The 72,089-nt window shown below is 33.6% G+C and overlaps 1 protein-coding gene and 1 long non-coding RNA gene across 5 annotated transcripts; both read right to left on the reverse strand.

Moving 5' to 3' along the window:
* Window positions 1-2,630: 2,630 nt before the first annotated feature.
* On the reverse strand, window positions 2,631-6,323 carry LOC124457785. 2 transcript variants are annotated; one of them, XR_006952794.1, is made up of 3 exons: window positions 6,231-6,323; window positions 5,967-6,040; window positions 2,631-2,775 (listed from the first exon to the last, which is right to left on the reverse strand). It is a non-coding gene; the product is annotated as an uncharacterized LOC124457785 (long non-coding RNA). The 2 variants fall into 2 exon arrangements; XR_006952795.1 differs by having other exon boundaries at window positions 6,153-6,239.
* Window positions 6,324-7,252: 929 nt separating this feature from the next.
* LOC124457977 lies at window positions 7,253-21,408 on the reverse strand. 3 transcript variants are annotated; one of them, XR_006952926.1, is made up of 7 exons: window positions 21,258-21,408; window positions 21,055-21,155; window positions 17,346-17,382; window positions 8,146-8,274; window positions 7,873-8,015; window positions 7,612-7,803; window positions 7,253-7,504 (listed from the first exon to the last, which is right to left on the reverse strand). XR_006952926.1 is itself a non-coding variant. In XM_047008104.1 (4 exons), exons 1-4 carry the CDS (start codon window positions 13,146-13,148, stop codon window positions 7,457-7,459), a joined length of 774 nt encoding a protein of 257 aa, XP_046864060.1. In that variant the 5' UTR covers window positions 13,149-13,211; the 3' UTR covers window positions 7,253-7,456. The 3 variants fall into 3 exon arrangements, 1 of the variants encoding a protein (XP_046864060.1); XR_006952925.1 differs by having other exon boundaries at window positions 7,873-8,274; XM_047008104.1 differs by lacking the exons at window positions 17,346-17,382; window positions 21,055-21,155; window positions 21,258-21,408 and adding an exon at window positions 13,017-13,211 and having other exon boundaries at window positions 7,873-8,274.
* Between the last annotated feature and the right edge of the window lie 50,681 nt (window positions 21,409-72,089).

Genomic DNA, 72,089 nt, shown 5'->3' on the forward strand with positions numbered 1-72,089 from the left:
ATCGTCTCTAATAATTCCTTCACTGTATTTAAACCATGTCTTTTTTGTTTACAAATCCAGGCGCTCTCTTTATATATACCAGTATCGTCTATAGATTGCATACATATTTTAAAATAATCATATTGTTCATCATTTTTATGGTAAATTCTATAAAAATATTCGTTGGTTAAAACACTGTCTATAAGTAAAAATTTCCCATCCATTTTTGTTCATGTCTTCATATGTTCGTTGATCTTTATACGTGGAATCAGAAAAACGAAAAGGTAGATAAATTTGATTTTTTTCATTTTTCTTGAGTATATTCACATACATTTGAGAGTAACTTCCAATAATATTAGAGAATTTTAATTCCTCTCCATTCCATTTTTTTAAATCATTATATAAATCAGACGAAACTAACAAATCGTTTAACAAATCAATATATCCATGAATTAATGAACATAAAGTAACTTAATTTTCTAACACAACTTCTTTTAAAAATTTTTTTCTCTCTCTTTCTTCTTCCTCCTAAGCTATATTTATTCTTTCCAAGTTTTCAGGAAGGATGGACGCCATTGATATCTTTATATACAATATACCAACCAAAACTTCATGCAACGATACTAATGATATGATTGAATAGTAAATTTTAAAACAAATGTTTATAACAACAACCATCCAAGTAAATAAATACTTCGTTATTTACGTTTTTCTTTAAAAACAAATCGTGCTCATTTTCTTCATATTTATTCAAGTCGAAAACCACCTCTTCGTTTTTTTTATTTATTATAGTATGGAGTATTTCTTAAGTCGTTGTACAATTGTTCATTCTTCAAAATATATATAATAATCCGAATATAATGATGAATAGAAGAAGTCAATATGTCATTACAGATAATCATATCTTTTAGAAAATCTTTCCTTTTTTTTCCAGTATTTTTTCCCATTCAGAAAGATATGTTTGCGCTCTTTTTAAATTTTGTTCGATATTACGTCAGTAGAGTTAAGAGAAACAGTGAAAAGAACACACTTATATTTAAAATAAAATGAGAAAAAATGAAATAGGTAAAAATTATGAATTTTTAACTGAATTTAATTGTAGTAAATGTATATATATATCTATTTTTTACCAAATAATTATAAATATGTTAGTGAATTATCTTTTAATGACTTTATTATTAACCATATAAATCATATTGAATATGAGAAAAAAAAGTAAAAAAAAATTCAAAAAAGAATTTAAAAAATAGAAAAAAGGAAAAAACACTTTATATTATCACAAAATTCTATAAAAGTGTAAACTTGCTATTTTTTATTCATTACTAATAAACAGGGTATAAAAAACTTAAGTAAAAAGTCTATTGCTAGTATAAACGCAATATATAGAGATCTATTTTATAACTATTGCTTTTCTTGTAACACGTGTCAAAAATATGAAATTCATCATAATTTCTACTCATTTCCAAGTCAATTACAACGTATTCATTTTCATGCTGACAATTGCTGCAGAGAAAACAAAGAAGAAAAAAATATTTTGCTAAGAAACTGGAAATAGTTGATGAAAATATAAAGAAACTGAATTCTAATAGAGAAATAAATAAAATAACTATCCCATATGATCACATCTTTAAACTCTACATCAAATTATATTATAAATATTGTTTTAATTGTTCATTTTGTGAAACTCATAATATTAAATTATGGCGTTATGGACGTGCACCATTATCACCTGAACATTCTATCAAGCATCACGCAGAGTTTTGCTGTGAAGGAAACGAAGAAATAAAGAAAAAAATTGAAAAAGAAATTGAAATTATCGAAAAAGAAAAAGAAAGAAGGAAAAAAAATTAAAAAAATATACAAGAAAGAACTTAAAGATATAGAAATTAAAAGAAACATGATAGTTTATTGTAACTCCATTAAATTGTAAACTTTCTTAATTTTCATACTAACATTTAGTGGAAAATAGCTGATTTATTTTAGAAAAAATGTATGAAAATAAAAATAGTATTTAAAATGAAAGATATAGAAAATTATTTTACAAATATTGTTTTTATTGTAAAGAATGTGAAAGATATCAAATGGAAGCTTTATATAGTGCTTCATTACCAAAAAATCCAACACATTGTGTTTTTCATCATTTATATGTTTGCTGTAAAGAAAAGGAAGAATTAAAAAGAAAAATTGTAGAAGAAATTGACTTTATTGAAGAAGAGTGGAAAGAAAAAAAGCACTTCAATTGAATTTATTGAAAAGAAAACACTTCAAATCAATATGTCATATACATCCATCAGTAAACTATACAGCAAATTATTTTATAAATATTGTTATTATTGCAAGTTATGTGATGATTACCAACATTATTTCTTTATAAAAAAATTACCAATACCAACTTCAGCAGAGATTGCTGATTATCATGTAAACATTAGTTGTAAAGACAAAGAAGAATTAAAAAGAAAAATTGAAGAGGAAATTAAATTAATAAAGGTAGAAGAAGAAAAAAGGAAAAAAATAAAAGACTTGTCAAAAGGGAACTTAAAGAAACGAAAAAAAAGAAAACACAATATTATATGCTTTTTTATAAGAAATTAGATTTTTTTGGAAAAATGGATGAAAATAAAAATGATAATTTTCTTGAAAATAAAAGTGATAATTTTTTGAAAATGAAAGATATAAAAAATTATTTTATAAATATTGTTTTTATTGTAAAAATTGTCAAAGATCTCTTCAGCTTTTAAATGACGCATCATTACCAGTATACCCATCAGATTGTATCTTTTATCATACATATACTTGCTGTAAAGAAAAAAAAGAATTACAAAAAAAAATTGAAAAGGAAGTTATTTTATTCATAAAGAAAGAAACTATACTACGGTAAGATATGTTATTAACAAAACTCAAATTAGAATATATTCATTTTTAATCCAACTTTTGTTGTATTACAGAAAGAAAATACAAAAAAAATGAATGAAAATAGTGATATAAAAACAAGACTACAAGACTTATCTTTATTTATAAAAACAACAAACATTTTGTTGCAAAAAGAAATAAAAGAAATAAATGATGTGATAAAAAAAAGAGAAAAAGAACATTTTTTACATTCTTACAAATTACTTGATAAAATTAATGAATTAGAAAAAAAAGATGAAAATGTTTTATCTTTAAAATCAACATCTGTTGAACCAACTGGTTTATTTGGTAAATCTAATGCTCAAAAAACATTTAATTTACTTAGTAAAAAAGAAAAACCAGAAGCATTTGGTGAAAGTAAAAAACCATTTGATTTACTTAGTATGGAGGAAAATCCATTAGCATTTGGTGCATCTTTTCAATCAAGATTTGGTGATGTACCCATGGACTCATTTGTTAAAAAAGAGGAAAAACAGTCAACATTTGATGAACCTAGTGGTTTATTTTAAAAAAACTTTTTTTAATATAACATTTTAAATTGTAAAAACATGTAATAAATTTTTTTCTTGATTAAAATTGTTTTGCAATTTTTTACATTTTTTTCATTTTTTTACATTATTAAATTTATTTTCTTCAACTTTTTTCAACTTTTTACAATAAATTTCATTTTTTTACAATTTTCTCTATATTTATACTTTTTTATATATGCAATTGTATCATAATTATTCAGTCACTCAAAGAGAGAAGATGGCTTTCAAAAGTAGAATTAATTCTATTATTCAAGATCTGAAATTTTTTTGGTATGTCTATGGTGAAAACATATTCATGTTGAGTCTTCTTCATCTTGGTTTTCTTTATTGTCTTCACAAAACAACAAAGTCTTTGGATCAGCCTGTTAATATTGGTGATGATAATTGATTTTATCTCCACTTTTTTAGTAAGCATATTTCAATTTTTATTATTTATTAACATTATGACACTTACTTGTTTAACATCATTTCTTTTTTCTTAGAATGTGTGATATACGAACCAACTCAGTTTATCCATGTATTCTTTGTATGCAGATGAAAAGTTGGTTAAAGTGGTATTGGAGCGATAATGAATTTGGTGAATTATTTGAGTCCTTTTATCGATTGTTTATTGTGGATGAAGCATTGAAGCGAGACAATTTTTATCACCATTAAATTGGACTTTGGACTTTCCATATTATCACTTTTAAAAATTGGACTTTGGACTTTCATCAATGTAATTATTTTATATTGTATTTGAAATATATCTTTTTTTTATATATTCTTCTTTTTTATATATTTTATATTACTCTTATTAACTTTTCTAAAATATATATATGTATATTACCACAGGCTCACCCTTTTCTACTTTTATGTTTACTACCGCTGACTGCTTCAAAAGCGATCCCCCCGGTTTTTTTTATTATAAATTGTATTATGACTATTTTTAGACATAATACATTTTATAATAAAAAACTTGATTTCGATGATATATATATATATATATATATATATTAGTTAACTACTACGACATAACGTTTCTTCTTAGGCGCTGGTCAAAATTCATTGTGGGCTTGCATTTTTCATGAAATAAGCATAAAACATGGCGGCAAACAAATTGAATACAATTAAGATTTAAATCGAAAAATGTTTGAAATAAAATACAACTTAGGGAAAACTTTCGTCATTGGTTGATATTTTAGAAGGTGAGGACTTATTTTTATCAACAGTTTGCTAATTCGAACTCTCTGCAAAAAAAAACACGTTTGCTGTATGATTAAAAAGAAAAATTACATGTTTGTAAATGATGATCGTCCACTTTTATTAAAGTGCTGAGAAGGACTGTTTTTGTTGTTGTTGACTGACGTTTCGAGAACCTTAGCTGTAGTCATCTTCAGAGTCATATGAGGAGTAAACGTCAGGTTAGCCGTATTTTTTATCTGGTTCTTACGTCATTGTATTGTGTGTACAGGAAATGCGTATTGTCATTGTGAATTAGGGTGAAGTGAAATATTTTATTTTTAGTTGTGATGTGTGATTTAGGTGTGATGTTTTTAGTTGTAATGTGTGGGTGTCAATTGTGTATTGTCATTGTGAATTAGTGTGAAATGTAATGTTTTTAGTTGATCGTTTGTTTGTATTGTGAATAAGTCGTTTGTAAGGTGCCGGTAATTGCTGTGATCTGTTGAGGGGTGTTTGTTCCAAATTGGTACACCAATTTTGCAATGTAAGCCGTTGTCTATGGTCAGTACTGTAAGTGATGCATTTTGCCGAGTCCCAGTCAATGTTTGCTTTGTGATTCGGTGATGTTCAGCAATGTGATTAATTTCGTCTTGTTTCTTAGTAGCTCGTTTGTGTTTAGTAAGTCTTATGTTTACGTTTCTGCCAGTTTCACCGATTTGGAGACGTGGCAGTCGGAGCAGTTTATTTTGAAAACTGCGCCTTTTCTTTCATTGGATTGTTCTTTGTCCTTCGTGTTCATTAGTACTTGTCGTAACGTTGTGATTGGATTATGTGCGACACGTATGTAGTATGGAACAATTCTCGTTCATGCAAATATTTTCATTTTCCATAGAGAACATGATTGACCGAGAAGTCTTTCTATTGATCACACGAGATATGATTTGAACTGCTGGCGCAAGAATATACCTCCTAGAATTAGCCACGAGAACATCGGTAAATCAACAGTACTAATCTTCAGTTTCTCGATTCACAGTGTTGCGAAAATGGAAATAGGCTATAACGCACAACAAAATGCAATGCTTTCGAGTTCTGTCACAAACATACATCACGTTTTGCGTTTTGTCTTCGGAAAAACAGATTTTATCACGAAATTTTGTTTTACGAGCTTTCGTTTGAACGTCATAATACTGTGCAAAATATCCCAAAAGCAAAAATCATGTTTCTGTTATTGTACTTAACAATTTTTCAGAGCGATTACATTTAGCTTGCCTAAAAATTGATGGTGGATGGAAAAATTTGCGCAATACACTCTTGGGAATAATAGCAGAATCACATTTGATAGGAGCCATGTTGAAATACAAAGAAATAGCAAAGACCCTAACTTACCTTGAACATCGTAATATAAGCATATGTTCATTTATCAAGTTTAACGAAATTTGCGTGTTGACGAATGTTACCTTCTAAAAAGACCGTATGAGTTTACAATATGAAACTGAACAATTTGGCTATGCCATTTTTTAACAATAGGCCAAACATTACGTTGTGTATCTTCATCAAGAACTGAATACGAACCTGATCATGAGGAATTTTGAGTTAAACTTTGTGTTTTGTTGGGCAAAAATGAAAACTCTATACAAATAAAAAAATTACCAAACTGACACTAAACAACCAAATGGCTCCGCCAGCTTTCACGCAACATAAAACAAGAGAAAAAACTTTGTCCAAAACTTGCTCTTGCTGACAACATCTAAAACAAAATACTCAAATAAGATTTATGAAAAGAAATACGGATTAACAATTGGCAATGCAACAGATCCAAAGCAATCACGAAACAAGACTGAACAGAAAAAAAATCAAGCCACTTAAAGAGTTCATAAACACGATATCATCTGCGCTAGAACATGAATTTTGAAACAATTATACGCATATGAAAAACATAAAACGTCGAAAAACTGCAAAACTGCACGCAAACAAGTGTATGTTTAAAGAAATTTTGTGGTCAGAGATGGCATTCAAAACAGAAGCAACTGGGAGCGAGTATACTTTGATCAACTCTTTAAGTGGAACAGTATTAGATAACCAATAAAAACAAACATAATAAAATTCAACAGTGAAAGTCTTATACCATATTAAAAAATTAATGATCAGCAGTAAATGAACTCATTTACGCGTCCATGTAACATAAGTAAAGACACATACAAAAATCGTGGAATATATCGTGGAGAGAACACGACAAAAAATTAACAAAAACTCTCTTATCTTGGAATTTTTAAATTGTCTTCAGGTCTTATTTATCGAAGGATCAAAAAAGAAAATTTCGCACAGTTAGTACATTTCTATGTTCCTTTTTTCAACAATCTGTACACTGTAAATTTTAAGGTGTTAATTTAACACTAAAAAGTCGTGTTAAATTAAAAGGTACAGAATAACACCATTTCGGGTGTTATTTTCTTACTGGTGTTAAATTAACACCGAGTTTGGTGCTAAAATAGCGCCTATTCTTGGTGTTATTATAGCACTTGTTAAAGTGCTAATTTAGCCCTTAACGTCCGGTGTCAAAATGACACTTAAATTCGGTGTTATTTTGCACGCTTTTCTTATTGTTTTATTTAAGGCCAGTTAAACACGCGACACAAAAATGCTGAGCAATAAATAGATTTAAAAAAATGAAATGATTTATATGCATGTATTCACACATATATATATATACAAAACATAAAACATACTGTAAACAAGTCAATATATGAAACATGTAAAGTTAAATGTATATATATAATTAAATATATAAAACATCTTAGAAACATCTTTGTTTCTGGCTGCTTTTCTTTGTGTAGTTTGAGACACACAAACAGATCTTGTTGTTGAATTTGTCTTCTTTATACGCATGTTTTTAATCGATTAGTGATTGCTTTCAACCATGATCCCTGTAACAAAGTAAGTTCATGCTGCACATTATAAGAGATAGCGAGCAAAGCTATAGGATCCCTTCTTAAGATTATCTAATGCATTAAATAATATCAATATGACTTACTGTACCAGCTCCAAGTGAAGGGACAAGAAAAGTATATTTTTCTACAGTCATGGACGCCAATCTTTGTTTTTCTTCTCTGGATGGAAACATTGTATGAGCTTTAATAGAAGAACAAATGTCCCTAGTAAACTCATCCCTAAGTTTTCCATTAAGTTTTCCTGCTTGCAGTGTTTCATTCACCATTGAAGAAAACTGTAAAATACGAAAAATAAATTTTAACATTAGAATGTGACCTATTATGAGGTATATTATTTAACATACAGAAATAGGAAGTTTAAAATCTTTTATCCAGTTCTTGTTCAGTTTCCTTCCTTCCACAAGTACAAAGTTTGGTGAAGGTTGATCACTCTTATCAGATGCTATGGTATGTCGAGGTGTACTGGATGTTGTAGGTGTCGGTGTGCCTGTTGACAAATGAGCTTCTTCAATTGACGCTGAAGAATTGCTGACATTGTTATTTATGGCAAAGAAATTACTAGTGGATAAAGCAATCTTCTGGGTGGATGGTTCAATGGTGGATAGAACATTTCTTACTGGTAGAAGTTTGTCCAAGTTGTTAATCGTTGCCAATGCATTTTTGATTCGTATAACTTGCCCTCCTTTTATGCCACATGCCTTCAACAGCTCATCAGATGTATTGCTTAAAGTACCAGCTGAATCAAACTATTCAAGTACAAAAAATCAGAATTAAATTAAAAGATATATATATATATATATATATATATATATATATATAAAATGAACTAAAATAAGATGGACAATTGTTTGCTGTCGCTACTCGGAGTTTCACGCCGTAGGGCGATCTTCAGGCAACTGGAATTTTTAAATTGTCTTCAGGTCTTATTTATCGAAGGATCAAAAAGGAAAATTTCGCGCAGTTAGTACATTTCTATGTTCCTTTTTTCAACAATCTGTACACTGTAAATTTTAAGGTGTTAATTTAACACTAAAAACAGTTGCCTGAAGATCGCCCTACGGCGTGAAACTCCGAGTAGCGACAGCAAACAATTGTCCATTTTATTTTAGTTCATTTTATCTTACGCTCTTCTAATATATAGAATATTGAGCGCTCTTTTATCCAGGAATATTATCCATAATAATATATATATATATATATATATATATATATATATATATAGGTTTGAAAATTCGTAATCCAGGCATTGAATATATAAAAGATAAACGTTTCTCCGGATTTTTAAATGATTTTTATTGAGCTTTCGACTCGTTGCTTCCAGCCTTCATCAGAATGAGGATATTTATTTACACGTGCTTTTAGCTTGGAGACGTTTAGAGCGTCTAATTGGATTAGTGGGTGGATTAGGAAGTGAAGCTGCTCCAATGTTGATGACTCTTTACGTGCGAATAATTCCCATTTTCTTGTTCTTCTGAGAATATCTATCCCATATGTCGATTTTATAAGTTTGAAAATTTGTAATCCAGGCATTGAATATATGAAAGATAAACGTTTCTCCGGATTTTTAAATGATTTTTATTGAGCTTTCGACTCGTTGCTTCGAGCCTTCATCAGAATGAGGATATTTATTTACGCTCTAAACGTCTCCAAGCTAAAAGCACGTTTAAATCTGCAAGAAAATCACATCTTTTCCACCAAAACAAATCATGGTCCAAACGCAACGCTACCAACACGTTTGATGTAACCATGGGCAGCTATGATGGAGCGGAAGTTTGCGAGCTTGTAGGGCTATTCTTACTTGACCAACTACAGCAACGGTACGGAAACAACGTCGGCTTATACCGTGACGATGGCCTTGCAGTCATAAATACGAAATCTGGAAGACTCTGCGACAAAGAAAGAAAAACCCTCTCACACCTATTTGACGAGCTTGGACTAAAAATCACAGCGATGACAAACCATGAACGCACAAACTTCCTTGACGTAACATTTGACCTTAGCAACGACACCTACAAACCATATAGAAAACCCAACGACGAGCCCCTCTACATGCACAGATCGTCCAACCACCCACCATCAGTATTACGCCAACTACCCACATCCATCAACAACCGAATTAACACACTCTCATCTGGCAAAGACACCTTCGAAAATGCCGCACCAATTTACAACCAAGCTCTTAAACAAAGCAACTTCACCACCCAACTCACCTTTAATCCATCAAACATCAATGTAAACACCACGTACAACAGAAAACGTAACGTCACTTGGTTTAACCCACCATACAGCAAAAACGTAAAAACACACATCGCCCATGACTTCCTACAACTTATCGACAAACATTTCCCACCAAATACTATACTCTCCAAGATATTCAACCGACACACAATACGCGTAAGCTACAGCTGCGGCGAAAACATGAAAACTTTCATAACCAGACACAACAAGACTATTTTAAAAAGACTTAACCCAGACACAACCAGAACAAGAACAACCCTCCAAAGAAATGTAACTGCAGACAGAAACATCTATGCCCGACAAATGGCAATTGCCTGAAACCCAACGTGATTTACAAAGCCGACGTGACAACGACTGACAACAACGAAACAAAAACTTACATAGGTGTTACTGCATGCGCCTTTAAGACACGATATCGAAACCACATTAAATCAATTACGAACATTAAATACCGGAACGAGACAGAACTTTCTAAATACACGTGAACACTGAAAGAAAACAAACGTAACTACAACATTAAATGGGACTTCATCAAACAACTTCCACCTCCGAACAAAAACCAAAGAACCTGCCGTCTTTGCCTTGAAGAAAGGCTACTTATCCTGAAAGGACGTAAAAAGAACATTTTAAATAAACGTTCCGATATGTTTAGTGCATGCCGTCATGTAACTTAACACCTTTTAGTCGATGTATATAGTCAGCAAATAATATATAATCTGTCAGTTGCCTGAAGATCGCCCTACGGCGTGAAACTCCAGTAGCGACAGCAAACAATTGTCCATTTTATTTTATATATATATATATATATATATATATATATATATATATATATATGTATATATAAGCAATGTATTGTCATAGTCCAAAAAGTTGATGCCGCCTCATCAACCCCGCAAAAAGCCACCTCGGAAAAGTCAGCAAGTTCATCCTAGACAACATCAACAACATAATACGAAACGAACTAAAACTAAACCAATAGCACAACACAACAGATGCTATAACTTGGTTTAAATCCATCACCGAAAAACAAAGAAAATCATTCATATCAGTTGACATAGTAGACTTTTACCCTTCGATCACCGAACACCTACTGGAAAAATGCCTAGCGTGGGCAAAACAATACACAACAATCACAGAAAAAGACCACACCATTATAAAACACGCAAGAAAATCACTTCTTTTCCACTAAAACAAATCATGTCACGCTGATTTGGAATAGCAATATAATTCCGCGAGTAATTTTATTTGTGTACGAGATTTGTGTTTGTAGTTTGTGCACGTTTAAAACACTTCAAAACATTTTCTTTTTAATTTCATTATTTCCGTACAGCAGACTAAAATTTTAAGCAAAGGCTTAAATTACAACATCAAAGACGCTGACAAACTATACTTCGTTGCCGATCTAGAATCATCACTGAAATTCACCATTTTAAACGATGAAATCAAAGAAGACATTCGCCACAAAGTAACGACAAACCTCTGCCTCAAAACACCAGTCACACTTAACAACGAAGAACAAAAAGCTATGAGAAACTTACGAAACGACGAAGACATAGTCATACTACCAGCCGACAAAGGACGCAAAACTGTAATCATGGACAAATCAGACTACAAAGCGATGACCCTCTTAAAAGACACCAACACGTATGAACCTCTACAAACAGACCCAAACAAAACCACTACCAACCGCATCAACAAGAAATTAAAACAACTAAAAGACAAAAAGAAACTTAACGAAACCGTCTACAAAAGAATCCGACCCAACGACTCTTCCACCGCCAAATTCTATGGACTACCAAAGATTCACAAAGAAAACAACCCGCTACGACCAATTGTATCTCTTCCTGGATCTCCCACGTATGAACTATCAAAATATCTTTCTAATATTCTGTACCCACTTGTCAAATCATTACATCATACTATCAAAAATGCCACAACTTTCCTCACCAATATTAAAAATGTAAAACTAAAACCAGACGAACTCATGATATCTTACGATGTAGTGTCACTTTTCACATCTATACCACTAAACATAGCCAAATAAGTCACGAACGAACTACTTACTAACAACAACTCATGGAAAATCACAACCGAACTAGACCAAGACGATATCATTGACCTGCTCGAGCTCTGCCTCCCCACTGAATTCTCCTTCCAAAATTCATATTACCGACAAATCTTGGAACACCAATGGGTTCTCCTTTAACCACCTTCCTTGCAGAAGCTGTTATGCAACACCTTGAAAAGCATTCAGTCACCAACAACACACACATCAGACTATGGAGAAGATTTGTTGACGACATCTTTGCTATCGTCAAGAAAGACAAAATAGAAAACATTCTACACACAATAAACAACACCACACAGAACATAACCTTCACCATGGACAAAGAACAGAACGAACAACTTACCTTCCTAGATATTCTACTTACCAGATCACATGACGGCACATTGAACACACAAGTATTCCGCAGAAATACACACACAGACCAAATATTCAACTTTAATAGCAATCACCCAACACAACACAAAATTAGTTGCATACGAACTCTCTTTAACAGGATTAAAACACACTGCAATACAGAAGAAGCCAAGAAGAATGAACGCATCTACTTATTATCTACATTCATAAACAACAATTACCCACGAAACTTTATCAACAAAGTATTAAACAAAATACATAACAAACCACAAACTGAAAAACCTAACGAAGATACAGACGAACCAGTAAAAATAGTGACATTACCATATATAAACGGAACATCAGAAATGAGATCAAGACTACTCCGACCAGTAGCGTGCGGTGACCGAAGTTAATAGGCAAGCGCTGGGGGTGAGGTTCGCGGCATGCAGCGAAGCTATCTAGGGGTTCTGGGGGCATGCTCCCCCAGAAAATTTTTGGATTTTGAAGGCTACTGGAGCACATTTCCCGCGATTTCTGGGAGTACTTTGTCGAAAAAATGTATCTGTCATGACTGAAACAGTATTGAAAAAATTTAAAAAATTCAAAAACTTTTATAGAGTATATATCACAATTACGGTTTAAAAGTATTACCTGTGGTATTGTGATATAAAGTCGTTTAAAGTAAATGGCTACGCGTGCATTTCTATTGTAGTGAAGAAGTAACAGAACGAAATAGTCCAAAATCCTACAACAGATTTACTTAAATGTAAATTCCATCCGTCTTTCCTTTGCGCAAAACTCCTTTATAACGTCCTCATAGAATCGTGGCTCCCCCTGCAAACTTACCAACATCTCCATCTCGATTGAAATTGTAGTGAATGCAGAAAGTCGCTCTTGCCCTTGTGTACTGCGAAGATACGTTTTGATACGCTTGAGAGCTGAAAATGATCTTTCTGCAGAGGAGGACGTACTTGGCATAGTAAGAATGAGCTGACACAATCGGTACACCTCTGGAAAACAGGCTTTCAAGTCAAGTTCGATTATTTTGATATCATATCAAAACAGGTTTCGATTTGAGCTCGGCAGATGCGTATACAACGATTAGTTCACTTTTAGTGCTTGAAGATTAAAGAATGTTCCATATGAATCTTGCAACGATTGCAGCTCTCGTTCGGGAAAATTCCGGCTGTACAATTCGTGCTTTGAATGATCCAACAAAGAAACGAATGCTCTGCTGTTAAGACTTTCGAATCTAGAGTCAATCTGCACGACAATGGTATCGACTACACAGAAAAACATTTGACGGAAGGACGCCTTTACATCCTCTTCACTTTGCCCGCGTTTCAGTGCTACTTTGACGATACTTGACGTAAAATTCCAATAATCTACGAATTTTGTTCGTTGTTCTTGAATCTTATCTTTCGTCTCGCGAACTTTCGTGACACAGAAGACAATATCGAACTGCTTACTCTGAATGATATTATACAAAACATCCGTAAGACCAAATATTTCTGAAAATATTTTAAGGCAGAACACAAACTGGAAATCTGCAAGAACTTGTCGGTAGCCCCTCGCTTCGTTTAACGTCGTACCGTCAAACTCGTCATCATTTTCGATGATGTATTCGAAAACTTCGAGCAGCTTTGCTCTTGTCTCCAGTACAGCATGGATTAACCTGCTCTGATAGTGCCATCGAACAGCTGTTCCAGTGGGAATGCGTCTGCCGACAACTGTGTCCAACAGGTATGCTCTCTTGGACGAGGCGTGAAAAAAGGATGAAAGACCAGTGACGGTTTTAAAAATATAGGACACTCTTTAGTTGACGAGACAGCTTGAACAAGGACCAAATTTAATGCGTGTCCGCAACAGCGAATAAAAAGAGCATGTGGATAGTCTTCTCTTACTCGTGTTTGCAAACCGGACAGTTCTCCTGACATCACACTCGCACCGTCATACGTTTGGGCAATCAGTTTTTCGCCGCATCCGTACTCGTTCAGGGTTCTACCGACTTCTTGTTTCAGTCTAGCCGCAGTTCTATCCTCACTTACATCGGTAAATCCAAGAAAGCGCTCCACAAATTTACCAACTGGGTTGACATAGCGAACTATAGTTGTTAGCTGCGATAAGGTCTTAACGTCGGAGGTTTCATCCAGGAAAATAGCGACAAATGGGCTCCTCATCACTTCATCTTTTATTGCTTTCAACATAACGTCCTTGACAGCAACAATCAAATCGTTCTGGATACGATTAGAAAGTCCAGAAAACACGGTTGCTGTATGAAGATGCTGTTCAAGCGTGGGGTCATATGCACTTAGCAGTTTTATCAATTCGACGTAATTGCCCCTGTTGGCAGACTCCTCCAGCTCCACCCGACCTCTGAAAGAAAGTTCCTGTTTGCCAAGAAAGCAAACAACATCAATGAAACGGCGAAGTTCTCTATTCTTGTGCACCATTAAGTTGTGAGCTGAGATGTGTTGACGGGCCTGTTCGTCTAGCTGCATGTCGATGCGTGTACGCCCAAAACTGGCATTCATTAGGCAACTGGACAAGTGTGTCTTCGTTTTCTCGTGTCTGTTGACGGCATTACACAGGTAGGCCAAATCATCGTATCCCTTCTTGCACCAGACTGTCTTGTCTGTTCAGTTGAACCAAGGACACGGCCAGCAAAATAACTTATTCAATTTTGAGGAGCCAGCCAGCCATTTGTACTTGTCGTAATTTGACGTCTGAAAACTTCGAATAAAGACTTTACCACTTCGCTTGGATGTTGTATGTAGTCCTTGCAACTCAGGAGTGGGACGGCCACCTTCGACGATCTCTCGTTTCTCGGAAAAAGGTCTCAATCCAAATGAGCGGGATAACAGTGATTCCACAATGCATTCAGTCGTGTTGTACAGGTGTCGTCAAAATACCGAATTGTAGAAGTAGAACATAAAAGGATGAAAATTCCTATGCTATATATTTTATAGGAACATCAATCGTATTTATACCTTACATCAGTTACATGATATCTTGTAGTGACGTACATAACGTGCGTACATTACTCATCTAGATTCATGTATTAGCAATAGAGGAAATAGCCAATCCTACACTTACTCAAACGCGCTACTTAAAGTGGTTATATCACGAATTTTAGCCCCCCTTTTTTATTGGCTAAATTGAAACACATTGTTTCAGTGATTTTAAATCTGCAATTATAATTGAAATTGGATTGGTGAAAGTGATTTTACGGACGTTCAAAGTCACGATTTTCAGCATTTTTTTTGCGAACTTTTTGATCGGTATGCTAATGACTTGTGACGTAGAAAGTTGAACACATATATCAACATGGCGTATTCTACTAGTAATCTTAATAAGAAACGCGGAGGAAAACGCTGTGTTTCTGGCGGACCTAATCAAATTAGTTGCGCCAATGATTCAAAAACCGAAGGAATGTCGATGCATCTGTTTCCTAAAAAAGAAACAGAGCCGCAAAGACATAGAAAATGGATAAATTTTGTGCGTAAACATAGACCGGGTTTTGAGGCTTCCTCTACCTCGTGTCTGTGTTCTGCGCATTTTGAAGATTCTTGTTTTGACCTTAATTTGAGCGTGTAAGTCAAGCTCAAAAGAAGGTTGAAGAAAGATGCTATCCCAACCATTGACGTGGCTGGGATTCCTGAACCATTACAGGACGAAATAACCGATCGAAAGGGAAGAGAAGTAAGTTTACGCTTGTTTATGTTAATTTTTCTTTTGTCATATGTAAATTCGATATAAGTTTCGTAGATTATTCGACATACTCTCCATAAGCCATCGCTGAAGGAAACATGTTCTCTCAATGAGGAAGTACCATCTACTAGTGATGAAACTAAGCATGTTTAAGTATGCACTGGGCAAGCAAACGATTCGCCATTTGAACGGCTTGCTACTTTCCATTTTTACATTTATGCTATGATTTAATTCGTGATATAACCACTTTAAACTTACGCACTTAACTTTATAATTACGTAAAACTACTCAAATTTCAAGTACATTATCCGCTGTGTAATAACTGCACCTTGTTTATCAAAATATATAAAAAGCCTGTAAATAAATTCTAACATATAGAATACTCACGACTGTTGTAAATAACTTCTTTGCTAGTGAATAAAATAATCACAAAATTTAATAGCGTTCTAGTACATTGAAATCACGTTCAGAGCTCATACGCAAGACTTCTATAACGCTAAAGTATAACATGCTACAGATAATATCTTCTACATACATAAATTAGAAATCTACTACTACTTTGAATTAGAAATCAGAACATTACCTTTCGCTCTCAGTCATCTTTTAATAAACGATAACATTAACGGCGTGAATAATTCGGATGTCCAATGTGTTGAATATACGAATATTATTCGTGCGCTGATATGTGTTTAAAATAGCGAATGTACAAGACTGTTGACCAATCGCTATCAAGCGGCGCCCTTAGAAGCGCCGCTTGCCTTTTCTCGATATTCCTCGAATAAGAAGCCTCCAAATCTAGATTAACGCATGCGCAAATGTTCAAATTGAGCTCCGAAGGCAAGCGCGCTTGCCTTGGTTAATAAATAATTAATTTAATCCACTTAATTTAATACACTTGACTCATCTTACAAGTGTAGCAAAGTGAAACCGAAAACCACGACAGTAAATCGCGTATAAATAGCAAGCATTTCAACTGTAAAGACAATTTAGACAAAAGATTACATTGACATTGTTTAGAACAGAAAAATTTAAACTGATTTTGCTCAGAGATTGATCCAAAAAATTTTTGTTCGGTAAAATGCTTAGGCAAGCGGCGCTTGCCTACGCTTGCATGACCGCACGCCACTGGTGGTCCTATGCATTAGCAGCAGTTTATCCATCGTTAGTCAAAATATATTACATAGCTACTTAGTTTTAATTTCAAAATATATTCAGAATAAAACCTTTTGTTTTGAGTTTTTTAAGATTATTCTTTGATTAATGAACTTGCGTTTGAGGTGTTTGGATGTATGTAAATAAATCAAAAAAAGTGTTACAGTAAGTTATTTCGACATACCTACACTTGATCCGCCACTGTACGTTACAGACGTAATCCCATTGAAAAAAATTACTCAATGTTCGCGTATCATTAAAGGGAAAAGTCAATAATGTTAACTTTTTTTGTTCTATACAATTTTCTCATACCTTTCAACATTTGCTGATCTTGGCATCGTGCTCTTTTCTATAAATAAAAAAATAATTACGTTTCAAAGTACGAAGTAAAAATTTCGATTTATGTACGAAAGGATTAGAAGGTAACATACTAGAGAAGATTAAAAAAACACTATTTAACTATTAAACCAAAATTTGTGGAAGAATATCTGGCTTAATTAATAAAAAAAATAACAAAGCCGAATGTAATAAATTCTATTGACATAAAAATGCAACACATTGTAATTAACAGACTAGAATTTCTTAAAAATTTGTACGGCAATATTAAGCCGATGGGCTGTTCAGTTTTGCTGTTACTATTTTCATGACATAGTAACTGAGTGTATTGGCAACGATCTTCTTGTGAATGCAATGACTTAGAATTCTTAGGCTTCTCCCAAATAAATTGTATATTGCAGCTATTATATTGTAACTGGTCTCTAATGTCATATTTATGTTCTGTTCATCAAATTTTATTCACCGCTAAAGTTATAGTTCTGCTGAATCGACTCGGACTCACTCCTTCAATAAAAAAGTGATTCTCTTAATACCATGGTGTCTAAAGTGTGAAAAAATCTTCTGCAGTAATTCATTTAAAACAAAATTTTAACATTTCGTACAGGTTTATATAATGGTGTGTGTGAGTGTGAGGTAGGAAAAATGATAGCCTCGATCAAAGCTAGGCCTAATTACCTAGCCGCACTGTTATTGCGTGCCAATACGTGAATTAAGCGTTTGCGCAGGACTATAAGCGCGAGGTTAGGCTTGGAAAAAAAATGAAGAAAAAGTGATAGAATCGCAGAAAAAGTAAAAGATCGGGTTTTTTGGTAATAAATAAGAATTTTTAAAACGAGCGCTCGCTGAGGGGTTGTGTTGTTCTCATGCCATGGTTGTTCCACTGCAATATAAGCTCATCCGTAGATTGACGAATGCGAGGCAAGAAGCTGTAGTGCAGTATCAATATGTCTAATTCATTGTTGCGGTCAAGAAACGCGTGCTGTTCCATGTGCTAAGATATATCTCTATACAAGCAGATGACCACCGTGTTGACTTCTCTCCACAGTTTTTTGATTCTGTTATTGTGGACTCTCCTGCCTGCGATAAAACTGCCACTGTTCGTGCCACGTTTAGAAACCATAAAATGTGCAGCATCGTAAATTTCGATTCCTTGGTCGCCACGAACTATTCAAGGAGTCCATATTGAATAAATCCATCTTGGAAGTAACGAAGGGTCTCGAAAGACAAATTAATGGTCATGCTATGCAAGTAAATTTTTGCTCTACTATAACCATTAAAACATCCATGAAACACAAACCGCCAAGGAATTAGTTTAAGGTTAGAATCTATGTGGCATAAGCAATTAGTTGATTTGATATTGTACACTCGTCTTCGAGCAATACACCCCCACCAAACAACTCGTCCTTTAGGGTTCACAACTTGAAGCCGCTGTCTCACCCTCCAGCGTTTTACCAATACACCCCTACCTCTCAAACTACCTCAAATGTAGCTCTCACCTGCTTTTCGTGTCAAAGCTAATACATCCTTATATAATATGTCAAGTTCAACGTCAGTAATGTCAGAATATCGTACGTACAAATCAAATTCTTCCACTCTCCTGCACAACGTTCTTTTACTAACGTTGATAAATTTTGCAATCTTACTCCAAGTCATTCCAGTTTTGCAAAGGTATTCTAACTGTTGTTTAGTGATTATAAATTTTAGGCGTCCCTCCATTCACCTCCTGAGGAGTGAGATATTGCGAACTTTGCAACAACGACTGGTCAGGCCAGATTTTTTTCTTTGACTTCATTCCATTTGCTATAAGCAAAGTCGAACAATTGCTTTAACAATACAACTACATCGTTTTTTCCAGTGTATTTTTATTACTTCACACGAGCTAATCATTCCAAAAAGAACTACGATGAAATATATTCTTTCCATGTATTACGTGAGCATGATGTTAGTTACTGTGTTCAACAAGTCGTTGAAATCTCTAAAATAATTTTCTAACTCGTCTCTCGTCGCCATGCTTAATTCGTCTTGATATCAGAAATTCGCATACTAGTACTGCAAAAATTTAAAAACTCGCCCTCAACAATAAAAAAGCTCCCATTCGAGAATGAAAACATCGTGTGCGAGAATTAAAAAACTTGCCTGCGAGTGTTAAAAAACTCGTCCACGAAAATTAAAAACTCGCGTGCCAGAATTAAAAACTTGCGTGCCGGAATTAAAAACTCGCTTGTGAGAATTAAAAAACTCGCCTGCGATAGTTAAAAACTCGCCTGCGAGAATTAAAAACTCGCTTGCGATGACCCCGAACATGTAAATTTAATTTTCAATTATATTACTTATTGCACAACTGAGACCCATCAGCGATTTGTCAACGTGACATAGGCTAAAAAACAATGAAATTCGTGACGTTTAGGTGGTCCACTCAGCCAAAGATACTCGGGACTGTTGCACCAACTGATGCACTTTTCTATACCGTGACATAGCGACGCACTATCTAGCCACTGTGACGTTGTAATATAAATGCAGCTCAGTTTTAGTGAATGATGAAACAAATTTTCCCTAAATATTTCGACACAAAAAACGCCATTTTATGACGCATTTTTTAATAATGCGGCTATACTCAAAATGATACTCACACTGCGAACTGTAATATAAACTGTGGATATTATAGTTCACTATGCTCACGTGTAAAAAATCTACGAAGGCTTTAAACTAAATATCTCAATTATCAATGTACATTTGTTGTCTAAATATTGTCAGCGTTAAGGTATTTAAAGCATTTAGAAACTGCAAACATTCCAATATGCTATATTTCATGCATTTTGCTTTTACTTATTGTACGTTATAATGCTGCGAAATATTAACTATTCATTTTTATGACTGATGCACTCACATCAGTTGCATCAGTTTGGATCAGCCCCTGGTGACTGGCAGAATATATAAACTTAAAAGAACATCTATAGCATATAGAATTTACAGTAGATTCAACATTATTGAGTCTCCATAAAGTCCAAGGATTCTGTCATTCACAAACTTCCAAAAACATGCAATGAATTGCAAAGTGTGCCCAGCCATTTATTGATGATATGCAAATTATCACCTGCTGTAAAAACTATAGATTTATAAAAAGCAATCAATTAATGGTAATATTCCAACAAAATCAGAATACTACGAAAAATTGGTGATCAACAGTCGTAGTCACAACAATATTGCAAATGTCTATGGTACATGTTTCTTTATATACTAACTCTATTTAAATAATTCATTCATTATATTACACCAAATATTGCATAAGTTTTCCAAAACATGTGTGCATTAAAAAATTTAAACAAGTTGTCGTTTACGTTACATTCCTCATTTCAATCGCGCCACTGCGGAACTAAGAAATAGTTTAAAATCAAATGTACGAATGTTCATGATGTGATTTACGCCAATCAGTGCTTTGAAATTGATTATCTATCTTGAGTCATTTTTAACATTGCGCCACAACCCTTACGTAGCTAGAGGGGGGTTCAACTCGCCCAATCAATTCTCGCATAAAACTCAAAAGCAAAGCTCAAAATAATGATAATATTCACTGGTACCTTGATTTATATATGTTTTCAAATACAGACATGGTTTTCATTTTATTCATTTATAGAGTATAGTTAATGATCTCAGCAATAATTTCAAGTAATGTAAATAAACGTACCGGAATTGAGCCATTGCGACGTAAAGCTTGTTAAGGCCAACACCATAATCCATAGGATGAAAATACGTAGCTTTTTGTCTTTAAAAGAAAGACATCGGTATCTAAAATTATAAGCTGAAGTTATATCACCAGAATCATTACACATCAATTTTCATGTTCCATTTCCTTAATACTTATAGAATAAGCAAATACACGTTATTTACCTTTCGATAAAATTTTCAAGTGAAGCTGATATTCCACGATCCATTAACAGTAACAAGATTAAGTTATCCCGAGGAGTATAATATTTCTAAAAAACTTTGTACAATTTATACGTAGTTTGATTACAGAGTCTGAAAATCAGTGATGAACTTAGCTAGGATTGGTATTAGGATTTGACGAAGGGGAAAATTTATGCAACATTTATAGTAATTGCTGCCACGCAGCACACTATTCATCGATATAATAGAACTAGATTGCTGACGAGTGTGACGTAATTTAAGACTTATTAAAACGGGGCGACATTCATGATAAATTCAAGATGGCTCGGGAACAGGGCAAAAAACTTGGGGCTACTATTAGGCAATTGTTGTTTTTGGAGTTCACTTCGTTTCAGTGTCTTCAAACTCTTCCAATCAAATTTTATTAGAAACAAAGCGATATTAATAATGTTTTGAAGCCATATTGGACAGTTATTATTGGATCACGGGCGAAAATATCGCTTGCGAAGTTTTGTGTAAATTTGTCGTTTGGTTGTCCGAGGCGTTTGTCCATCAAAATAAACGGTTTTGTCTGCCTTAGCTCCCATACTCGTTCGTCCACGTTGAAATACATCATATTGAATACATACTACATCTATGAAACTATTCTTGACATGACTTGACCCATTACCCCACGCGACCTCTATACTGGTGAAACTCGATTTGTGTCTGTCTGTCTTTTAACAATTCCGGGGGGAGAGGGGTTTACGGAATAAGGGGAGCGCACAATCACAATAAGTTAGAACCTTTCAGAACTTCTGTAAGTTTCTATTTGATTTTAAATGTCTGGAATCCGAATAGATATGAAACCTAAACAAAGTAATACAGTAGATACTAAAATCGAGTTATCACCGACATCAATTATACATATCTCGTTTGGCTAAAAACACATGAAATGGTTCACCGTGCCGTATTTAGCCGGGGGGTTCGAGCGGCGAGAAAAGTGTTGTGTAAACGTGTGTTTGTTTTCGTTGGAGCTTCTATTATGCGAGTTCAACCATGAAATATGAATTATGAATACGATGAAACGTTTGCACTTTGCGATAACTATTCATGATTTTATCGCAGTTACACAGAGTCATCGGAAGTAAGGTTCTATCAAAATATTATAAAGGAAATAATGGAAACAAAACTACAATTTTATAATATTGTCCGTTTCTACGTTTGTAAACATGCGTTCGATTGATCGGTTGAGTAAACAAAGTATCATACTTTTAATCAAAAAGCATTTTAAAGACAAATTTGTTGGCGATATGAACGTGTTATCAAAAAATTGTTTTCGTTCGAAATGGTAATGAATTTATCTTTAAAATTATTTGAAACGTGAAATGAAAAAGATGTAAAGCACGTGAGCTACTTTTTGCCGGAAATCAACCGTCGACTTTCTGAATGCGTGCCTCTGTTTGCGTGTATTCCAAATAAGGTATGGCACGTTTCATTAAGGCCCGTTCACTCGATCCGATTTGTCGGATCCGATTTTGTTTGATCCTAAAAACGGATCGTGTGAGAACATATAAAGTTAGTCTCCGACAGTCGGATCCGTCAATCTGAAAAAGGGGATAGAAATAGGACTTGTTCTATTCTCATCTGACCGACAAAATCAGAGGAAGCCGACTTGCTAAATTATATATGTTTGAAAAAGACTTGGAAACAATAAGTAATGTACGCAAATATATCGATAAATTACTGGACAATACAAATTTCTACTCTCAAGATTATAAATACCTAAACGTATCTAAATATCAACAAATCTATCCGACCGTCTGAACAAGCAATCAAAAGACGGAACCGAAACAATTAGATCTGACAAGTCGGAACGTGAAAACCGATAGAAAGAAAGCACTAAACATAGCGAAATAAACCTTGCCAACGCAAAGCTAAAAGTTAAAGAGACACGCATGTAAAATTTCTTTGTCTATCAATCTAGTCACTCAATCATAACGTATGTATGAAACCACCTAGAATGCTGTACACTGAGGTGCTTCCAATGGTTCCACGTTCTGAGCCTTGAAATTTTTTGTAGACAAGGGGTCGGGGCAGCGTTCCCCCCTTTGATAACAACTTGTAGTTTATTAATTTTGGGAAGTAATTGTTTTTTCCATTGAGTTCTAAAATAACAGGAGAGCCTTCTCAAGTGCGGCTTTAGATATCAGATGTTGTCAAAAAAAATGGTGGAATGGACCTCTTTCCGCTGAGATTTACCTTAAAGTACTGCTTTGTAGAAAATTTTATATTTTTTCCCTCGAAAAAAGAGCGAGGAGAACCATGAAAAAATCTAAGTGTGTATTTGGCATTATGCAAGCCATCTTTTGATGAAAATCAAGATAAAAACAGAAAATTCACAACAGCGACTCAACTGTGGCTGTCAGTTATCGGCTCCTATAGCTACGCGTATGCTTTTTATTACTTTCGACGAAAGAGCTGTTTTTCGGCTACATATGAATGCAGATGTCCGTAGTTTTATTACCAGTGTCAAACTTTTTTAATCGATTTAACTCTCTAGTCTATACGAAAAATTATATCATAGTTTATCTCCACGGTTCACGAAAGAAAAGTTTGCTTATTCATTGTTCTTACTTTTTTGCTTCTTTTGATGCAATGGGCAATGGCCTTTTTTGCCACAATTCTAGGATTTGTAATTGCTTTATAAAAATCTGTATATAAATTTCATCTTAAATTTCAAAATTATTCAAGTTTGCATAATTTTGATAAATGAAAACAAATATTGTTGTATACAAATCACTAAGTAAGCTTTTTGTGGTGTTCTGAAGTGGAATTGAATCAAATACATGTAAAGTTGTAGCACATTTTGATTTTTTTGTATTGATATGTTAATTGGGCAGAATGCAAATAATCATGAAAACACTTGTGCTTACAACGGTGTTAAAATTTCAATTGTGGTTTTAATACTACCACCCATCTTCTTCTCTTTGTTTTGTCTTTCCTATATTAGAAATGTAAGTGTACAGTTTGAATGATTAATACAGTTTTCACTTCTACAATAAATTTCATAAGCAGTTGCTGGTGAATTATTTTCTTATGAGTATCCAGATCTGGGGTTGTTTTAACACAAAAATGATGAAGTGCATGTAGGTAAGCTGAGTAAGTTTATAAAGCCAAATGAATTAAACACATATTCTGCACTTTAATGATAGAGGTTTAAAAGCTTTTTGGAAATTATAAATTTATTATATTATTTAATATTTATACCATCCATCTCATGAAAAGAATTAAGACATACAAAATTGAAGAAAAACTTTGAAAAGTCAAAGTTGTTTCTTTTTAAAGTTGTTTTCAAACTTTTTCATTCTGTACTCTAATAGTTGCATAAACTCAAACTGTCTCTTGAAGCAAAAACTGAAATAAGGACAAAATATATCACACAGCAACTTTAAAGGTTTCATCAATGAAACTTTAATGCTTCAGAATAATGCATTAAATATTAGTAACATTCAAACAACACTCTACTAAAGCATTTTGATAAAGATATGACATGATTAAACCATTAAGTTATATAAAACCCAATAAATTATACAGTAAGTTATCATCAATCTCAATACCAATGTTTACACAAACACAAACTTTATGGCCATCCCATTTTACATGTTTGTGAATTGACATTTCAATAATTTCATCAAGCATAAAAACACGCACAACCTTGTCGTCTTTCTTTGATACTTAACTTTAATTTCAAAGCATTCTGTAGTAGTAATATAATAATTAGCAAAAATGAATAAAATGAGATCGTGTGATAATAGAATATATAAAGCAAAGAAATTGAAAATGAAAGGTGTAATATTGTGAGATTTCTCCTTTTGTTGCTTTGTCATATTACTTCTATACAGATCTTTACTTAATTATAATATACGTAATATGACGTACGAAATACTAATAATCTACATAATAACTATACTACACCTCTCCCCAAACTAATTAAATATATTTTTTTTTGTATTTTGTGTCTATAAGTTCGTATATGAAAATATTAATTGTTTCTTTTATAGTTAAATAACTTTTATCTCTAAATTAACTTTCAACTTGTCCATATGGAATAGGGGCTTTTCTTGTACGCAAAGGATACCGCCGTCCTTTTTCCTTTATACTTTTCTTAATGGGTTCTTCTAGACTTTTCCCATTTTCGATCTTCTTGAAAAATGACGAATTACGAGTAAACAACTTTCTATCTCTTTTCACAGTTACCATTGAACCTTTATTTTCCACGACTTCGCATGGCTTACCATCATAGGGTGTTTGTTGTTTATTAATGATCGTATCTTTCTTTACCAACACCATATCACCTACTTTAATCTCACTTGTTTTAACGTTCCTGTTATTGTCTGCATGTAATTTCATCTTCAATTTTGCTCTTTCATCCTGTACTCGAATTCGTTCCTCTGTATCTACATGAAATCATTCTTCAAGTAAACGTACTTTCATTGGTCAACGGAATAAAGCCATAGATGGAGAGATTTTGGACGAACTATGAGGTGTGGCACGATAATTTCGCAGGAACCTGTGGATTTCTTGCTTCCAAATTTTTCCCTCCATTATCGCAGCCTTTATTGTCTTTTTGATAGTATGCATAAATCTTTCCACTTCCCCGTTGGCTCGTGGCCAATAAGGAGTAAATCCCAAATACTTTGAAAACTCGTAAAATTCCTTGCTATTGAATGGCGGTCCATTGTCTGAACGTATTGTATCTGGTATCCCGAACTCCGAAAGAGTCTTATCCAAACAGGGTATAATTACTATAATTATTACTTCTACAATGGGATATCTGGAAAAATCATCATACAAAGCAAACAAATATTCACCTGTGCTTGTAGGAGCTACACCAAAGTCCATACTTAGTTCTTTCCAAGGAGATCTTGGCAACCCTGACATTTTCAATGGTTCCTTTTCACTGACTGGAGTTGTAATCTGACAGGCTAAAAACGATTTAACTTTTCCATGAACTAACTCATCTATACGTGGAAACCATACCTTTTCACGTAATAACGCTTTCGTTTTTGACCTTCCCAAATGACCTTCATGAGCAATGTTCACTACTTTCTCTCGTAAACTTTCTGGTTTGATTATTTGATGTTTTCGTAAAATTATACCCGAAGATATGAAAAGTTCATCTTTAAGTTTCTCATATGAACTAAATTCTGCTTGACTTACTCCTACCATCTTTGAACTCTGATAACAACTACCTGTTTCAATGGCTTGAATTACTGCTCGAAGAGTAATGTCTTCTCTTGTAGCTTCTTCCAGATCTTTCCTGCTGATTGTTCTTGGAACCGAGTTCGGTGTAACGTAATTAACAAATTCTTCTGCTACTTTCTCTTGCCGGTTGTTTAGTTTCTCATCAGATAAGGGATGACGTGAGAGAAAATCTGCAGGATTTTCCGTTCCAGGTTGAAAACGGATTTCAAAATCATATGGTTGCAATCGCAAAGCCCATCGTTCTAATCTCGCAGATGGCTTTGATGATGGATTTGTGTATATTTTCACTAGCGGCTTGTGATCAGTGACGATGGTGAATTTTCCTCCGAACAAATATAAATGAAAATGTTCGCAGGCCCATACTATAGCTAAAGCTTCTCTTTCCAAGTGAGAATAATTTTTCTCTGTGGTAGTTAGTGATTTACTAGCGTAAGCAATTATTTTCCTTTTTTCTTCTCCCTTTTTCCTCTGCGCCAAGACTGCTGCAATACCAACTGGACTAGCATCTGTGAAAAACACCGTATCACTATCCGGATCGAAATACGCACTTTCTGTCCCATCTGTTAATGCTTTCCGTAGGGCTTTCATTGTGTCTTCTTGTTCTCTTGTCCACACGAATGGGGCATCTTTCTTAATAAGTCGACGTAACGGCTCCGTAATTGTGGCATAATGTGGAATAAATCGACAGCAAAAATTGGTCATGCCTAACAAACTTCGTACTTCTCCTACATCTTTAGGATTTGTGCATTCCTTAATTGCTCTCACTTTATTGGGATCCGGCACAATACCATTCTCTGAGAACACATACCCTTGGAATATTAAACTTCTTTTCTTAAACAGACATTTCTCCTTCTTAAAAGTTAGTCCTCGATCTTTAATTCGTTGTAATACCGCGTTCAAATTTGCATCGTGATCTTTCTCGTCTACGCCAAACACCATAATGTCATCACTAATATTAATTACTCCTCTCAGTCTATTCAACGTTTCTCTGATGGCATTTTGGAATATCTCTGCAGCACAGTTTATTCCAAAATTCAAACGTCGAAATCTCCGTAGACCAATGTGTGTTGAGAAGGTTGTCAAATATCTTGATTCTGCATCGAGCTCTAACTGGTTATAACCTTGATTTAAGTCCAATTTGCTAAATCATACAGCACCATTTAGTTCACTTATAATTTCGCCAATCTTCGGAGTCAAGTGTCGTTCTCTTTTGATTGCTTTGTTTACTTGTCGCATATCTATACAAACTCGGACCTCACCTTTTTGTTTTGGTACGACCACGACTGGTGAAACCCAAGGCGTTGGTCAATCCGTTTATTCTATGAATCCGCGTTCTTCGTCTCGTTTTAACTGTTTCTCCAAGTCTTTTCTCACATGAAACGGCACCCGACGATGAGGTTGTGCGACAGGTTGTACGTCTTTATCTACGTGTAAATGAACTTGAAACCCTTTCAATTTTCCCAGTCCTTGAAAGACTTCTTGATATTTGTTAATTAGCTCTTCCAATTTGGTATCTTCTCTCACTTTTCCTTGTGCCTTCTCTTTTACGGGTTCCTGTTTAGACTTTCTAGTGCCTTCTATGGATGCAACTATTTGTACCAGGCCCAATTTTTGAGAACTTTTTCAGCTTATCAAGCAACCCGTATTCCCATTAACAACAAAAAAATGTCTCCAACCCATATAGTTTAGCGGTTTCGACCACACACTGACATTTTCCTTTAATTGATAGTTGTTTCTCCGACCCATAAGGGAAGATTTTCTCATTTGCTTCCTGCAATATTGGCTTTTTCTTCAATTTGTTAAAATTCACTTCATCCAAGAGATTTACGCTGGAACCGGTATCTGCCATGACTGACACAGGAGTACCATTTATCTTAACTTTAAATTTCGGCAGCTTTTGTGGCGCCGTCAACGTTGAAAATACATATTCATCTTCCATACTTGATTCGGACGTTATTTCTTGCACCGTATTCACTTGTCGAGGTCTTACTTGATTACGTTTCATCTGTCCGTTTCGCTTTGTTGATTCAGCGCGAGAACTTTGATAATTGTCTTGCATCAGCTCTTTGCCTCTTCGATTCTCATGGCAACAAACTTGAAAATGATTCCATTTTAAACACTGTCGACATTTCTTTCCATATGCCGGGCAATTTGTTTTCCCTGGACGATGTTCACGAGCACAAAATTTGCATTTGATCTTCGATGAATATTCGGAAGCATTTGAGGTTTTATCCGTGGGCGTCTTGAACTGCTTTCTTTTATGCCAAATTCGATTCGTGCTTTCGATGCCTTCTGCTTGTGTTTTTGACATCTCCATGGTTTTTCCCATTTGTATTAATTTCTCCATCGTAATTTCAGGGTCTGCTAACGCTTTTCTCCGCAATTTTGAAGAAAAACCATTTTGTATGATCTGAGTTTTTATCTCTCTGCTTTCTTCATGAAATTCGCAGGATTTGGCCAATTGTTTCAATCTCATATGGTACGCGGATATGTTTTCTCCTGGGAGTTGTTTCGCTTGACGAAACTTATAAACTTCGAATTCTATATTCTTCTGTGGAGTGAAGTAATTTCGTAAAGCTTTCTCCGCTTTTCTAAATACATCTTCTTCTCTTCCTGGCTCGTCAATTTCTAAAGTTTCGAATATCTCATTAACTTCTTCACCGACATAGTGCAGGAGCATCGCCTTCTTTCTTGCGGCGTTTGTGATGTTCATTGCCAACAACAAATTCTCCAATCTTGATACGTATTTTCCCCAAGCTTTTCTAAGGTCTGGTTCTTCTAAGTTGAACGTAGGGAGGCTAGGCAAAGCTGTCATGTTCGAAATGTAGTATCTTTTTCAGGATCAAATCATATTTCTTCGTCCTTCGTAATCTTTGTCGCCAGATGCAATATTGTGAGATTTCTCCCTTTTATTGCTTAGTCATGTTACTTATATACAGATCATTACTTAATTATAATATACGTAGTATGACGTTCGAAATACTAATCATTTGCATAATAACTATACTACACATAACAATCTTGGTTGTGGTATCTCACAAATTTTTTGTCTATATACTAATACATTGACAAGGACCTTCATTTATGATGCACTAAATACATAATATTTGTATTCAAATCTTATTGGTGTTGTAGTTGACATAAGTTAAATGATTTCCGTTATGAAATCATAAGTCATGCTAATCATTTAGAAAAGAAAATATCGATGTTTTAATAGAATAATATTATTTGTTTTTCATATTTACTTATTTTCCTTTCTTAAAAATGGAACAATGTATTTATCAAAAAATATCTTTATTTTTGGTTTTAAAAATACATTAAATTTTGTCAAAATTAATAAAATATTGTAAAAAAAATTCACTGATAACCACAGCCTCTGAAAAAAATTTCCTTAGGCAATTAGAATAGTAAAGTAAAAAACTTCACACAGTGCCATATCCTCACTTGGTGATTTTGAGTCACTAACGTTTTGGCTGACAGATGAATGCATTCTCCAATGACGTGAAAGACATATTTAGGAGTAATGTAACATTTTAAATTATATTTTTAGTTTATAGCAACAAGTAAAATATTCTGATAATGAAAAATTTATAAAGATGGTTGATATTCTCTCATTTTAATTAATGAAGAATGAAAAATTTACTCGATATTTACCTTCTAAAAAGCCTGATTTGATTCAAAGCAAAATATTAAAACTCGTTTTTACAAGTATTTTCTAAAAGCTACTACAACAGTAGAGACATAACAATCTCCAGTTGGATATCTCACAAATTTTTGTCTATATTCTAATGCACTGACAAACTGCACGACAAGGACCTACATTTATAACGCGCTAAGTAGTTAATGTTTTGTGTGAAAATGTTATTGGTGTTCTAGTAGACATAAATAAATGATTTTCTTTATTAAATCTTTTGTCATGTTAATAATATAGTAGGAAAATATCGTTGTTTTTATAAAATAATATTATTTGTATTTCAAATTTAATTATTTTTCTTTTTATAAATAGAGTAATTTTTTTTTTCAAATTATAACTTTATATATTAATTTAAGAATAAATTAACATTCGCAAAAATAATAGAACATGGTGAAAATAATGCACTAATAACCACAGACTCTGAATAAATTTTATCAAGTAATTAAAATAAGAAACTAAAAAACTTCACATAGTGCCATATCGTCACTGGGTAGATTGAGTAAATTAAATTTGGCTAACAGCTGAATGCAAGAAACAATTACGTCAACTACAAAATTTTAAACTTACATTTTTACCTAAAAGGAACACTAAAATATTTTGCTATTTAAAAATTTCAAAAAGAGTGTGGATATTCTCTCATTTTAATTAATAAAGAATGAAAAATTTACTTGATCTTTTATCTTCTAAAAAGCCTAATTTAATTAATGGCAAAATATAAGAAACTCATTTTCACAAATAATTTCTAAGAGCAACCACAAGAGTTGAAACATAATGTAATATTGTGAGATTTCTCCTTTTATTGCTTAGTCATGTTACTTATATACAGATCATTACTTAATTATAATATACGTAGTATGACGTACGAAATACTAATAATTTGCATAATAACTATACTACACCTCTCCCCAAACTAATTAAATATATTTTTTTGGCATTTTGTATCAATAAGTTTGTTTATGAAAATATTAATTGTTTCTTTTATAGCTATCTCTATATTAACTTTCAACTTGTCAGTATCGAATAGGGGCTTTTCTTGTACGCAAAGGATACCGCCGTTCTTTTTCCTTTATACTTTCCTCAATGGGTTCTCCTAGACTTTTCCCATTTTCGATCTTCTTGAAAAATGACGAATTACGAGTAAACAACTTTCTATCTTTCTTCGCTGTTACCATTGAACCTTTTCTTTTCACGACTTCACATGGCTTACCATCATAGGGTGTTTGTTGTTTATTAGTGGTCGTATCTTTCTTTACTAACACCATATCAGCTAATTTAATCTCACTTATCTTTACGTTCCTGTTATTATCTGCATGTAATTTCATCTTCAATTTTGCTCTTTCATCCTGTACTCGAATTCTTTCCTCTGTATCAACATGAAATGGTTCTTCAGGTAAATGTACTTTCATTGGTCGACCGAAAAAAGCCATAAATGGAGAAATTTTGGTCGAACTATGAGGTGTGGCACGGTAATTTCGCAGGAACCTGTGGATTTCTTGCTTCCAATTTTTTCCCTCCATTATCGCAGCCTTTATTGTCTTTTTGATAGTATGCATAAATCTTTCCACTTCCCCGTTGGCTCGTGGCCAATAAGGAGTAAATCCCAAATACTTTGAAAACTCGTAAAATTCCTTGCTATTGAATGGCGGTCCATTGTCTGAACGTATTGTATCTGGTATCCCGAACTCCGAAAGAGTCTTATCCAAACAGGGTATAATTACTATAATTATTACTTCTACAATGGGATATCTGGAAAAATCATCATACAAAGCAAACAAATATTCACCTGTGCTTGTAGGAGCTACACCAAAGTCCATACTTAGTTCTTTCCAAGGAGATCTTGGCAACTCTGACATTTTCAATGGTTCCTTTTCACTGACTGGAGTTGTAATCTGACAGGCTAAACACGATTTAACTTTTCCATTAACTAACTCATCTATACGTGGAAACCATATCTTTTCACGTAATAACGCTTTCGTTTTTGACATTCCCGAATGACCTTCATGAGCAATGTTCACTACTTTCTCTCGTATACTTTCTGGTATGATTATTTGATGTTTTCGTAGAATTATACCCGAAGATATGCAAAGTTCATCTTTAAGTTTCTCATATGAACTAAATTCTGCTTGATTTCTCCTATATCTTTGAACTCTCATAAAATCTACCTGTTTCAATGGCTTGAATTACTGCTCGAAGATTAATGTCTTCTCCTGTAGCTTCTTCCAGATCTTTCCTGCTGATTGTTCTTGGAACCGAGTTCTGTGTAACGTAATTAAAAAACTCTTCTGCTACTTTCTCTTGCCGGTTGTTTAGTTTCTCATCAGATAAGGGATGGCGTGAGAGAAAATCTGCAGTATTTTCAGTTCCAGGTTGAAAACAGATTTCAAAATCATATGGTTGCAATCTCAAAGCCCATCGTTCTAATCTCGCAGATGGCTTTGATGATGGATTTTTGTATATTTTCACCAGCGGCTTGTGATCAGTGACGATGGTGAATTTTCCTCCAAACAAATATAAATGAAAATGTTCGCAGGCTAAAGCTTCTCTTTCCAAGTGAGAATAATTTTTCTCTGTGGTAGTTAGTAATTTACTAGTGTAAATAATTATTTTCCTTTTTTCTTCTCCCTTTTTCCTCTGCGCCAAGACTGCTGCAATACCAACTGGACTAGCATCTGTGAAAACCTCCGTATCACTATCCGGATCAAAATACGCACTTTCTGGCCCCTCTGTTAGTGCTTTCGGTAGGGCTTTCATTGTGTCTTCTTGTTCTCTTGTCCACACGAATGGGGCATCTTTCTTGATAAGTCGACGTAACGGCTCCGTAATTGTGGCATAATGTGGAATAAACCGACAGCAAAAATTGGTCATGCCTAACAAACTTCGTATTTCTCCTACATCTTTAGGATTTGTACATTCCTTAATTGCTCTCACTTTATTGGGATCCGGCACAATACCGTTCTCTGAGAACACATACCCTTGGAATATTAAACTTCTTTTCTTAAACAAACATTTCTCCTTCTTAAGAGTTAGTCCTCGATCTTTAATTCGTTGTAATACCGCGTTCAAATTTGTATCGTGATCTTTCTCGTCTACGCCAAACTCCATAATGTCATCACTGATATAAATCACTCCTCTCAGTTTATTCAACGTTTCTCTGATGGCATTTTGGAATATCTCTGCAGTACAGTTTATTCCAAAATTCAAACGTTTAAATCTGCGTAGACCAATGTATGTTGAGAAGGTTGTCAAATATCTTGATTCTGCATCGAGCTCTAACTGGTTATAGCCTTGATTTAAGTCCAATTTGCTAGACAATACAGCACCATTTAGATCACTTATAATTTCGCCAATCGTTGGAGTCAAGTGTCGTTCTCTCTTTATTGCTTTGTTTACTTGTCGCATATCTATACAAACTCGCACCTCCCCTTTTTGTTTTGGTACGACCACGACTGGTGAAACCCAAGGTGTTGGTCCATCCGTTTTCTCTATGACTCCTCGTTCTTCGTCTCGTTCTAACTCATTCTCCAAGTTTTTCTCACATGAAACGGCACCCGACGATGAGGTTGTGCGATAGGTTGTACGTCCTTATCTACGTGTAGATGAAGATTAAACCCTTTTAATTTTCCCAGTCCTTGAAAGACTTCTTGATATTTGTTAATTAGCTCTTCCACTTTGGTATCTTCTCTCACTTTTTCTTATGCCTTTTTTATTAACGGGTTCCTGTTTAGACTTTATAGTTCCTTCTATGGTTGCAACTATTTTTTTACCAGGCCCAATTTTTGAGAACTTTTCCAGCTTATCAAGCAACCCGTATTCCCATTAACAACAAAAATATCTCCAACCCATATAGTTTAGCGGTTTCGACCACACACTGACATTTTCCTTTAATTGATAGTTGTTTTTTCGACCCATAAGTGAAGATTTTCTCATTTGCTTCCTGCAATATTGGCTTTTTCTTCAATTTGTTAAAATTCACTTCATCCAAGAGGTTTACGCTGGAACCGGTATCAGCCATGACTGACAAAAGAGTACCATTTATCTTAAGTTTAAATTTCGGCAGCTTTTGTTGCGCCATCAACGTTGAAAATACATATTCATCTTCCATACTTGATTCGGACGTTATTTCTTGCACCGTACTCACTTGACGAGGTCTTACTTGATTACGTTTTATCTGTCCGTTTCGCTTTGTTGATTCAGCACGAGAACTTTCATAATTGTCTTGCATCCGCTCTTTGCCTCTTCGATTCTCATGGCAACAAACTTGAAAATGGTTCCACTTAAAACACTGTCAACATTTCTTACCATATGCCGGGCAATTTGTTTTCCCTGGACGATGTTCACGAGCACAAAATTTGCATTTGATCTTCGATGAATATTCGGAAGCATTTGAGGTTTTTTCCGTGGGCGTCTCGAACTGCTTTCTTTTATGCCAACTTCGATTCGTGCTTTCGATGCCTTCTGCTTGTGTTTTTGACACCTCCATTGTTTTTCCCATTTGTATTAATTTCTCCATGGTTATTTCGGGGTCTACTAACGCTTTTCTCCGCAATTTTGAAGGCAAACCATTTTGTATGATCTGAGCTTTTATCTCTCTGCTTTCGTCATGAAATTTGCAGGATTTGGCCAATTGTTTCAATCTCGTATAGTACGCGGATATGTTTTCTCCTGGGAGTTGTTTCCCTTGACGAAACTTATAAACTTCGAATTCTATATTCTTCTGTGGAGTGAAGTAATTTCGTAACGCTTTCTCCGCTTTTCTAAATACATCTTCTTCTCGATCTGGTTCGTCAATTTCTAAAGTTTCGAATATCTCATTAACTTCTTCACTGACATAGTGCAGGAGCATCGCCTTCTTTCTTGCGGCGTTTGTGATGTTCTTTGCCAACAACAAATTCTCCAATCTTGATACGTATTTTCCCCAAGCTTTTCTAAGGTCTGGTTCTTCTAAGTTGAACGTAGGGAAGCTAGGCAAAGCTGTCATGTTTGAAATGTTGTATCTTTCTCAGGATCAAGTCATATTTCTTCGTCCCTTCGTAATCTTTGTCGCCAGATGTAATATTGTGAGACTTTTCCTTTTATTGCATTGTCATATTACTTTTATACCGATCTTTACTTAATTATAATATACGTAATATGACGTACGAAATACTAATTATTTACATAATAAGTATACTACAAAAGGGAGTTGTCTAAATCTTTCGCACGCTTGAGAATACGGGAGAAGAAAAGAGTACGACAAGGCACAAGCCCAAACTAACAGAACATTTCAAGCCACAGAAAAAAACGTTAAATACGAATGCTATATATTGCGTCAACAAAACTCTAATGAAACGTTAGATGAGTATTACACGCGAGTAAAACAGCTTCAGCTACGTGCAACTTTGCCGACACCCCCGCAGAAATCAAATCACAAATAATTCTGAACATTAACTCATCAAGGGAGTTACGAAATCCTAAACTAGCGCTTAAGCAGCTTCTCGATTTTGGCAGGTTTCTGGAGACATCGGAAACACATGCTTTGGGAATGGAACAAGATCAAAGAATAGTCAATAAAGTCCAAATCCAGGTAACAAAAGGATCCGGCTGGCAAAACAGGAATTCAGCAAATCAAGCGAAGGGCGGTGCTTAAGAGGATGAATGGCGAATGAACAAAAACTACAACTTGCTTTAATTGTAGAGGATAATTTCCCCATCCTAAGGATAATCCATTCCCAGCAAAAGGAAAGACATGTAGAGCGTATGGCAAACGAAACCACTTGCAAAGTTTTGTAAAACTACTATAAAACAACGTCAAGTGAATGAAGTGATCAAACAACAATCAGATGAGATATGTTCAATTAGACTTAACTTGAAAAGTGATAAAAGATATGCGTTCCATGTTCAGTCACAAGTAATCAATGCAATGGACAAGGATAGGCAAATTGGATTGCCCAAAACGACCGCAATAATTGGAGTGACTGAAGTCAGAATGCTGATGGATTCTGGTGCAAGCGTAAAAATCATAGACAAAACAGCGTATCAAACCTTGTTACAAGAAATGCCATCAAATAAACTTGAAGACACAAACATCGAGCTAAAGTTGTATGGCTCAAATTAGACACATGAGATCACAAAAAAATTTGAAGCTACTGTTAAATGAAAGATTAAAAGCTATTTGATCATGTTTTATGTTGTAGACAAAGCGAATTTGGTCACTTCTTAGCTATGATACAGCACGAAAATTAAATTTAATTAAGATTATCGACGTTAACACAATCCAGACAAAACGAACAACGGGTCAGTCTAAACAACAAGAACTGTTAAAGAAATTTGAAGACAGATTTTATGGGATTCGTAAGCTTAAATATGACCAAGTAAAAATCCATTTTGATGAGATAGTTCCATCTATTTGCTTAACGCCACAGACGTATACCAGTTTACATACGGAAAAAAGTCGATACCGAAATAAAGGAATTAGAAGAAAAAGACATAATTGAGAAAGTAACAGGCCCAACACCATGGGTAAGTCCTACAGTCGTATTTCTTAAAACCAAAAAATCCTTAAGAAGTATGTATCTGTGACGACATGCGAAAGCGAACACGGCAGTGCAACGCGAAAGACACATAACTCCTACAGTAGATGAAATTATTCACGATCTAAATGGCGCGTACGTTTTTTCTATGCTTTATTTGCGTAGTGGTTATCACCAACTGTGGTTAGATGCAAAAAGTAGATATATTACAAACTTATCCACGCACAAAGGGCTGTATTGATATAAGCGCTTCTTGTTTGGGTTATCAAGCGCCGCATAGTTCAACACACTATACAAACAGTGCAGAGTAGAATACCATATATAAAAATATATCAGATGATATCATTGTTTATGGAAAGGATCAAGCATAACCGACATAGCTTTGCGGCAGTTTTACAACAAGATTCTGTAAAGATTTCAATTTAACCCTGAATAAAGGAAATGTAAGTGTAACAAGAAAAGTATCAACTTCTATGGCTATACGTTCTCAAGCAACGGAATTGCAGCAGACCCAAAGAAAATTGAAAGTATCAAAAATGCTCCTAACTCGACAAGTGCAACAGAGTCACGTAGCTTACTTGGACTTGCAAACTATGTTTCTCGGTTTATTCAAAAGTATGCATCAATAATTGCACCACTACGAGAACTAACGAAAAAGAACGCTACATGGATATGAAAAAGTAAACATCAACGTGCCTTGGATGAGATAAAGACTCCCTATTTTGGTAGGTAGTTCAGTGATGGCCTACTTTGATCCTCAAAAACAGACGGAATTGGTTGTTGATGCAGGTCCTGAAGGACTGGGTGGAATACTGGCCCAAAAAACAACCAGGACCAACGACATAAAATTAATTGCTTAAGCTAGTCATGCTCTGTCCGATGTAGAAACCCACTATTCACAAACAGAGAAAGAAGTGTTTGCAATAGTCTGGGGATGCGAAAATTTCCACAGGTATATTTATCTGTCAACATTTGACATGATAACGGATCCCATGACTCTGGAACTGATTTTCAACAATCGAAATTTCAGACCACCAGAGAGGATAGAGCGCTGGAACTTACAACAGTACAATTTCAAAGTCAAATATCGTCAGGAATCAGTAACCCAGCAGTTTATATTTCCAGTCATCCCGTTGATGATATTGAATCCAATAAACCTGATCTTGCAGAACATTATGTCAATTTTATCGCAGATAATTCAGTACCCAAAGCTATGAAAATTGAGGAGAATAGAAAAGCAACAGAGATGGACAAAACTCTAAAAATAGCTGATTCAGAATGGAAAGGGGTACACAATACATAAAGAGCATGCAGAAGGCAATGTTGATGACCTGAAATCTCTCGAGAAGGTAAAACTGAGCTATCAGTCACATTAAACGGATTATTATCACGAGGTTCAAAGATATTAATTCTATCATCATTGCAAAGCTAAATATAATAAACTGACTCACGAGGGACATCAAGAAATGCCTAAAACTAAAGCATTAATGAGGGAAAAGGTGTGGTTTGTTAGGATTAATAAATTGACTGAATAACAGTTAGCTGAATGTTTGCCTTGCCTAGCAGCTACAAATGAAAACAAAAGAGAACCATTGTGCATATCTGTTTTACCAAACAATCCTTCAAAATAAGTTAATATTGACTTTTGTGGCCGAATGCTTACTGGTAAATATTTGCTTGTATCGATTGATAAGTATTTCCAATAGTAGAAATCGTTAAAACACTAACATCAAAAAACATTATACCCAAATTAGACAAAATCTTTGCCAAGTTTGGCATTCCAGAGGAACTTAAATCAGGTAATGGCTGTCTTTTTTAAAGCGAAGGGTTAAACAAGCTCTCTAAATAATTACGCTTTAAACATAAAAATATTACACCATACTGGCCGAGAGCTAATGCAGAGGCTGAACGTTTTATGAAAACAATACAATGAACGACTAAAACAGCTAGTGCTAACGGTGAAAATTGGAAACAGGAATTACCAACGTTTTTAGAATTTATAGGGCGACACTACGTGCAACCACAAAGGTTTCTCCAACTTAGGTGTTGTTTGGAAGATGTTGCGTATCAAAATACCTGAATACAATAGTGCGTTGACTCCAGACAAATTTGACGACAAAGTAAGACAGACATATAACAACGGAAAAGACAAATGAAGGAGAATGCAGACAAAAGAAACCAGGTAAAGTCCAGACAAATTAATGTGGGAGATAAAGTTTTCGTCAAGCAGAAGGAAACCAGCAACCTAACGACACCATTTGATCCATTACCGTACACGATCATAGCGGTAAAAAGAGCAATGCTAAGGGCCAAAAGACAGGATCACAAAATAAAGAGAAATTCGTCGCACTTTAAAATAATCAGTGACAAAATATCAGTGAGCGAAAGCTACAGCAAAAACTCTGATTACGATGAAGAAGACGAGAAATATCAAGAAAATGACAAAAAGACAATTACAGTACGATTAGGCGATCAACAAGAACGAAGGTATCCTTAAAGAAATAAAAAAAGCCGAAAGTGTAATGGGTATGTTTTGTGAGTTAGATTTTTCTGTTTAAGTATTTGTTATTCTTACACTTAATATACTTGCAGAAGTGGAGGATGCTACAACACAGGGGCGGATCTAGGATTTTTCAAACATCAGTCATAAAACGTCGAAGGCGCTCCGCACCTGGGGGGGTCTGAGGCATTCTCTCCTGAGAAATTTCGAATTTCAGAGCCTTGAAAATGCCATTTTCAGCGTTTTAGAGCAATACAAAATGTATTTGTGGGCATCGTTTTTGCGTAAAAACAACACATTTTGCTTACGTTTTTTTCAAAAAAAAAATGAAGTGAACAATACTTTAATGTTTTGCCAAATATTTAGGCTCATTTTCATGCCAAATATATGGCTTATTAGCATGTCTAGGAACGTAAAATTTATTTTACAATAACGCTTTAAAAATTTCTACCAAGTTGTCAGGCATAGACGCCCCCTAGAAACCCCCATTCAAACCTCTATGTAATGCGTTAAGTTAGAAATTTGGTACTACAAGTGACAGTTCATAGATATAGAAAAGCTCAGACTTCAAACCATTCAAGTTTATTGTAACCCTTTACCCATCTCCACATCAGTGCCAGCTAATTCACCTTTTGAGAAAAAACTCAAAATTTTTTCACCCAAAGATTAAGCAAACATTATCAGAGTGAAAATTTGCAGTTAAGGACAGCTTAATGCAATAAATGTTTATTAGGCAATTAACTAGACTATTATCTTCTGTAAGTATATGCAAGGTGTGCTATATAGCAATCACTAGTAGCATTGTATTTGCAAAAACAAACAGAATGTAACCAACATGTCTTTAATTATATAATTACATGAATGTTAAAATTGGTTCATGTGTCATGCTTACTGGTTATGATAAATATCTTTTCATATGATCAAAGCTTGTTTAAATGTAAATCTGAAATAATTTAGTTTAGAAATTATAATGATCATCAGAAAAATTACCTAGTGATCATGAAAAATACTTTGCTGTTTTGCCAAATTTCAAGGTTTATCTGCATACATAGAAAGACATTTTTACTTTATAGAAAATGCTTTTCATACATCAATAGCCCTTTGGAATTTATGGCAAACAATCTGGTATGAGCAGTAGATTAACACACCTTTACATCTCTACATGAGGTGTTCAGTTAGAAAAGGGGACAACATGTGACATAGGACAACATTTCATGTATGTGAAATACTCAGGTTTAATACGATTCCAGTCAAATTGTCAAAATAAAAGGCTTCATGGATCAGATAACTCAAAATCACAGGTTATAGTAAACAGCTTCTCATGTAATCAATGTTAGTTTTCTCAAATCTTAAACAATATGTAGTATAACTGTCCAATGATTGAATGATCAATGAATATAAACTGAAAAGCCCCAAATATTTGTTTATGATAAAGTAAATAATAGTATGGCGCCTTATGGCTGCAGATTTTTTGTCCATTGAAATATATTTGCAGGAAAGTAGGATTTCGCTGCCATATAACGGCCACGATTCCCCAAGCACTAAAGAAATCACAGCGAAAAGTTCTACGGCAACAACAATTTTAGAAGCATCAATCTGCTTACCATACGCCATATTAACATAAATCGCTTCACACACTCGCATAAATCGACTTTGATATATTACATTCATGCATACACTTCACTTGTCCTTTACTTACGATTTTGGATGTAAATTTCTGCTGATAAATTTCAAAACAATGTTGGCTTTCTTTTGAACATCAATGACTGAAATGTCGCTCGCGAGATCGTCTTTGCCAAGCATTTACAATTTATCCATAAACTTTTCACCCTCTTGAAAAAATTCAGTTTGGACAGCAGCATTCATGTCAATATATGAATTTGTAAAAGATTCCATAAATTACATCTGATTGTAGTTTAGTTTCTATCATGCTTATAAAAATTACTATGAAACGATCAAACATTCAATTCAGACAGTGAGCTTGACTATGTTAGTTCAGTTGGCTATCAGTCGAAATCCGTCAAACCAATCACAATAAAGCAAAAATTCAAATGAACCAATTGTAAGATAGCAATTGGACTCCCTTATACGTCCGGCCACCCTTATTATCAGTCGAGACCATTCCAGACTGTCCACTGATCTGGCTATTGACCAATAAAATAAGCGTTTTGGCGTTCATAGACTCCTTTATCCGTCGAACCAGTCAAGCCACCCCGCTTATCAGTCGGTTATTCCAGGTCAATTAAAATTCAACTGATCTGGTTACCAACGAGATATTCATTGGATTAGTCATTAGTTTTCAATAATAAATAATGCGGGATTTTTATCACGAAGTAAATGCGATAAGAAAGTAAGAATAATTAATGAATTTTTAATTAATATGAATAGGTAATTTTTGAATTTCAAACTTCAGTCGCGCGACGGATTTGACATACTCTAGATCCGCCTCTGCTACTACAGACCATCAAAAACGACCGCAAAGAAGAAAAACTCATTTGGCAATCCTATGGTATCTCCACCTATTCTCATATCACTAAAAAGACTTCGAATAATGCCATTACAATTATATCGAAATTGGAAATGACATATAAATAAACAACAAAAAAATAAGCATGACAACCCTATTCTGTACTGCAAACTAAAATACTTATTATATTTTGAAATGTTATGTTTTTACAGTTAATGTTAGGTTTTACAGTTTATTTTTAGGTTTTACCGATTGCAGAGCAAGTAGGTTCACATTTTTGTAGTATAGACTCTTGTTGTTAATATAAAAATCGGAAACATTAATATTTTTTAGGAATGATGTGTCGTTAGTGCAAGAAAAAAGGGCATGTTAAACAAATGTGCCTTATTTTAAGTATGAAAGTTTTGTCTACCCCAAAAGAGTAACAAATGTTTCTAACAACTGTCAATTTAAAGAAAACATATAAATCAGGAGGGAGTGAATATTTACAAAAATTTTTAAAGCGTAAGTTTTGACAACCGAAATCCACCATTACCGCCATGTTATTGAACAGGGGGGTCCAGGCCATTGAGTTCTATAATAACTGAGCGGCTATCTCTAACATGGTTTTAATTAGTGGTTGACGCCAAAAAATGGAGGAATTGTTCCATTACCGCTGAGATTTACCGAAATTGACTGCTTATCCGAAAATCTCATAATTTCTCTCTCCCCCTTTAAAAAAGAGTGAGGAAAAGTATATGTGTTTTCCGAATATTTGGCAAGCAATTTTATGATGAAAGTTGCTGTAAAAACATAAATTTCATAAAAGTGAGTCTAGTGTGGTTGCCAGTTGTCAGCTTGTACGACGGATGCCTTTTTTAACTATTGACGAACGAGCTATTTGTTGGCCACATATGAATGCAGACGTGCGCGTCGTGACTGTCGTTTAATGATTTGCTCGATCAAAGTTTGTAGTCTGCACGATACAAAATATATCATATTTTATCATAACGGATCACGAGAGAAATGTTAGCTCATTTATTCTCATTAGTTTATTGCTGTCTTTCATGTGACGGCCTTTTTCGAATTGTAGGATTAGTCTTTGTGAAATAAATAATGAAAAAAATATTGTATACAAATCACAAGGAGTCGAGAATCTTTGAGATTTTTGTGGTCTTCTGAACAAGAACTGCATCAAATACTTGCCAAGTTGTAGCAAATTTGATTTCGTTGTAATGATTGTGAAATGGCAAAAAGCATATCATTAAAACAGTTATATTACAATAGTGTCTATAATACTTGAATACATGAATACACAATTGTGTATTTAATACTTATCTTCTTTTTCTCTTTTGATGTGTTTCCTATTAGCTATGTGAGTTCAAAATTCGATTCACTAATACAGTTCTCACCTCAATAATAAATTTTATACCCATATTTAATACCAGTTGCTATGGGATTTTTCCCTTTAAGTATACAACATCTGGTGAGGTTTATACAAGAATGATGAAGTGCATGTACACATGTAAAAATAAGGCAATAAAACCAAATGAATTAAACACATTTTGTGTTCTTTAATGCTAGAAGTATAACAGCTTTTCAGTAATCATACAATTATTAAACTGTACTACCTGTATTTTATTCATACTATGAAATAAATTAGAAAGCAAAAGATTGAAGAAAAAGTTGGAAAAGTCAAAACATTTCCATACATTATGAAAGGAGAAAATAAAGCAAATGGCAAATGTCCATTCTGTACTTAATTAGGTAAATAAGGTCAAAATGTTTTTTCAGCTAAAACTGAAATTAAGAAGAAATATATAGCACTGAGGTTTTTATTACTGAATCTTTAATGCTTCACTATGACATTTATTACAGATAAGTAAAATTCAAACAACATTCTACTAAGTTAATTTAATAAAGATGTGACATGATTTTACAACTTAGCTATACAAAACAAACTGCACAGTTGCAGTAAGTCATCATCAATCTCAGTATCAATAGTGACATAAGCACAAACGTTATGACCTTTTAAATGACATTTCATCAAGCATGAAGATACACAAAACCTTGTCATCTTTATTTGGTACTTGACCTTTACTTTCAAAGCATTCAAGGCATTTTTATCAAATCCATTATCTACATCCATAGAATTAGTCCAAGTTCAAATAACTGCTGGACAGGGATGTCTGTAAATCATTTACCTTTGTTTGTATTCAGCCTTAGCATTTTGCAGTTAGACTCTGTCTGGTCAATGGCATCTTTCAATTTTCTTATTATAGTGATCTATGAAATATTGGTACTGCAGCATATTCCAGAAACATTTTGGTATTCGATCATCATTTCATGTTGTCTGCAAATTGATCAGAACAAACTCTGCTCTACTTCATGGGTTCTCTTTGGGGGTGATCGTTTCTTCACAGTATGTGCCCACTGAGTAACAAAAGTAGAATCTTTTTTCGCGTCAGGGAAACTATATATTGCAGATTTTGCAGATTTGAGGTTCACCTATTAACAAATAAATGGAAAAGTAGGTTGACATTCAAAAACAAAAACAGGAAAAAATCAGTTGGATTTTATCGCTCATGTTTCAAGTTCAATTACTTTTCAAGTTTTGATGAAAAAACAAAATAAATATCTCGCTTGTTAAAGCGACATCTTCCTTTTTGTGGACACTACGATATCCAACAATTGAATGATTGAAGTTTTGGCATTTTAAAAGAAATGCCTAAAAGGGATATCGTGCTTGTTTTTGAAAAATGCGGTGTAATTAGCTAAAGACATTATGAGGAGGTCGAGAATATAATTTTTCTGCAAAGCGATCATTTCAGTGGAAATAGGTCCATTGGCTGCAATTTTTTTGGCGTCAAATCCCAGTCCACTTAGGCGCTCCAGTTATTATAGAACTCAGTGGTTCAGGCCTTTGAGTTCTATAATAACTGTCGCGGCTATCTCAAGCGCGGCCTTAGATCTCTGATGACGCCAAAAAATGGCGGATTTCGTTCTTTGACGCTGAGACTTAGCAAAAGTGACCGCTTTTCCAAAAATTTTACGATTTTCCACTCCCCCTGAAGAAATGGTGAGGAAAATGTATGTGTATATTTGGATTCGGCAAGCACTTTTTTGATGAAAATCAAAGTTAAAACTTTAAATTCGTAACAGCGAGTCAACTGGGGTTGTCAGTTATTTGCTCCTACAATTATGCATTTATAACTGTCGACAATTGAGCTATATGTCGGCTACACGTCTATGAATGCAGATGAGCGTCGTTTCTTACTAGCGTGAAACTTGTTTGATTGATTAAACTCTTTACTCTATACAAAAAGGTATAACATAGTTCATCTCCACGTTTCACGAAAGACAAGTTAGCTTATTTGTTATCATTGCTATTTTGCTTCTTTATTTGCAATGGACAATGGGTTTTTCGCCACAAATGTAGGATTTTTACTCGTTTCTTTAAAGAAATAGAGATTATATATTTGGATATTTATGGATTTTCTGTAATTGAGTTTCATATTAAAATTCAAAAAGACTCAAGTCTGCATAGGTTTGGTACTTGAAAACAACAATATTGTATAGAAATTACTTTAAGTAACCTTTTTGTGATGTTCTGAAGGGCAACTGCGTCAAATACTTGTAAAATTGTAGCACATTTTGATTTTGTTGTATTGACATATGAATTGGCAAAATGCAAATAATCATAAAAATACTTATGCTTCCAATGGTGTTTATAATTCAATTGTAGTTTTAATGCTTCTACTCTTCTTTTCACTTCGTTTTGTTTTTCCTATATTTGCAATATAAGTGCACAATAATAGACAACGTGCAGCTTTGTTACACTTTTGTCCCAGAGCTCTTACCCGTGCCAGTTAGTTTCCAGGCTTCGAAAGTGAACTAGTGCGAGCGCATGTCAACCGAAAAAGGGGGTAAATAAACAAGGCATGCCATTGGATGTCCTGAAAATTGGAAATACGACAAAGCTGGAAGTTGCATGCTATTGACAAAGTAACATTAGATCAGACTTATGTCTTATTGGTTAATAAACCGGATCTATGTCATTGTGTATTCATTCTTCAAACTATATAGTTGAACTGTCATTTTGGAAACGTTATTCTTATTGACTGTTGCTGTGTATCTTTTGGACATTTGTTGGCTGTGGTGGAAAAGAAAAAAGCATTATAGTACAACTGTCTAATCAGATGTATGCAGACGTTTTGGAATTTGAAGAAGTTAGTCACAGTGATCTTATCAATTATATTTTGGTCGACTTTCTTCACATGAAAATGCAACAAAAAGAACTTGATGCAGCTAAAGAAAGTCCATGGAGTAATTCAGGCGCCGTAATGACAGAAGAAGAAAAATGGTTTTGTTTTGCACAATGCACACTCGATGATTTTAACAGAGAACATGTACAGCATTCAATTTGTGAGGCTTTCAAGTTTATGAAGTTTGATGAACCCAAACAAGTTGGTGGAAGATTTTAAAAGGATTTTGTCATCAGGACGTAAACCGACCCACATTCAAACAGATCAAGGCTTGTAGTTTTTCAATCACGACTTCAAGAAACTTTTGTCTAAAGAAAACATTACATTGTGTTAAAGATTATACTGCATCACTATACGAAAAATAGTACGCTAGTTCGTATTCACATATATAGTTCAGTTTATTTAGTCACGTAATATTTTTGTATATATAAACTATTGACATTCCTCTGAGTTTTTTAGTTACGATTATAGTTTTGTATTGAATCTTCTTATTTAATTAGCTCACTACCTTAAATAAATGTTTGCTCAAACCAAACAATTTTGCTAAAGACTAACACATTGTTCAACACATTTAACTAGACAAAGTCATCGATTGTTGAACGTTTGATACGTACACTGAAAGCAAAAATGTGGCGTTACTTTACCGCAAATAAAACGATGAGATACATTAAGATGTTACCCGATCTGATATACTCTTACAATCATAGTATGCATCGTAGCATCAAGGAAAAACAGATCAACGTTACAAGTGTAAATGAAGATAGAATATGGCAAAATCTATACGGGAATAGCAAAATAAATAAACATACACATGTAAAATGTAAGTTTGATATTGGCGATCAAGTACGAATAAGTAAAATAAAACGAAAGTTTGAGAAGTAGTATTTACCAAATTTTTGAAAGGAAATTTTCACTGAAATTCAAAAAATACCACGTAATCCTCCTGTATACAGGCTGAAGGATTATAATGGGGAAGAACTTCAAGGAAAATTAATGAAAAATAACTTCAAAAAGTCGTTTAGAAAGATGATGTTTACGATATTGAAAAAATACTTAAGAACGGGGCAGAGGGGATTATGTACAATATCTTGTAAAGTGGTCAGATTACCCAAATAAATTTGATTCTTGTGAACCTGCTTCAGAAATAAATGTATGAAACGCAACTGTGTGCTTGATCTCCTTCATTTTAAAATTTGAAAAATGATGAGTGGAACACACTTTTATTTGACATTACCTAGTGATGCATCTCTGTCTGTTTTACCACATAATAAAGTTTCAGGTTATCGTGTAAAGTTACTCTGCATTTAACACACTCACGTTCATCCTTCTTAGATACGATTCTCTCGAGACCTGCACTGCAGAAACACGGATATTTCTCAATAAAATCCACGATGTTCAGATTATTTGCTCTCTTAACGCAGATTTAACTCGTTTATGAAGCACTGTTCCAGCTGAAGTGGAAAAAGAACATTTCCCCCCTTTTTTTAAAGTGTGGACCTTCGCATGAATAATCATTTACAAACGCATGATTTTCTTTGTAAAAGAATAGGTCTCATTCATATTGCGAGTAAAGAATTGAACAGAATCACATTCAAGTGTAAGACTCATGCTTGTTGAAATCAGTAAACCCTTTTGGGTACATTGTTTGATATCTTTCCAGAGGGAGCATCATCATTCATTAACTGCATCACTTTCCACTGTATGATACCGCCCGCACCGCATGATCTTATCTTCACAACATGATTTTTCTTTTTAATTTCCCTTCAATATTGACTCATCATCAAACCGATACTTATTCACATTGTCCGGCATCTTTCGTGGGGTCCTTATCATTTACAGCATCATGTGGGTCGGTATGCTAAAGGCTCTTTTCATTTCCATTTAGTATTGACTTATGTTCATCCCGCTCTTTTATTTTCATTGTTAGATATCTTTCCTGAGCGTTCTTATCATTTACTGCATCATTTCCCTCAGTAGGATATTGCACAAATCTTACCCACGTCACATTATTCAAGGTCGTACTATTCAATCGCAATTTTTAGTTAACATTTGAGAGATGGCAAGGAAGGTCACATCTCAAGCCCATGTGTAGTGCATCTCAACCACTTACGAAACGGAGAGCCTTTGTGGAGATGCTTACATAATAAAAACTGTTCAAAAATCCAAACATGCAAATGAAGAAGGATAGCCTCGCAACAAACGTCGTTTAATACCTTCAGTAAGTACCGTTTGTCTTTTTTCTGTCACTTAGGGTGAATGTATGAATTTAACAGAGACGTCGGTCTTATTGGCGTCTCTGCTAAAGTTAATACGTACACCCTAAAAAAAAATGTGATAACAGTGATGATTATCTGGTAAAAACATCATGTACAATCATGGCCATGTACAAATCTCGCTGATGCGATGAAGAAGATGTTCAGTTAGACGGACATTCAGTTTGAATGTCTCATTTGTGGGTATGTACATATATAAAGATATTTTTTAAGGCAAAATTAATTCATTACGGTTAACATTATTTAACCTTTTTTAATTCTTATAGTTTTACACATTTAATTCAATTGTAGTTGTCGTAAAAAATTTCATTCTATGTAATATTACCTGGCTTACGTATATGTATACAAGTGCTAACATGTAAGCAGCAAATTCATATATGTTTTTATATTTCTTGTTGAACTATGTGTAATAGTTTAATTTTCAATATCAGATTGCAATAAATATATATTTACAAAAACTTATTGACTCGTGTTTCAAGTTTGCTCTTTTCATCCGAAACAAATATTTTACGCCAATCGTTACAAGTGTATTTTAGTATCTCAAGTCCATTAACGGGTGGATTGAAATCTTCAATGCGTGTGATAAAAATTAATGCCCAACATAAAGTTCTGATTAGAGCCATAGAAATAGACCAAAAAAAAACGAATTGTAAAGTTAAATTTATTGTGACGTTTCGTCTTTACTCAAGACATCTTCAGACAAATAATAAATAGGATGTTAAGACAAGATATTATATTTACAAAAAGGTGTTAAATTACTAATAAAGGAAGCGGTGTCGAATGGATACATGATAAGGAAGTTAGGAAGTAAAATAAAGAGAAATTAAAAGAGGTTAAGTGGAATGGAGTTTCCTTGCACATTATATGAAGGCTTGTATTTATTGATTAGAAGGCTTTCATGAATGGAGAGTTCATAAGTGTCGTTTGAAGAGGTGATTATTTTAAAGTCGTCTAAGTTGGGGGCGTGTCCAGTTGCGTTAATGTGAGCAAGAATGTTGATGATGCAGGGTGGGAAACTTGGTTGCCTGTAAGGGGGGAAATTCTCAACTGCTCCGAAAATCTGGTGTGTAGATGACGTGTGGTTTGACCCACATATGATGCGTTGCAGCTTCGACACTTGAATAAATAGACTACACCAGAACTCAGAGGCTTGGGAATTTTGTCCTTAAAGGGGAAGAAAGAAGAGATACGTTGAGAAGGGCAGAAAACAAATTTAATGGATATATGTGGGAAGGCTGCGGCACAAAGGCTATTGATTTGTGTGCGAAATTGAAGGGAGTGTATGCCGGTGAAAGGAAGACAGAAATAGATGGGCATTTTGTGAGCAGTCAAGACAGGTGGTTTAGGGCAAGGTGTTGTTAAGGAAGCGACGATAGTTGATTTGGTCAATTATGCGTCAAAAAAAGGTTGCATCATTTTTTTCTTTCAGGCAACCTATGCGCAGAAGAAAAATTCATCACCTACCAACCACAACTATCATCACTAAACAAACGTAACGAACTTATCTCCTCTTGTCATAGACCAAAAGCTTTTCTGTAATTGTAATCGTACTCAATATATTATGTAATTCTATCTCAATTTTTAACCTAACTTCCTCTTATATATATAATCTAGCACGTACTTCATTCATATTATCCCTGAAAATCTGAAACTGGCTTGTCGGGATGAAATTAAGTTTTTATGTATTTTCTTCTTCTCATCAATATATATATATATATATATAATACAAAGCGTATAACAACGTGCCCTCCCGTATATCAACATAGCAAAATGACGACTCCTGTACTTGGGATACAACGCGTACGGTTACACATTGTATGGAATGTATTGTAGAGTCACCACAGTGCTCAAACCTATAAAGGTGAGCTTTGCATATCATGAAAACGGTGAACGTCTCCATATGAAACTCTCTACACATTCCGACAGTGCTCAAACTGATATATCTATGACAGCATTTTTTTAAAATGTATATACACCTTACGTGGTTTTTACACTATTGTGGTTTCAAAACACATAATCTAAAATTTTGATGTAATCTGACAAATATTTTGCGTTGAAAATTATATACATTGATATGTGAAGTTAGCTGTTTAATTTTTTTTCTTGAATCTGTGTTGGCCTGCTGTCATTTAACCTATTACGAGATACGATTTTATATTTTCAATTTTATATTACAGGATGAGGTTTTTTATTATCACTACATACATGGACACCACACACAACATTCACTTACAAACTTGAGTAATTGTTAATTATAACTTTTAAGTAAGAAAATATTTGCCTCGGGATCTTTTGTTATCACAAGAAAGTTTACTGAGGTATTCCCTCAATCATGTGGATGAAGGATATTTAATTATATACATCCCTCATTATTATCTTCATTTGGGAAGCTTAGACGAAATATTGCTCATGAATAATACAACAATACTCCTTGTTTTCACATTTTATTTTTGTCTTGTAAAAATTGTTTAAGCTTGCATCTTCACTTTTCCAGAGCTAAATCATATTCAATTCTACTGAACTAAATGACTTAGGCAGTGAAAATGAAACGATGTCTTCGGCAAGTCTCTTTTATTTTGTATGATTCTTATTATTTTGTGTGGTGTCCCTTGTGAGCCACTTACTTTTGAAACCACAATACTTCGAGGGCAAAACACCAATTCGAAAGTCCTCTTGCTTTACTGTTGTTACATCGTTAATTCTCCAGAGTCAGAAACGAGTAAATCTTAAGTTCAAACGCCAAACTTGCGTTATTACAGGCCTTAATGCCTCACTATTTATGTCGTTGAGTTGTAACGGAAATCGTCTTTCATGGCTTCAGAAACTTTCTTGTCACTAGCCTCAGAAAAACAGTGAGGAACCATCAATAACTTAAAAAATTATCAAACATTATTATTTATTTGCTAAGAAAATTCATACACAGGCACAGAACAATGATTATACAGAAGGGTAACTCATCGTCCTCACGTTGGCCATTATTCCAGCAAATTGATTAACATTTGTCACCTGTTTCCAACTATTAAAATTACGTTACGTCATTTCTCAATAATGAACTCGAGAATATTTTGATTTAATAAATGATATTGGATCATGTTAACAGTTGGGAACAAGTCAAAAACCAAATCAACTGGCTGGAATAACGGCAGCCGCTATGTGCAGCATGACATGGGGAAGGAAAAAATATCAAAGGCTCCGACACGAGAGACTCTTCTGTATATTCTTATTCTGTGACAAAGGTTCATACTTTCATACTTAGAATAAACTCATGCTTTCAAGGATATTAGTGATTTAATGTGCCGAGGGAGGTTTTGTTAGAGTGCGTTCAGATTGAGTGGCGGAGTATGATACACTAGTTCGGGAACAAATCTGCCGGCGGTTCACAGTACGTAGTACCCACTAGCTTCGTCTATTTATAATTTTATGTTTTTATTGTAAACAAGTTGCAAAACCATGTGATGAATACGTGCCTCTCTGCACATGTTACTCAAGTGTCGTCGTAGTCGGGTACTACCTCTTTTCCAGGTGCCTAGACCATGGCATTTTGACTCGGGCACCATAAAAATGTTGTGTTCGCATTAGTGCCGTGCCTGAGTACCTAGTACTCAGTTTGTAAGCGATGTAAAAGTCCGAGGGGGCAGCCCCTGAACTTATACTAAACCTTTCGAGGTTTAAAAGAACAATTAATTACTAATATCGCTTAAAGCATGCGTTTTTTTTGTAATAACATGTTTGCGGAGGGAATACTCAATGCATTAAACTCTCCGTTTGATAATAATTTTATAAAATTTCAAGTTGACGTTCTTAAGGGGCTGTTTACACGATCCCAGCAAACCCGGATTCAGTGACGCGTGAAATGATTCAGAGGCATAGAAAAAAGACGAAACTTTAAGCGTAAAAATTACAACTGCTTGTTTAGCACCACAAGTTACTCCTGCTGAAATTCATAAATAAAGCCAAATTGATTATTGGAATTTTATATGTTTTGCGTAGTTATTAAATTAGAATATTGTGAAATTTTTCGAGAAGATTTATCCGATGATCTGATTCATCTGATGATGAATATTGAAACGTTTCCATTTGTTAAAATCATTTAACGCTTGGCTGAGTCTCGGCTACCCGGGCTCATAAAACCAGCCTTAAATATTAACAATCATCAATGGTTTTTAAAGCATACATTATCGATGGTCAGCGATGAATAAAGAAATTTATCCAGGTTTTTAATCCTGTCTTTGAATTAGTTCCGTGAACCTGTGTATGAGTTTGCTCTGCAAATACATTTCGTATTTTAATTATTGTTGAAGTTATTGGTCATTCATCCCTGATTTTCCTCAGTTAAGCCTAAAGTACATGAGAGCTATTATCTGAGCAAAACGTTACTCGTGTCTAATAGCTTATGCGATAGCCTGTTGTGTGTGGTGGAATTTTACTGAGTTGTAAAGCTCATGCAACCTTTTCTCACCTTATCGCATATCAAACATGTTTGATGTTTTTGGCCACGCGGGACAAAAACTATCTGTTTGCTTAAAATGCGAGATAGATGCTCATATATAACCAATTAAAGAACCAATAGCAATGTCTCCTTTTATCTCGTGAACATACAGCAAAATATCGATTACGAACGAAGTGATTAACGAATATCCATTCAGGCTTTTACCCGCTCAACTATTTTTTTTTCAAAAGTTTCATAGTGTTATGACAATAAAGTCAGGGAGGTATGTTTTATCAGTCAACATGGAAATAAGTTTATTCCAAAGATTTTGTAACTTGAATGCTTTAATTTCTTGGCAATTTTTTCATACACAATTTAGCCAATTTGTAATTTTTCCTTATGTCTGGCGAACTTACATGAAATACACGGGGTAGTTTGGTCAGAAGTCAACGAGTTTGTCAACGACTAAAATTTGTCTAACATGTATACTCGCTCATTAATAGACCTTATGCATAATGACGTCGCACAAGCTTGAGCACGTGAGCTCATGTGCTTTTAGTCAGATATACGATTTGATAAACAAACATGGCGATCCAATAGTAGCGCAGCTTAACTCATCAATATTTAAAGTTTTTCATTCAACACTCTAATTCTTTTAAAACTCATGTTTCCTCTATTTGGAAGCTGGAAATTCCTGAAATCATCGACGTTTTAACAGTAAATGCGACGGTCAAAGACGAGTGTGCGCTTACACAACAGTATGCTGATAATACAAAGAGTGGTCTGAGTAGATTTTATGTTTTCAAAAAAAAGTGGAATTTCATATTATGGTCATACGAGAGTTAAAAAAAGTGGTCTTTTAGATTTCTTCGTTTCAGTTATGAGCTTTCTTTACATGCTTTTGGCTGGGAATCCATGAAATTGACTATTTCTTCAAGAAGGACATGTTTTTTATGGGTTTACTTGGTCCAATCTTAAATAAGCTATCTCCTTTTGTAATTTTTGTCTTGTAATCCATTTATATTGTAGACGAGGTTGTTAAAGTGTTCTCTGATAAACTTTTGCTCCTTGAGGTTCATTTAAAACTGTGAGAAAAAGTGCAAGTTTTTACCACTTTCATCCTGCTTCTTTAAAGTTGCATGTTTTAAAAGCAATTACTTCATTAAAAAAATAAATTATTATTACAGCGAAATGTTCCACTAAATCGGACAATAAGAAATTCATATAATAAGAACACAGCATTGTCTTTTAGCATGACCGATATAAAGACACAATCCTGAAGTTCCACATGTTTTCTTGTTTACTCCATATCTGTTTAACGCACTCCTGTTTCCCTAGATAGATCTACTACAATCTCCCACGAAAATGCAAAAAAGGCACAAATTTTATGTTATTAAAAAAAACAGCATCCATATATAGCAACATCCATGACACTATTTTTCGATTCTGGTTGTGGACCTCGGGATTTTTTAAAAAACGATGTATGTGTGCATTAAGGCATATAATGCTCTTCATGTCAGTAAGATTAAAACAACGACTTTGGTAATTATTTTAGATAGCAAGTCAAATTTGTTCATTATTCTAATCTTAAATATAAAAATATATCGTCAAACTCAAATAGTATGCTACTTGACTGTGATCATAGTCCGAAGTCTTATGTTTAATTATCATAATTTTGAGCCACTTAATCCTTTACGTCTATTGTCTTAGTTAGTTTATATAGGAAAGCAATTAGAGTATACAGAAATGCATACTTCACGCGATAAAATATAGTCCAAGATTTTCTGTTTGTAGCTGTGAATCGGGAACTAAGAGTGTCAATCGTAGAAAGGTATGATATCGCCTTACATATATTGTAAATAAATATGTGTGTTTGTGGGTAGGGCGGTTAAAATCTATTTAACAGCCATAATGTAATAAATTCAATTCAGTTAAGAAATACGTGCGAATAGTGCAAAAATATTTACACTTTATGGTTTCAGTATTAACTTCTTCAAATTAGGTAAGTATTGGGATGTTTTTTACTTTCTTTACCATATTGTTTATGGTAGCATTTGTGCTGGCATCCCATATTAACAATGTTGCCTTTGGTAGTTTTAGTAGTTATGTTTGAAAAATTTGTTAAGGAAAATATTGCAATAAATGCTTAATTCCAGTTGCCAATATCAATGAAGCCCCTGGTTCTTTTCAGATTACACAAAGAGACCTAAAATTTAGTATTTCATTCAAAAATTTGACTCCTATTATTAATACTATGAACTTTTAGGCTGACCTTCACAAAAGTAGGGTTATTGCCAAATTACGACAATAGATATCATATCTGTCTATGGAGCCTTCTACAAATTATTTCAAGAAACTATTTCATGTATAACAGTGTTCTGTCGAAAGCCATAACGACACATTCTTTAAATACTCTGGCAGTGCATCAAACGCCCCTAATAACAAGTACGTAAACAGAGAAGCAGTTTTTAAATAACCTGCTACATACTTGTTCCACCAACATGTATGACCATATCCTAACACTAAAGTTTGGCAGTTTAGGTTATAGGATATTCTATAATTGAGCCTGAAAAAGAACTGGCCAAAAGCATATTCGTTAAATATATGAATAAAGATTACTTCTGTTTCTACTTTTGTTTGTATTTGAAATGAATAATCATAATGGTTATACCAATAACCGTTATAAAGTTTGAATAAAAAAACATTAAATAAAAATCTCAACAGATATTTACAAAAAAATTGGAGTTTGACAGTACTCTAGCAAACATGAAAATGACCTGTCGTGTCTTCAAATGACTCCAAGAGGGGTTTTTTTAAGATACATTAAGACAATTTTGTGTGTGAATGTTTGACAACATCATTGTTTTGGAGCTCTTCGAAGTCTAAATTTTGCTAAATTCATTTGATACAACCTAGTAATAGGCAAATGAATTTGATTTCGAATGAACGCTTCTCAATAAATATAGGAGTTTCTGTAAACATTTTATTAATCTCTTACAATCTAAACGTTTTAGAGATGATTTACTCAGTGTGGCACATAACAAATAAAAAATCCAGAGTTGTGAAGAATTACACCCACGAACTGCATTTTTCAACAGAATTCCTAAGACTGGAAGCACAACAACTATTCAACATGTACTTCGTTATCAGAAAAAACTTCGATTAGTGGTGAAATCAGGTAAGAACTATTTTAAATGCTTTTTGAAAAATTACTATACCAATTGAAAGTTATCATTGTGTACATAACTTCCATTTTATTGTAACAGAGTTTATCAATCTTACAAAAATTTCAGCTATTACGATTACGCAGTGTTAATTTTTAATGAATTATATTACCTAAAATCAAGTATTGAAATTCGACTCCCCTAAGGAAATGTGAATTTGCAATGTGCATAAGTTACAAGCAGCTTTGCTAACTTCTGCTGCAAACAGACCTAATTTTTTATATCAGTTGTTGCGTAGCAATGCCAAAAATGGTTAGGAAGAGCGTATATGCATGCATTATATGCAATATGTACAAAAACATGCAATATAGATGTACACAAAGAGCAGCGCAGCCATATCGCAAATTTGGTAATGTTTTGTAAAATTCACATAATTATGTTTATTTTTTTAGAAATCTTTTCTTTTAGCAGTAAGTAAACACATAAAAATGTTGCATAACAGGACCAAATTTGCAGGCTGGCTACGCCAATGAACACAAATAAAAGTCTAACTTAAGAAATTATTTAAGATTGCAAAATAGAGCTATGACATACATTACTGTTCAGTAAAATGACCATGTACCTAAGCCTTTATGAATTAAGGGTGCAAAAAAGATAGGTTTTCTAAGTTCTAGGACATATGGAAACGACTTATTTGTCTTTTATATAAAAAGGTATACAATCGTAGCAAAACCAAACTTTTAGTCTTATAGACAGATAGCGTAACACTCCCTACGAAAGCACTTATTATATGTAACTTAGCTTGCGCAATTAACTGGCTTAGGTTAAAGTTTGCTATTATTACGATTTCACTTTAATGTAGAAATATTTTTCTTAACATTTTAACTGGAAATATTTTTTGTTATGAACACTAGCTAAATCGCGGAGAAGTTTCTTTATATTTTCACCTTGAAAATGACTGTGACATCAAACAGTGCCTAATATATATGTAACTGATATTTTGAGAGTGTCTTTCCCACCCTGAATAAAATTTCTGTCCCTTTCACTGTATTGGGTGTGACGTTTTGTTATTACTTTCTTGATAGCATTTCTCAAACTGTTCCAATTATAAGTAATGTTGAATCTTTCAATATGTTAAAACTTAGCATACTCTAACTTTGTTTCATCATGTTTAACCCATCAAGAAAATTACTTAGAATAGCTAGTGAAGTTCACAGTCAATAAATGTCAAATAATTTTATCGAATATTCAATCACATTCTATACAAAGTAACCATGCACTATTTCAAGAAATACATGTAAAATTGCCTTTATGCTGTCATAAGTTTCATAATGGACTTTGTTTGCAAACTTTTGTCGAGATAATAAATTTGAATCAGAAATTTAATTACTTTATTTCATCCCTTCATGATTATCTTGAACATGTAATATGCCTGTTTAACGGAAATCTAATGAAGTGGGAGTACGCGTAAGGTGCAGCCTACACATTATATGTCCAATGTCATTAAATTTAAGACAAATGTCCATACCGTAATTTTTGTAATGCCGTTCTTTTTGTAGTCAGACAACAAAGATTAGGGAATTTCAGATTTGGCTACGAGTACGGTTAATTGAGTGGAGCGGCTGAGTGGACTGACACCTGACACCAAAAACATGAATGCCAATTAACCTATTTCCGCTGAAATGATCACTTTGCAGAACAATATTGTCAACCTCCCCATCATGTTTATAGTTAATTATAAAGTATTTTTAAAAAACAAACATGATATGTTTTTTGGTATTTTTTTATCGTATTTCAACATTTCAATCATTCAACTTTGCATATCGCAGTGTCACTTTTCCAAGTTTTTTTTTCAAATTTTTACTTTTCAATTCTTTTTGTAATATGAATTAGATACACTTTAATAAGTTTGAAACTTCTGAAAACTGTTAAACTTCTAGCATTTATGTACACAAAATTTGTTTGATTCCTTTGGTTTTACTCCTTTACTTTTACATGTGTACATTCACTTCATCATTCTTGTGTAAACAACACCAGTTGTTTATACTCAGATTGGAAAAATCCAGTAGCAACTGGTATTAAATATGGGTGTGAAATTTGTTATTGAGGTGAAAGCTGTATTATTGAATTAAATTCTGCCCTTATATTGCTAATAGGAACTGAAAAGAGAAAGAGACGACTCACTAAATTACTTTTCACTGAAGTATTAAAAACATAATTGTGTATTCATAGCCTTAAATTCTATTTCGTCACTGTTCTACGTCATTACGAAGTCGTGTGAGATAAAGCGCGTGATATCAAGATAGGTTCGAGCGTAGATTTCACAGCAATCAGTTACAAAAAGTCCTTTTCCACACTATACTACCAATTTTTTGAATTATAGCTTATAAAAGTGAAGAGTATACGACAAGAGATGATGTCAGAGATGAAGCAGCACTCCTGGGTTTTGCAGAACACGATGAACAAGATAACATGATGGAAGAAAGCGAAGAAGTGCAAGACACATCAAAGAATTTGAATGTGGTAACCGCCCTTTGTAGGATGAGTGAAGCAATGACTGCAATGAGTGAATCACTCAAGCTAATGCAGCAAACGTCAGTATCCTCTACAGCAGAATCTACTCGTAAGAGGAAAGCAAGTGCTTTAATCCCTGAATCAGGGCATGACGCAGATTGTGAAGTTTTGTTGGCACAAAACGAAGAACCTTCGACCAAGCGCAATTCTGAAGCAGAACAACTAGCAGTGGACCCGTTGCTGGAAGACATTTCGCAGACTCTAGACGAAACTGAGAAAACTTCCCAATCGTCAACGAGAAGCTCGCCACAATTATCAATCAGCGTTGGCCGAATAAGCTGAAAGACGAGCAATTGAAGGAAAAACAGGCTAAATATTTTAGGCGTAAGAACCTGGGATCGCCTTATTGTACCTAAGGTAAACTCTGAAATTTGGGGAAAATTAGACCGCACAGCTAGAGGGCGTGATTTACAATTAAGTGCAATTCAATCAGCCCTGACGATTGTCGGTCATATAGCAGCACAAACAACCAATGAACTGTTGGTTGCCCGCAATTACAGCAGCGAACTGAATATTGATAATCTTGTTCGTATGAACGCTGATATCATAGCGATCCTGGGACATGTAAATTTTGAATTGTCTCAACAACAACGTGACGCTATACGTCCCAATGTCCATCGAGAATTTAGTACTTTATGCACATTGCATGTTCTCATTACGAAATATTTGTTTGGATATAAGCTGAAAACCAAAATTGATCACATTTGCACATCCAACAAGATTGGAAAAGCGACAACAAGCTCTAATAACACCATTTGGCAACAACATTCTAAACAAGGAAAACGACGATGGCGTCCTTTTTTCATCCCGTCAACAAGGCAACACCCCCTATCCGTCGAAGAGGAACCAATTCGGGAACAAATGATCTGACACAATGAACGATCGCAAGTAGGAAACATTGAATTAAGAAATTTTAAGACTTTACAGGTAAACCAGTATTCTTCTTTTTTTACCCACGCTAATAGCGTATTTAAATAAAAGCTCGGAAAACTATTAGGCTGGCAACATATCAAATTTTTTAAGCGCATGGGAAACACTCACCTCTGATGACGAAATCTTAGAGACAGTGTCCGGAAAAAATTTAATTAAACAAAATTCCGATTTAAAAAGCTTCACCCAAGCAAATACAGCTGCCGAGGTTGAAATGAACAATATTGATTTCGAAATAAACAAATTACGTAAAAAAAGGTGTTTCGCAGATTTCTCACCCCGAATCAGGGGAATTTGTATCGCCGATTTTCACTTGCCCCAAAAAAGACGGTTCTTTTCGCATGATTCTTAATCTGAAATCCTTAAACCGGCATGTCAGATATAACCATTTTGGAATGGAGTGTGTTTGGTCAGCTATTAGGCTCATGAAACTAAATTGTTTCATGGCATCCGTCGATTTCAAAGATAATTACTATTCCGTACCTATTCACCCAGCATATCAAAAATTTCTCAAATTTTGGTGGAGAGGGCAACTATATAAACTTGTCTGTATTCGTAACGGCCTAACCGTCTGCCCACGATAATTTACAAAACTCCTCAAACCTGTTTTTTCAAATTTATGTCAAAAAGGACATATTTCGGTTGAATTTTATGATGATACTTGACTGATATCAGACACATATGCTTCATGTGTTTGGAATAATTGAGGTTCCATCTGTTTATTTAGTGAAGTGGGGTTTTACGTACATCCGGTTAAGCCAGTTTCAAATTCCCTCACAAGTAATTTCCTTTTTGGGTTTCCGACTCTACTCAGTTCTTATGCGAATATCTGTGACGACGAAACGAAATGAGAAGATAAAACGCATATGTGATGAGCTGCTACAAGCTTCTCAGTCAAAAATAAGGGATGTGTCCTAACTTTTGAACAAAGTAACTTCGAATCTCCCGGGCGTAATGTACGTTCAGTTGCATTATAGCTGGCTGGAAATGGATAAAATTGATGCCTTAAGTTAGACCGGGTAAATAGTTTGACTTTTACAAGACAACGACCCCGTCTTTAGAGGCGATACATGATTTACAATAGTGGCGGTCATCAACATGAACGACTTACATGCAAATTACTCACAATGAACCTAGCATATCCCTAACAACAGATGCGTCGGTGACAGGGAGGGGCTGCTCCCTAAACGGTATATATTTGCTAGGGGTAACTGGACGCACTTTGTAGCTTCAAATCATATAAATTATTTGGAAATTCTTGAGGTATTGTTTGCCCTTGTGTCAATTTCTTCAGAAGTAGAATGTCAGCATGTTAAGGTATTAAGAATGTTATATGCAGTGCGGTATTTCAAATTAAATGAAGATACGATCTTCGCACTTTGCTGGACAATTTAGGCAATTGTCTCATGAATCTAAAAAATTCAGGTGACTTTACGGGATTGGAACCCATGACCTCTGCGGTGCCGGTACAGTGCTCGGACCAACTGAGCTATGAAATCACACATAATGATCGGTCATTTGCCCACCAATCTTGATATCGCGCGCTCTAAGCTTTGTCTTTCTTGACTATGGCAAAAATTGCCTCGACATATCTTTTCTATAGTTTGATGTTTGTGTTGTTTGTGACTGCTTGTGTTTCGAGGTGTTGTATGACAGCTTTGCAAAGAAAGTGGATAGTGGTGACCCCATTGGTGTGCCTGAAATTTGTCTGTAGTATGTGTTTTGGAAGGAGAATTAAGAGGAGAGGTTACTGTTGAGTAAGTTTAGGATGTTATTTTTGTCTGGTTGAATTGTAGCTTGCCAAAAGTTGTCGTTCGTTTGTTATATTTTTGGCTATTTCTAGTGGTACGGATGTGAAGAGTGAGGTCACGTCTTAGGATATCATGGTCTCATCTGGTTGTAGTTTAATTTTGTCAACGTTGGTGAGAAATTTGATGGCATTTTTGATAGTGTGAGGTGAATTTTTGACTAATATATAGAGAATGTATTAAGATATTTTGAAAGTTCATGCGTAGGTGATACTGGAAGCAATTTACTAAGTCGAATTGAGTTGTTTTCTTTGTGGATTTCCTTTTCGCCACAAAAAAATGAGACGTACATTGGACTTACAGAAAACGAATTTAAGACTAAACATAGAAATCACACTGTCTCTTTCCGCCACCAAAAACTACGAATCTCGACCAAACTCAGTAAGCACATTTGGACCCTTAAAGACAGCCACATTGACCACGACCTCTCATGAAAAATCATCACACACAGCAAACCATACGACAGCACTAATAAAAGATGCAATCTTTGCCTCAAAGAAAAGCTCTTCATCCTCTACCAACAATCCAAATTATCCCTAAATAAACAAACGAACTTGTTTGCTCTTGTCGCCATAGATCCAAAGCACTCCTATGTAATTTGTAACTATATACCTTATTTAATACGCTAACTTCCGTCTTATAACTTTTAACTATACACCTTGATTAATACACTAACTTCCGCCATCATGTAGGAATATTTTTTGCATTAAATATTTTATTCATTAAATCCCCTGAAGAGTGAGCAATAACAGAAACAGGCTTGTTGGGATAAATCTGTAGTTTTGTGAGTTTTTCTCAAAACCACAATATATACATAGTATGCATGAGTCACCATCTCAATATGGTGATAGCCGGGAGGGCACATTGTATATACACTTTGTATATTACGCTCACTGCACGTGCATAGTTTGAGCACTGTCGGATTGTGTAGAGAGTCTCATATGGGGACGTTCACCGTGTTTGCGATATGCAAAGCTCACCTTTATAGGTTTGAGCACTGTGGTTGTTCTACAATACAATCCATACAATGTATAACCGTACGTCCTGTGTCCCAAGTGAAGGAGTCACCATTTTAATATGGTAATAGCCGGGAGGGCACATTGTATATGCACTTTGTATTATATTTTAAAATAGTCATAATAAAATTTATAGTAAAAAAACCAGGGGATCGTTATTGATGGAGTCAGTGATAAGAAACAAAAAAGCAATATCATTTCAATCAAATTTTTAAATAACTCAACGCAATATCATTTAAATCCACTTTTTAAATGATATTGCGCTGAGTCATGTCTTAAAAAAACGACTACAAATTACTGCAAACATCAACATGATCACTTTTGCGTTGAGATATTTCATGTTGGTTTTGAAACCAATTTAAAATGTGTCTCCTTCAACGAAAATCATCATACAACCAAAGATCTTTAAATCACATTTTGCTTCACGAAATTTCCTATTATGAGCTTCGGGTATTTGACCATGTAGACTGAATTGTTATCATTTATCGCATATAAATTGTTTGTTTTGTTTTTTAATAGTTTCTTTGACATCATATAACTATAACTTTGGGTAATAATAGTTGATTACGGTGAGTTATTTCTTTTATATTTTGTAAACCAATGAACACTATTTCCTCTCCAAAGAAAATCACCAAATAACCAGAAAGTTGTAGAATCTCATATTGTATTAGGAAATTTTTTATGATGCACTAAGCAGAAACAATTATAATTATTTTTTGTGTAAAAATTGTTTCTTGATTTATTTAATAGTCTCTTTGATAATAAGTTCAAATGTTTTTCATGCATATAAAATGAGTATTTTCTAATTTATTAATGTAAAAAAATCTTATCTTATGTCTTTTTTAATTTCTATATTATTTTATATTTTTTTATCAAATAAATAGAATTTTTGTCTTTATGGATAAATAAGTTGTATAAATAGATTGTAACTTTTTTTGAATGTAAAAATTCCATTCCAAATATTTAATTTTGCTATGAATTTAATGTATTTAAATACATAGTATATAAAATCGGAAACGAAAATGTAGAAGTACCATTTGTTAATGAAAAGGACGAAGAGATATATATTGATGAATACTTTGTCATGAAAGTTTGAACCACTTTTGTAAATATTCATTTTTTTCTGAATGTATAAATTAGCGTGATTTACAAGTTGCCAGACGTCGTGTTTGATATAAAGACTTTGAAGAAGAAGAAAAAGAAAATTTATATCTGTCATAGAAAATTTTACAAGAAAAGGTATGAAAAAGCACATTTTACTTAGGATGAAAATGTATTCTTGAATTTGAAGTGCATGGTTGATCTTGAATTTAATGAATACTTTTGATAAAAAGTTTTGGAAAATATGTGTTAGATATGGATAGATATCTTCATATTGATATAATTCCTGATAAAATGATGACATATTATAAATAATTAATTTCTTAAGTATATTTTTAACTACAACATATTTGAGTATTTTTATTCTCGTTCTTGCATTTTTGTGCATAAACATTTTTAATCCTAGGAAAAAACATTTTAGATAAACTTAATAATTTTTTATCATATTCTAAAGTCGAATTATGATTAATTACATTTAAAACATACATTTTTATACATTTTTGTAACAAAAAAAACAAACACAAAACAACACAAGTAATTGTATTAATAATATGATGCCTTTTATAAGAAAATATTTCCACATTAAAAATTTATCAGTTGTAAAATTTTTCCGTTTTTCATTTTTATAATGTTCTGGAGTTAAAAAAAAACTATCCAAAAATATAAAATTTTCATATTTTTCTACGCTATTACAAAATGTTAACCTGGTTTATAGGTAGCATCTGTATTCCATATCCAACCACCTCGAAAATTTATTTTTGGGTAATAATCAGTTGGAGAAACATCTTTTCATTTTTTTGTGGAAAACGTTGTTATTATTTCCCAAATAAGTTAAACAATCGCTTGTTAAAAAACCTTTCCAACATGCAGTTTATATCCTTTTTTTTACTTTACTTTCTAAATGATTTTCGTCGAGTAAATGAAAATGATAAAAGACTTGGTGTAGTACTTAAATTTAAATACGATGTAAGAGTTGACACTCTATATGTACGTGTAGATGATAATGACGAAGTAGATAATCTAGGGATTTTTAAGGTTAACGATGATGAGGGCGTAAATAAAATTGGTGTGTATGAACTTCTCTTTCTTTGACTACCAGTTGTATTGCTTGCAATAAAATTTACATGCATTTTCTTGATTTTATTATTTTTAGCATATGATATTGATATTCCTTTTCCTTTTAACTCAGGTAAATTAAATCTTATTTCATTTTCTTTGAGATGCTTCTTTTCGTCTATAATACTCTTGGGTTACAGCACGATTAGTACGTGCACAACATAAGTAAAATTTAATAATTTATATAAGTGATGATTGTGTTGATATGTTACATTAAATCTTGCTGTATCTTAAAAAAATATAAAAACTTTTGATGGAAGACACCCAGTGAATACATCATAACAGTTGATTGCTATGGATTTAATAAGAAGAGTTTGTAACAACACTCATATGGTTTACAAAATACTGACACTTCTTACTTTCTTGTATCAGATTGTTATTTGTAGCTTTACTCAATTGATCATTTGTTTTCAAAATTTTAGTTTTAATCTTAAAATCACTAAGACGGATATCATAATTTTGAGGATTATCAGCAGCTATTCCCATCAAATACTTTTGTTTTTCTACTCTTTGCAACTTAAAGTTTTAAAGAACTAGCTGATGTAACCCAAATTGTTTTACCATACCCATTTATCAAAGTCATATAAAATAGATCTAAAATTTCGCATGTCTTAATGTTTATAAGGTCTACTCGTGCATTTTTTTCCAATTTTTAGTTGCTTTATCATTCGCATTTGTATTTGCAGCAATTTTATCTACATTAATATATATAAGCTCACATTGGCTAAAGAGTCACGTAAATTATATGGTGTTCATGAAATATTTTTTAAATATGGAATCCTATTATATTGATTAGTAATAATATTTGTTATAACATCATTAGTGTATAAATTTATATTACACCACATGTTAGTTAAAGGTCTTGGATAAACGCATATGTTTAAATCATCAAATAAAGTGGTGCCGGCCATTAATTTTATTCTACCTCTCATATCGAAGTTATCAGTTCTCATCAAAACATATGTATACATTGACATTTGACATTCAATTTTTTGCAAAAAGTTCATCACGTTCTTTACTTAAGTGAAATGATCTAAATTCTAAAAATGTAAAAATTTGCGAAACTGGTTGAAACATATCTAAATTATTACTTACAACAGGATCATTTTTATCAATTTATTTTTCAATAACACTCGTTCTATTTTATTATTTTATTAGTGAGAAGTTCACACAACCAACAAAAAAATATAAATGAAATAATTCTTTTTTTTTATAACTTATAAATGTATTTTATTTACAAAAATTAAATTTATTTCTGCAGAAATTTCAATAAATCATCGTCTTTTCTCCTTCTTTTTCTCATAGGAAAATCTTTTAAACTTTCTTTTTTTTCTCTATTACAACATATTCCGATCATTGTTTTTGTAATGAAGAATTAAGTCCAGTATCAGTGAAAACTGTAGGTGGACGGATTCCTTCATTTACAGTGATATAATTAGATTTATATTTCATAAAATAATAACATGCATTACAATATTTCAGTGTTGTTGTTCGTCCATCGCGAGCGATGATGACCTTGACCAGTTAACTCAAGTACTAGAAGATGGGTACGGTGAGTTCTGAGGTGGCTAATGAGCCCAATCTTGGCACGGAATGTTCTTGAACATGAAGGGCAAACCAGAGATGCATCTGATGTTGAAGCACTGGCTGCTCTTGATTTCCGCAGCTCACGTTTCTGTTTGGCGTCCACAGTCCGCCTTTCTTCTGATGCTTGACAGCCCTTAAAGATGAGATCGCGCCAGGTTGATCGGTTCCCTGCAAGTTTGTCCCATGTGGCGGTGTTGATGTAAAAGGACTTCAATGTGGTCTTTAATGTGTCTTTGAACAGCTTCTTCTGGCCTCCGACTGATCTTTTGCCGTTGGAGAGATCACCATAAAGCAGTTGCTTAGGTATCCGCTCATCTGGCATACGAGCAATGTGGCTTGCCCATCGGATCTGTGCTCTCATCCGCAAGGTGTAGATGGATGGCTGGTTGGATCGAGAGAGGACATCTGTGTCTGGCACCTTGTTCTTGCCACTTGATACTCAATATCCGACGGAGACAGGTTGTGTTGAAGTGATTCAGCTGTCTCGCATGCCTGTGGTAAACAGTCCAGGATTCACATGCAAAAAGGAGAGTTGGTAATACAATGGCAGAGTAGACCTTCAGTTTCGTTGCAGTGGTGATCCCTCTACGCTCCAAACGTTTGTGCGCAACCTGCCAAATTCGGAGCTGGCTTTGGCGATCCGGTTTTTCACCTCTGCATCAATAGTCACGGCTCTGGAAAGAGTGCTCCCTAAATATGTGAATTTGTCAACTGTCTGCAGACGCTGTCCATTCACCAGTATGGTAGGCTCAGTGTAGTGTGCACGAGGAGAAGGCTGATGCATGACCTCTGTCTTCTTGGTACTGATGGTTGGACCAAAATTGTCACAGGCTGCGGAAAATTTATTCGTGCTGATCTGCAACTCCGATTCTGAAGACGAGTTGAGGGCGCAGTCATCAGCAAACAGGAAGTCACGAATAAAGGTCTCCTTAACCTTGGTGATAGCTTGCACTCTACGTAGGTTGAATACGCTCCCATCCATTCTATATTTGATGCTGATACCATCTACACCATCGTTATAAGCATCAGTTAACATGGCAGTGAAAACCATGCTGAACAATGTTGGAGCCAGTACGCAGCCCTGTTTGACACCATTTGTGACTGGGACACAGAATTAAGTCCAGTATCAGTGAAAACTGTAGGTGGACGGATTCCTTCATTTACAGTGATATAATTAGATTTATATTTCATAAAATAATAACATGCGTTATAATATTTCAGTACATTACCTTCTAATACATCTCAATCATATTTATAAAATTATTTTTACTTTCCTCATCTTTTTCTTATAATTTTAAGTCGAGAGGTATATCTAGTTCTTCGTTAGTAATACAGTTATGATCTGAATCATTGTACTCCATTTCAAATAATATACAATTTGGAAATAGAATTTAAGTAGCTTCTTCGTATTTCATTATTTGCATTAATTGTAAATTAAAATTAACAAAAGAATCCAATTTTCATAATACACCACATAAATATAAAAAAAGTTTTTTTATGTTATAATAATATAAAAAATGAAACATTATTTGTTTTGCTATAGAAAATTCTTATACTCTTTGTTGAAAAAATTTGCACATTAGTTACATCACCAAGTTCTGGGGTTTTTTGTACATTTGCACTTGTAAAATCAATAAAACTATATGTAATTGCTGAATAATATTTAATATTTAATTTAATATTTAATTTAATTTAATTTAATTTAAACTTTTTTGGTTTTAAACTCTGTCTTCGATATAAAATATTATTATTTTTGTTAATTCCTTTTAAATTAAATGGATATAATGTATCCTTCTCTGTCCTAAAAAAATTTTAAGTTGTAGTATCATTATCATGTGATATGTAAATAGGGCATAACATAATTACTATTTTTTAATCACTTTGACATTCCAGAATTAAAATTCCTTGATGATCCTATGCTTTTAGAGTTAAAACTTTAATAAATAAAAGAATTAAGTGTTTTATTTATAATTGGATAAATGTACACAAATAAGTCGTCTTCACTTTCATTTGCATAATGTAAAGGAACAATAAATAACAAGTCTCTTTTTTAATCAGCAACAATTTCACTACCAATTTTATTACAATATTTAAACACTTTATTTACTCCTAATCATGAAGATATTGGCAATGAAATAATTTAATTTCTTTTTAAAATGTACATTGGCTACAATTAAATCCAGAATAAAATGTACGATTTATTCCTTCGTTGTCTCTTCCCAAAATAAACTTAATTTTTTTGAAAAAGTTAATTTTTATTTCCATTGTAAATTTTCCTGTAGCATAATCCATTTATTCTATTTTGTTCATTGTGGGTTTTGTCTATATATAATTTTTATAATCAAGTTTTTTACTCTTTTTTGAATAAGATTCTTTCCCCTAAATATAGTAACAAGTGTATTCATTTGTTAAAATTATATTACTTTACCATTCTTATTATTAAAAAATGTTAAAATTTTTAAATAATCATTCAAAACGATATAACTTATTTATTGTTATTTATTCACGATTGCATTTTAATTCTTAGTAAATAAACTTCGAAATTGGATATAAGCTCTTATCTATACTTTTAGTAGTAACATCCGTTTGAAGAAAGTACTTTGAAATCATTAATTCTAAATCACCCCAGCATTCATCTTCATTAATATTTATTTCTGTTTTTGGATAAAACCATTTAACATAGTTATGTATTTTTTACTATTTTATGTATTAATTTGACCAGGTAATGTTGTAGTAAAATTATTAAAATAGTTTTTTCACCATTTTTATTATTAACATTACTAATTCATGTAATAAATTTCATTTTTAAACCTTTTTTAATACTTCACGATAAATTTTCCCTTGAATTTCATCGTCATTGTTATCAAAAAATCTAAATTTACTTAAAATATATTGCATCATCGAGAAAATTATATGCATAATCATTCTTGAAATGCAACAGTGAAATTTCAAATTGATTAAAAAATGCTTGAGAAAAACGACGATTTTTTTGAAAGCAAACATGTTTCGACATTATCAGAATGCCATCTTCAGTGCAGAATAGTTAGTGTTAAGTAATATGATACGTAATATGATATGAATAAATTAATTACAATGAATAGGATTATGTTTTAGTTACAAAATTATAAAATATTTACAAAAAAGGAAAAGAAAAATAAGTATTAAGAACTTATAACGTAAATATAGTGTTGTACTGGAGAACTTGGATACTTAAATAGGGATTAGTTTTATTAATGTGTAGAGCTTCCTTGATTTTGAGTGAGAAAGTGCATTGATCGGTGTCGATGATTTTAAAACAGGAAGGTGAGAATTTGTTTTTACATGAAGGAGAGGCTTGAAGATGTTTGTAGATAGTGGAGTTTTTGTCTGTGTGAGTATGTTCCTTTATCCTGGTAGATAATTGGCGAGAAGTTTCACCAATATAGCGGGAATTACATCCCGCACATGAAAATTGATAAACTACCATAGATTTGGAAAGTCCGAGAAGTGGGTGTTTAAACGAAAATAAAGATTTTAAATTAAAAGGTGTGAAAATAAGTTTAACGTCAATGTCAGTGCAGTAGCGTTTAATGATTTGTGTGAGTTTTCGTTGTGTGTGTCGTGAGCAATCACCTATGTAAGGTAGTTTGAAATAACGTTTATTGTCAGGTTGTTGTATATCGTTAGTGTTAGTTGTGGAGTTAGATGAGTCAGTGCTTATCTTGTTGTCCAAATAAGGTTGTATAATGTTGTTGATGAAATGAAAAGGAAAAGAATTACGTTGGAGAGTGAACATTAGTTTCTTTAAATCACGTTGAAAGCCGATGTCTGTGTTGTTAAGTTTCCGTGCTCTGTCGGTCAGTGTTCGTATCAGTCCAATTTTGTAATTTAATGGTGTGAAACTAAAAAAGTTAGTCAGTAGTCCTGTATATGCTGGTTTGTGGTACGTATTCATTGTAATTAATTTATTCATATCATATTACGTATCATATTACTTAACACTAACCATTCTGCACTGAAGATGGCATTCTGATAATGTCGAAACATGTTTGCTTTCAAAAAAATCGTCGTTTTTCTCAAGTGTTTTTTAAAATTGCTGCTAATTAGAAGTTATGATTAAAAAATGGTAATTAAACCATGACCCATTAAAGTAGCGCAAACTAGCTGTATTTAAATTCGAAATTTTTTTACTCCACATATGGATATAATATAACCATTTAACCTAACAGGAATTAATACAAAAATTTATGATTTATATCGAATAAAGAGTTTAAATACAAAAACATCTAGAAAGTTGGTATTAAATTAAATATTTGATAAGCTACTCAATATAATTTTACTCATTTTATAAAAAGAATGTTTTTTTATTCAAATAGCAGATATTACTTGCTAGTGCTAATTATAATTTAATATCAATGCAAATAATGGAATATAAAAAAAACATGTTCGATTCTATTTTTAAATATACAATAAATGAATTGGAGTATGATGATTTAGATAATAAATATATTACTAACGAAGAAATAGATATACTTTTGGACTTAAATTTAAAGAAAATAATGAATTGAATGTAGAAAATAAAAATAATTTATGTAAATACTATTGAGATGCTTTAGTGTATAATGGAAAGAAATGTTGTGATGTATATTATAATTATATAATATATAAATCATATTCTATAACTAAGAAATAAAGGAATTTGTCCATCTACGGATTTAACTGATACGGCACTTAATTAAATATTAAAAAAGATTGTCAGAATTTGTAGTAAAAGTGAACGAAGAGGAAAATGGAAAAAAAATCTCCAAAGAGAAAATAATGAGAATAGGCGATAATTAATAGAATTTCTTGAGAAAATAAAGTTAATTTCTATGTAACAATATATATATACACATTTTTATATATTATTATTAAATATACATGATAATGATAAGGATTCTCTGCATTTTTAATTTGAAATTTTTATTAAGCTTTCAACTCGGTGTTTCGAGCCTTCGTCAGAATGTAAGAATTTATTATCTACAAAGAGTTTGTAGGCGTTTAAAGCCTCTGATTGGTTGGTTAGTAGTTGAGTTGATATTATTGGATGTTATAAGATGCGTTGTCATGGTTTCGGGTGTATGGATTGCGTTAATGAAATTTGAGTGTTTTATTTTAATCGTTGTGTTATTAGTTTGTTGTTTTGGTTTTGTCTTTAGTTGTGAATAGATGATGGGGATGTCAATATGTCTGTTTATTGTTTATTATATTTGCTGTACCATGCCTCTTTGAATTCTTGTGCGTGTTTTGTCTGTGCGTGTCCAAGAAGTTGTATTTTTGTCCAGTCAAATGTGTGGTTGGTATCGTAGGTATGTTCTGCTGGTAGTGATTTTTGTTCGCGTCGTTTTATGGCATTCTTGTGCTCAGTGAGTCTTGTTCCAATTTTCTTGGATGTTTGTCCTGCTTACTGTTTGGGGCAATCTTTACATGGTATTATGTAGACCGCGTTGGTTGTATCACATGTCATTGTTCGGTCTTTATGTTTAGTGAAGTATGATTTGAGTTTGTGTGTTGGTTTATGTGCGATGTTTATTTTGAATGGTCGGGGTAGACTTCATGTCATTTCTGATGTTTCGTTTATATATGGTAATATCACAATTTTTACTGGTTTGTCTGTATCTTCGTTAGGTTTTTCAGTTTGTGGTTTCTTGTGTATTTTGTTTAATACTTTGTTGATAAAGTTACGTGGGTAATTGTTGTTTATGAATGTTGAATATAAGTTGTTGCGCTCATTCTTCTTGGCTTCTTCTGTATTGCAGTGTGTTTTATTCCTGTTAAAGAGAGTTCGTATGCAACTAATTTTGTGTTGTGTTGGGTGATTGCTATTGAAGTCGAGTGTTCGGTCGGTGTGTGTATTTTTGTGGAATACTTTCGTGACAATTTTCTCGAATGTCATGTTAAGTATTAAGAAAGTTATTTACTCAACTTCATAATAGAAAAATATTTCAGAATTTATATCATCAATTGCCTTTTATATCGTTTTAATTTCATTTTACTTCCTCAACATATAATTTAGATCCATAAACTGGCTTTTTCTATTGCAATGACTTAACTTAAGTCTAGTCTTTCTTTCAAGAAGTGTGTCTTGTCTGGATTACATTTCATTTTGGAATTATTCTTTACTGTTTGCAAGTTACGATCATGGATCGTTGTTGGAA

Source organism: Xenia sp. Carnegie-2017, unplaced genomic scaffold, assembly GCF_021976095.1.
Source record: "Xenia sp. Carnegie-2017 unplaced genomic scaffold, XeniaSp_v1 HiC_scaffold_6, whole genome shotgun sequence".
Taxonomy (NCBI): domain Eukaryota; kingdom Metazoa; phylum Cnidaria; class Anthozoa; order Malacalcyonacea; family Xeniidae; genus Xenia; species Xenia sp. Carnegie-2017.

Coding starts and splice junctions, on each gene's coding strand:
- LOC124457977 (XM_047008104.1), bottom strand. CDS start 13,148: ATGCCAAGTACGTCCTCCTCTGCAGAAAGATCATTTTCAGCTCTCAAG. Junction 8,275..13,016: donor CAATCGAGATGGAGATGTTG/GTAAGTTTGCAG, acceptor GTACTTGAATAG/TTTGATTCAGCTGGTACTTT. Junction 7,505..7,611: donor CTTCACTTGGAGCTGGTACA/GTAAGTCATATT, acceptor ACTTTGTTACAG/GGATCATGGTTGAAAGCAAT.